A 72089-nucleotide genomic window follows, 5' to 3' on the forward strand; every position below is an offset into this window, starting at 1 on the left:
ACAGTTTTCGAACTCGGATCAAAATCAAAATAAAACTGTGAAAGGGCTGTGTAAGCTCTATTAATGCAATGTGCTGCTATTATGTTTCATTAAGCTCCGTTCCAACCACAAGACTGCAACTCTTTCTTTTGGGGGAGTGACTGCGGGAAGGATGCACAGTGCACTATCCCACGGGAACAAGGCGGACCTGCCACTTCCTGGGTCCATTTGGTTTCTTGCCATCTTTCCTCGAGAGGCAATCTTCTCTCTCACTGGGTTCCTAAGCCTTCAGCGGAGGTCCACAGCCTGTGCCTGGAGTGGGCAGGCCGAAGCCCTCCGCAGGGCAGGCCGAAGCCCTCCGCAGGGCAGGTTGCTCTCACCCCGCAGTTTGCGCTCTGGGCGCGGCCCTCCTCCGTCCAGCAGGGAGTTCCCGGGCAAACAGGTGTGGGCCGGCGGGCCCTCGGCCGGCTCTTCCTCCACGCACAGCCTCTGCATCCTCACTCCCTTTCCACGCATCATGCCCTACCTCCACCGGGCCGCAACCTCCCAGGCACCCCCGGCCCGCAGGGACGCTCGCAGCATCCACTCCTCGGGCCAGAGCTTTGAGCAGCTGCGGCAGGCGTGCTTCCGCAGGGGCGTCCTGTTCGAGGACGTCGACTTCCCGGCCAGCAACGCCTCCCTCTTCTACAGCGAGCGTTTCCCGGTCCCCTTCGTGTGGAAACGGCCAGGGGTGAGTGCAGCGAGTGGGACAGGGGAGCAGCGCCGGGGAGGGCGGAGCGCTGGAGAAGAGAGAGGGGGCTTACACAGATTCTACCTGGGCACGTCTGCAAGGCTACTTCCACCGCTGGAAACGGTGTGCGTGGGGTGGAATGCTCTGAGGGGTCTTCTGGCTGCACCCCCACTCCGGCCACAGCTGTCTGCTTCCACTGAGGCTGGGGCCCTAAGTCAGAGAGGATCTTGTCAGTAGGTGAAGAGTGGAGTCAAAGCTCTGGTCACTTGACCTCATCCAAAAGGAGAAGTCTCAGGAATTCAAGGGCAAACAAATGCAGAGATGGGCTAGGTGTGGGAAGATTCTGGGATGATGCTGGGACAATGTAAGTGAAGTGTCTGCAGCCAGAGGCTGAGCTGTGGATACTGGCCCTCCATCCTCTCCTCCCGACGTGAGAGCAAGCATGGGTAAATGTGTGACAAAGGAGCTGCAAGTGAAGGGGCCTTTCTCCCCTTCCCTAAGGGAGTTGAATCATTGCTGCCCCCACCCCCAACAGTCAGAGGTGATGGGTCCCAGGAGGCACCAGCTGGTGCCTGGGACAAGATGTCAATATTTGCCATGCTGGACTCATCAGGCCCTCCCTGTGACCCGCCCAGCTGGCTCTTGCTGTCTTTGGGTGGTACTGGCTTGGGAGGGGCTCCTGTGGGGACAGGTGACTCATGGGCAAAGAGGAGCAGTCAGAGTGTGGGGCCTGAAGGGGGGACCCTGAGTGCTGGCCACTAATTGGTTACGTGATTATGGTCACATCACTTAACTCCCTGAGCCTCGGTCTCGTCCCCTGTGAAATGGGAAAAACAATAATCAGAGGATTGCTGTGGGATTTCAGATAACTACGGTAGGCCGAATGCCTAGCACACAAAAGGTGCTCAATAAGTGAGAGCAATCATTGCCATTACTGTTACTGTCTTTATCATCATCATCATCATTACTAGCTCTTAGTCCCATCTCACTTATGATTGGCACAGGACTCACTGTGTCAACCTCCTCTCTGTCTCCTGCATTAAAATTACTGCAGTGGTTTAAATAAGAAACGCGTAATTACAAATAAAACTAAAAACTTTTGGGCTCTTCAAGGTGGGCTCAAAGTAAACATGAGGTGTTATTTATGCAGTGATCAGCTGTTCATTGCTATTTCCTTTTGTAGTCTGAGTGTGGTGTGACTACGTGTGTGGTATATATGTGAACGTATGTGAGTGTTTGTATATGTGTGACTTTGTGCGTATGAGTGTGTGTGTTGTACATGTGAGTGTGTGGATGTGTGAGTGTGTGTGAGTGCATGGGGTATATGGGAGTGTGTATATCTCTGTGAACTGTTTGGTATATATGTGAGTGTGTGTGAGTGAGTACCCATGTGAGTATGTGTGAGCCTGTGCGGTGTATATGTGAGTGAATTGTGTGTGTGTGAGTGTGTGACTGCGTGTATGAGTGTCCATGTGTATGAGTTTGTGTTGTGCATGTGTGTGTGTGTGTGTGTGCATGGTGTATATGTAAGAGTATATATATGTGTGTATATGTGAATATGTGTGCACCTATGTGTGAGTGTGTGTGGTGTATATGTGAATGTGTATGGGGTACCTATGTGACTGTATGTATGTGAATATGTGTGAGTGTGTGTGGTGTATATGTGAACGTAGTATGCGTGTGTGCATGCGTGTGTGTGTGTGTGTGTGTGTGTGTAGACACAGGAAAGGCTGGGACTCACCCAGCCACCTGAAAAATGCTGAGCTGAAAAACAGCTTGGTTGGCCTACACCCCAATCTGAAGGGGACAGCAGCCAGGTTCACCACCCAGGCTGAGGGCCTATGTCCTTCGGCCTGTACCCTACTTCCCAACTCAGAATTGCCCTGGCCTCCTTTTCCTACCACCCCCATCCCCGCCACTGTCTCCTTACACCCGTCTTTGTTCCTGCTGCATCTCCAAACGCAGTTCCCTCCCCACTTCTCACCCTAAAGCCAGTACACTTGTCCAGGAAGCTCCCATATCTCTCCAGTTCTGAAGACTCCCCACAGCACTGCACTCCACACATGCCAGATGACATCACCTGTCTCTGTCCTGCAAAGCACACTTGCCCTCCCTGAGTGCAGCCATGTTCCCTCAGAGCTGCGGGGGACAGGACCTGGTGCCCCCACATGCTGGCCACAGCTCTGCACTCAAAGGCAGAGATCAGCTCAGAGCTGCTGGTGGCCAGTGCCCAGCATCTCCAAGCCTTGTTTATAAAACCAAAAAAGAGAAAACCGAAAACCAGTAGCCATGGACTAGACTCCAACTCATGGTGACCCCCTGCGTGTCAGAGTAGAACTCTTTGCTCTGTGGGATTTTCGATGGCTGGTTTTTCAGATGTAGATTCCTAAGCTTTCCTCTGAGGTGCCTCTCAGTGGACTCGAACCTCCAACCTTTTGGATAGCAGGTGAGCACATAAAGCTTTTGCACTACAGGAATGTGGTTTCCCCTTTTTACATCAATTACTTGGTGGGGAGAAGTCTGAGGCTGAGGCCCTGACGCCGTACCAGGTAAACAGAACAGGCCCTGAAAGCAAACATTCCAGGATGCCGGGCCCTTCATGCTCCGTGAAAATGGGTTCCTGAGCAAGGGCCAGCCTCTCTCTCAGCTTCCAGACCCCCAGCAGCTTCTGAGTTCATGTCATGTTTACTGAGATCCCTCAATCCATCATCTGGCACAGGATTGTAATTTCAGGTAACCCCCTCCGGTTCTCCCTCAAGTTAAGCCACCCACCCCCCACCCCCTAGTGCCCAGAACAATGCACTTTTGGGCCCCACGCATCCATGCAGGACACTCATGCACAGACACAATGAATGCACTCAAACGCATATGTGACCTATACACACGGAGCATGCACAGAGGCACATACATGCCACATGCCCAGGCATGCCACGTGCCCTTAGCACACATGGGACCCCCATCTGTCCAGCATACTCTGTGACATGCCACACAGATGTTTAGCCATATGCCTCAGCACAGATACCTCTTCAGCTACGTGTACACAAAACACCCTCTGATTAGCACACATGAACCAATCCAGTACACGAACGTTGGACAGAGGCATAAGTCACACATACAAGGGCCTTGCCAAACTGTACCTGATGGCTAACTTGCGTTCATTGGGTGAGAATTTCTGAGTTCTCTCCTTCTATATTTTTCACCAGCTTGATGAGATTTGATAAATTTCTCCTAAATAAAAACAACCAATAACAGATAGGAGCTGGGAGAAGTGACAGCTGCAGGCACAGTTGGTCGGCAAATGTTGGGGGGCAGGGGTGCAAGGAAGTTGCCAAGACGCAGGGTCTCCACGCTTGGAGGCCATCTAGCCCCCAGGAGGTCCAGGGGTCTGGTGCAGCCTGCTGGGGCAGAGATCTGCTGGCCCTCAGAGTCCATGGGATGTTCATGATAGGAATTCATAGCAGTGACCATGGTGAATATCACTTGTTAGGGCTACAGAGCAACTCCTCTGATGAGGCTGGACAATGGAGACAAAGAGAGCTGTGGAGGTAAATATGAGCCCAAGAGACAGAAAGGGCCACAAAAACTGGAGACCAGAAGAACTAGATGGTACCCAGCTACCACCGATGACTGCCCTGACAGGGAACACAACAGAGAATCCCTGATGGAGCAGGAGAACAGAGGGATGCAGACCTCAAATTCTAGTAAAAAGACCAGACTTAATGGTTTGACTATAACTGAAGGGACCCCAGAGGTCATGGTCCCCGGACCCTCTGTTAGCCCAAGACTGGAACCATTCCTGAAGTCAACTCTTCAGACAGGGCTTGGACTGGACTATAAGACAGAAAATGATACTGGTGAGGAGTAAGATTCTTGGCTCAAGTAGACCCATGAGACTATGTGGGCAGCTCCTGTCTGGAGGGGTGATGAAAAGGCAGAGGGGGACAGGAGCTGGTTGAATGGACACAGGGAATACAGGGTGAAGATGGGGAGTGTGCTGTCTCATTAGGGGGAGAACAGCTAGGAGTACATAGCAAGGTGTGTATAAGTTTTTGTATGAGAGGCTGACTTGATTTGTAAACTTTCACTTAAAGCACAATAAAAAAAAAATATAGGGCAGTGGGGGCCCCTCAGTGTCTCTTTGGGGCAGATGCTTCAATGAACATTCCCAAACCCAAAATAAGCCCAGAATGTCTGAGGCGGAGGAGAGCAGTCCAAGTCTCTCATGTGACAGATGAAGACACAGCCCCAAAGAAGTTGAGTGATGAGCCCATAGCCCCTCTGCTTATTGGCCAGGGCCAATGTTGGGAACTCTTTTTTCAAGACCCATTTATATTTTCCTGATTTGCACCTTTCCACCATGCCTGGCACTGAGGAACTATCTCCCTTCCTTACCTTCACCTGACTGTCCTGCTGTAACTGAACACCTCTTGGGTTCTTGTCCTGTCTTATTAGCCAATTGAAATAAGATGGACACCAGTTGCAAGGGAAACAGAAAGTGGCAAGTTTATTATCTGCACAGATAAGGAGCAACGAGGTGTCTATTTGTGACCCTAATACCTCACAACATGTTTTCTCCTATTCAAAATGGGTGATTGAGAGCTTGACATAACTAACGCCATAATGATGCTCTAAGTAATCTATAAACATTTTTTATTGCACCAGCTGCACTGGTCTCTTTCCAAAGGGGTATAGAACCTCTTGGCTCCTGTGGCCTTGGTCTCTCTCCTCTTCTCTGTTCTCTTGAGAAACGACCTTCAGCCTGCAAGACAGCAGCTAGGAAGGCTGCCTGGTGCTTTTGGTCTGCAACTTTCTTTCTTGTTCCTTATCTCAGTCAGAGCGGACGTGGCAGGCCAGTTCCACTAGCCGAGAGATTCTTATGTAAGTTTTTTTTAGCCTGTTACAAACATACAGATCAGAGTCCAGATGTCCAAAATGCTTATCTTCAGTTTAATAAAGAGCTTCTTGTAGTTGTTTTGTGATGTATATGACCATCCGTGGGTTACATGCTTAAAAACATTAGATAATCCTTGCCAAAACAATATATAAGCTCTGATGTAAAAATTGCTTTTGGGAGAACTCCATAAAGGACAGGCCACGTTGCTGTCGGCCCCCCCTCCCCTTTTCATGGGCTCAACTGTTCCAGGGCACAGACCCCAATCGGGTAACATAGTGACCAGAAGGCTGTGAGATTCCTGAGCTGGGGACTTGGGGATTATGGGGAGACTGGTTCAGGGTCTTACACCTCAGTCCCCCTTAGCCTGCCTACTCTTGGAATTCCCCTCCCCTGTCCAAGTTTGGGAGTCCAGTTGCCAAGTCATCTTGGGCTGGATGTACTGGTGGATGGGCCCCTTGCTCCAGAATGGGCCCTAGGTACATTAGTGGGCTGGTCAACGTGTTCCCCTCTCAAGGAAGAAAGTTCCGAGGTCAGGTTCTGTGCAAGCGTGGGTGGCCGATTGTAGCTGGTTCTCAAGGCACAGCCTGCTGGCCTGAAAAATGTTGCTAATAAAATGTTGCCTAGAGCATATCAGCGATTAGTCAGGAATAAAAGGGAGTTAGCAGACCTTGCACAACTCTATCTTATCTTGGGATGCCTCTCATGAGCCTTAGCTGGGGTTTCACTGCCAGGGACTAGCATATTGGAGATTAGGGTAGTTTAATAAAAAGAATTCCAAGGCCACCTGGAGCTGAGGGTGGGAACACAAGGACTTGTTATGGATTGAACTGTGTTCCCCAAAGTTTACGTTGAAGTACTAACCCAGTGAACCCAGTGCCGTCGAGTACTAACCCCTGGTAACTGTGATGGTGACCTTGTTTAGAAATAAAGTCTTTGAAGGTGTTATCAGCTAAGTTAACATGAGGTCATACTAGAGTAGGGTGGTCCCTAGTCCCATCTGAGGGTGTCTTATAAAAGGGGATAAGAGACAGAGAAGACAGCCCTGTGAGGCAGAGTTATGCCGCAGCTGCAAGCCAAGGAGCGCCTGGGGCTACCAGAAGCCGGGAGAGACAAGAAAGGATCTTTCCCTACATCCTTCAGAGAGAACATAGTCCTATCAACATCCCAAATTGAATTTCAGATTCCTAGCCTCCAAAACTGTGAGCCTATGCATTTCTGTTTCTATAGCCGCCTCCCCCCGCCCCCCACCACCACTTGCCATGTTTTGTCAGGGCAGCCCTTGGAAACAAATACTTTGCAGAGTATTCATTTTTTTAGTATCGGCATTTGGGATGTTTGTTCCTCTGCCAGGCCTGAGCTTGTGGTGCATCCTTGCACCCAAGACAGCGGATAGGCAGGGTTCCTGGGGAGTGAGGGACAAAACAATTCAGGGCTGAGGTCTCGCCAGGAGGCAATGTGACTTTAGCCCTCCCCCTGGGCGTCTGCCCAGATATGAGTGGGCAGTTTCAGTCTCCAGCAGGGGCTCCCTCTCCAGTCCTGGTTTCTGGAAACAGTGGAAACAGGCGGGAAATCATCCCTCGCTCAACCTGCATTCAGATTCCGATAGAGTAGTTGAGTGCCCACTGCGCACCAGGAACTCTCATCTACATCTCTCCCTAGAGTTCCTTTGGGTCAAATGTCAGCTTATGGAACAGGCCCTCCCTGACCACCCCATCTAAGTAGCCCCCATCCCACCCATCACGTTCTGTCTGAACACTTATCACTCCCTGAACTTACATGTCTGTTTACTTGTTTACTGTCTCCCCAGCCCGACCTGCACTCCATGAAGGCAGGGACTTTATCTCTCTTACTCATTAGTGGGAATGGAGCCCAGCACCTTAACAAAAATTTTATAAACATATAAATTTTATATAATCGTTTTAAAATTCCTTTTTAATGTTTTAATTATACACCTCCATGTTATATATACTGCATATAATAAAATATATAATGCACTTATAATGCATACTTATATATAATATATATTGCATATAACAAAATATATAATGCATATCAGTATCTAATATATACTGCAGATAATAAAATATATAATACATTTAGGTAAAATTCTATATTGTGGTGAAATGAGTTACTTCATGTGGTCTTTTGCCTTGATTCTTTGGAAAAAAACTTGAGAGCTTCTTTTCCCCTAAACTCTGAGGAGTTGCCTTTACCCTAGTTTTCTACCACAGAGGGTTTACTACTTTTGTCCAGGTTGATTGACATTTCCTGGCTAAGTTATAAACAACTCTGTTTGATACTTCTGCCTGGTCCTCGGCTGCAGCCTGCCCTGTGACTGGTATGCACCTCGCAGAGAGTGGTCAGTAGGCTATGAAAATGAAGTGTCTGTGGCCTACCGAGAGATTGGTCAGTTTGCGGCTTTGGTGGGAGGGCCATGCCTTGAAATTGATGAGGAGTTTCTAGATGTGAGCAGCTAGACTTGAAAACCCCAATCACCACCCTTTCTTTGTCTTACTAACCACAAGCTTGTTTTGAGCAATATTTTTCAGGAAGTTGCAGCAGGTAGTGGCTCCACCCACCGAACTAGCCCAACCTATACCTTGAAGCATGCGCAGATTGAAGAAATCACATCCTTCAATGGACCTCCAGATGGAACTGTCCCTGGAAGGAGCACTATTTCCCAGCCCATGATTTCACCCGATTCCATTTTAGAAACGAGGGATGCCACTACACGCACATCCAACGGAAGATGATTTAATATCCGGACCCCCAAATATGGGCATGGGAGGGCTAAGGGCAGAAAGTTACTGGTATGAAACCCAACCCCTGACACCACTGGAAACAAAAAGCTCCCCAGCCCTCTTAGACGGTGAGGACGTGGCTTTATGGTCGCTAGACCCCAGACGCTTCTTGTATGCACAGACAATAAACTTGCCACTTTCTGTTTCCCTTCCAGTTAGTGTCCATCTTATTTCAATTGGCTAATAAGACAGGACAAGAACCCGAGTGGCGTTCGGTTACAGCCCCACAGAGGTTCAGGTAAACAGAAAGAAGCAAGAAGAGAAGCAACTGGAAAACCAGGAAGGAAAAAAAAAAAAAAAGGCAGAAGCAGCAGAGAAAGAATGGAGGCAGGGAACCTCCTAAAAGAGCTGTAACACCGGCCAAGGCCTGTAACACTGAAGGCAGCGAGAGGCCCAGAAAAGGCCCAGTGGCAGAGCTAAGGTGAGGCTGCCCTCAGGGGGCGGAGAGGAGCCTGTCCTGGAGGGATGGGCTTGGAGGCGGCCTGTATAGTCCAGAGGAGCTGAGAGAGCCACCCTGCATTGAAGAAGGGGAGACTTTGCCTGGATGCTTCCTAATCCTGGCTCCTGAGTTATAGCCGGTTCCTTCATAAACCACTTAACGGTAGATACGGTCTGTGAGTTCTGAGTGGCCGGTGCAACGGGTTATCAAACTCAGGAGAGAAGAAGAGAGTGCCATAGGCAGGACGGCTGGTGTCAGAATTGGTAAATAGGTTGGAGAGTGGAGGTATACCTGACCTCCACCTCATAGGGATCAGTCTGGGGCTGCTTTTGATTTGCATTACCCCCCCTAAAGTTAGACAGGTTCTACTGTTACTCCTACTAGCACCATTGTACATATACATATATGTACATACATAGAGAGAATGTTTGACCTAAACGATTTTTTAAAAATAGACTTTTTTTAAGGCAAGTTTAGGTTTACAGAAAGATTATGCAGAAAGTACAAAGTTCCTCTGTACCCCCTCCCTGCTGCACACTGTTCCTTTATCATTAATATCTTGCATTCCTGTGATATGTTTGTTAGAACTGATGAACCAGCGTTAATGTGTTATTAACTAAAGTCTGTAGTTTACAGTAGGCTTCACTCTTCGTGTAGGACAGTTCTATGAGTTTTGACAAATGTATAATGTCGTGTGTCTACCATGACAGTATCATATGGAATAGTTTCTCTGCTCTAAAAATGCCCTGTGCTCCGTCTATCCAGGCCTCTCCTCTCCCCTATTACTCCTGACAACCATGATATTTTTTACTGTCTCTGTAGTTTTGCCTTTTCTAGAATGTCATATACAGTGAAACCTGTGAGATCTGGAACTTGACAGGACTGCCTTGTTTTTCCAGGTCTCACAAGTTTTCCTTCTTTGACAGGGTGCGGTCTTATCACTTTTCTATCACTCGTTTTAGTGGAAAATATTTCAGTTTTGCTTCCCTGACATGTTTTTGCCTTACAAAGACTCCAGCTTTTGCAGGTTTTACTGTAATTGAAATGATACACACTGGCTTCTTTTAGCAATATGCTTTCTGTGGTTTCATAGCTCATTTCTTTTTATCACTGAATAGTAGTCCATTTTACAGAAGCACCACAGCTTGTTTCTCCATTCACCTCTTGGTTGCTTCCAATTTTGGACAATTATAAACAGAGCTGCTATAAGCATTCGTAGGCAAGTTTGTATGTGGACGTACATTTTCAACTTATTTGAGTAAATACCTAGGAAGACGATTGCCGGATTGTTATGGTAAGCCTGTGTGCAGCTTTGTAAGAAACTGCCACCCTGTCATCCAAAGTGGCTGTACCATTTTGCGTTCCCACCAGCAGTGAGTGAGAGTCATTGTTGCTCCCCATCCTTGTCAGCCAGCGTTTTGGAGTTTAGCCAATTTAATAGGTGTGCAGTGGTATCTCTCATTATTGTTTTAATTTGTAACGCTCTAATGACATTGAGAGGAGGCCTGGAGGGGCAGTTGTCAAGTGCTTGGCTGCTAAGCAAAAGGTTGCTGGTTCAAACCCACCAGCCACTCTATGGGAGAAAAATGTGGCAGCGTGCTTCCATAAAGGTTACAGCCTTAGAAACCCTATGGGGCGGCTCTACCCTGTCCAATAGGGTCTCTATGAGACGTAATTGACTCAGTGCAGTGGGTTTTTTTAATGACATTGATGTTGACCATTGTCTCATATACTTATTTGTCATCTGTATATCTTCTTTGGTGAAATTTCTATTCAAATCTTTTGCCCACTTTGCAATTGGGTTGTTTGATTTCTCATTGTTGAGCTTTAAGAGTTCTTTTTATATTTTGGATACAAATCCTTTATCAGATATTTGTTTTGCAAGTGTTTTCTCCAAGTATGTGGTTTGTCTTTCCATTCTCTTAGCAATGTCTTTTGCAGAGCAGAATTTTTTCATTTTAATGATATCCAATTTATCTTTTTTTTTTCTTTTATAGATTGTACTTTTAGTGTGGTATCTAAACAGGCCAAACCTAAGGTCATCCAGATTTTCTCCTATGTTATCTTCTATAAGTTTTATACTTTTGTGTCTTATATTTAGTTCTATGACCCATTTTAAGTTAGTTTCTGTACAAGATGTAAGCTCTGGGTCTAGATTCTTTTTTTTTTTGTACGTGGATGTCCAGTTTTTTAGCACCATTTATTGATAAAACCATTCTTTCTCCATTGAACTGATTTTGCTCCTGTGTCAAAAATCTGTTGACTATATTTGTGTGGGTCTAACTCTGGGCTTTTTATTCTTTTCCACAGATCTATTTGTCTAATCTCTCACCAGTACCATACTATCTTAACCACTGTAGCTTTATAGTAAGTCTTGAAGTTAGGTAGTGTCAGTCCTCCAACTCTGTTCTTCTTCAATATTGTGTTGGCTATTCTTGGTCTTTTGCCTTCCCTTATAGTCTTTAGAATCAGATTGCCAATACCCACAAAATAACTTGCTGGGATTTTGATTGGGATTGCATTGAGTCTGTAGGTCAAGTTGGGAATAATTAATACCTTAATAATATTAAGTCTTCCTATCCGTGAACATGGAATCTTTATTTAGATCTTTGATTTCTTTCATCAGAGTTTTGTAGTTTTCCTCATATAGGTGGTAGGCATATTTTGTTAGATTTATGTCTTTTTTTTTTCTTCCTGCTAATGTAAAGGATGTTGCGTTTAATTTCACATTCCAACTTTTCATTGCTGGTGCATAGGAAAACAGTTGAGTTTTTGTATATTTACCTTGTATCTTGCCTTGCTTATTAGTTCCAGGAATTTTTTTTTTTTTTTTTTTTTGGTCAATTCTTTGGGATTTTCTATGTAGACATTCATATCATCTGTGGACAAAGACAGTTTTATTTCTCTCTTCTCAGCTGGTGTGCCCTGTATTTCCTTTCCTTGTTTTATTGCACTAGCTATAAAAATAAAACAATAAGAGTGCTACACGGGGGCATTCTTGTCCTGTTCCAGATCTCAGGGGGAAAACATTTAGTTTCTCAACATTAAGTATGATGTTGGCCATAGGATTTTGTAGACGTTCTTTACCAGGGTGAAGAAGTTGTCCTCTATTCTTAGTTTGCTGAGAGTTTTTATTATAAATTGGTATTGAGTTTTGTCTAATGCTTTTTCTGTATCTATTGATATGATCAAATGATTTTTCTTCTTTAGCCTGTGTTGATATGATGTTATATTAACTGATTTTCCAATGTTGAGCCAGGCTTGCATACCTGGGATAAATCCCATTTGGCCACAGTGTATAATTTTTTATATACATTATTAGATTCTATATGCATTTTTTTAAAAAGAAAAATGTTTGGTGGGTAGGGAGTGGGTATTTGTATTTCATCCTAAGCTCAAGTCTGTTTGTGTGTATTCCTAACTTCATTGTAAGATGAAGAACTTGGAGCCCACAGAGGTCACACACCCATAAATGGTAGAACTTGGATTCAAACCCACAGCCTCTGATTCTTCATGAGGGACATGAATGGGGATGGAAATCCTAAGTGCATAACTGATGCCCACTCTGTAGCCAGGTGTGGTGAGGGTCTGTTTGGTCAGAGGATGGCACTGAGGGGCTACTCAGGAGATTGAGAGGAATGGAGCCCCGATTTGGCAGGACATTTCCATAGGTGGTGTGGCTTACCAGAGTCCCCAGGTCTGTCAGAGGTGTAATGCCATGGCATCCTTTCATATACAGGAAAAAATGCCCTTTTTCTCAGCAAAAGGAGAGAGGCCCTGAGCCTTCTCCATCTTACAGGGTTGCTCTGTGGCAGGCCTCACTTTAATAAAGTTCTCATTCTTCCAGGAAATAGTGAAAAATCCAGAATTCATTCTTGGAGGGGCCACCAGGACTGATATCTGCCAGGGGGAGCTTGGTAAGTGGGAGGAGGGAAGGGGGTGAAGAGTAAGTTTGACACACACCACCCCATCAGCACTCACCAGAATGGGTCAGCAGTAGCAGCACTGGGTCCCAGAATGCCCAGGGAAGCACAGGATGGGTGGGAATGTTACCCCCAGGGAGGCAAGGAGTGGGTGGGAATGTCACTGCTGCTACCCTTTTTCTCCTTCTTCTTCATCCTTCCCTTCCTCCAAGCCTGCTGGCCTACTCCCTATGAATGGAGACTGGTGGACTCCAAGGCCTTTGCCATCACACCACTCTGGTGGGAATGTGCATGTGGCCTCAGATCAAGCTCACAGTCTAAGAGTTCCTGAGAACAATGACTCCAGCAGCATTAGATCAGCACTGTCATAAGTGATAAGTGATAGCTGTAGCCAAAATGTCCATGCGTTCATTAGGTTACCTGCCAGGCATGCATCTCAGCACTCTACATGACCTTCTAGCCACCCTCCCAATTTTACAGATGAGGAGACTGAGCATGGACATCTTTAGTCTGTGTCAGTCTCCTGTGGATTCTCCCAGAAGGTGGACCAAAGGACAGCTGACACATTAGAAACCAAACTTTGTGACTTTGCCAAGGCTGGGGTGCCATGCACCCTGCTGTGACACCCAGAGAAAGCCAGAAATAAAGCAATCTAGTAGAAGTCTTCCTGATGAGCACTTGGTGATTCTCTCTCACCTGTGCACAGCAACCAGAGAGGGCCGTATTACAATGTCCAGCATCCAGAGAGTACACCAGAGTATGGTAAACAGTTCTGTCCAGAAATGTGAACTTTGAGGAAGCCAGGCTTGTGGAACTTTGAGTTCCAATTATTACCCTCTAAAAACAAAGACATCTGGGAGGAGAAAACCGAGAGGTCCTGTCAGATAAACGGACACTTCCAAACATCTGCTCACACATATTCCAGCAGCACCTACAGCACTGCTAGGCATGCCCAAGGCACTCAGGCATTCTCAGTGCAGGTCCGTGGGTGCATCTGGTGTATGGTAGACACCGTTGAAACACTGCAGAAGGCTTGGCTTCACTCTTTAGTCTTCCTCCAGATGTGTGCTAACCTGAAGACATAGCTTGGGAATTCCATGGCTAAGTCAACAAATCTTGAAATACAAAATAATGCAAAACGACTGCCCATTGAGCTACGTTTGCCTACCATTAAACTGATCTGGGTCGCGGGAAAGCATCAGCTCCAGAATGTGCTCCCCAGGCACTGTGGGAGGCTATTTCTGAGGACACCCAAGTACTGAGGGACCTGCAGGGCAGCTATGATATGTCTGCTCGTCTGTTCACCGTCATGTACAGCCTTGGTACATGGGAATGGAAGTGGGTGGAATTTCACAGAGCTGGGACATAACAGAGTCCTGTGTTACCTGAGTAAGTGTATCTGACAATATTGCCACAACAGTCACGGATGTTTATGGCAAACTGGGAGGAGATGAGCAGGGAACGGAGGCAGAAGGGAGGACAGAGGTATCTGTTCACATTCTGTCAGTTTTGAAAAATGCAGAGAAGCTGTGGCCATGTGTGAAACTCCCCATATCTCTTTCTGGCAGACGTTTTTCCCATTTACTGTGAATCACTGGTGAAGTTCATGACTTATGGTTTTCATTTTGCAGGAGACTGCTGGCTATTGGCTGCCATTGCCTCCCTTACGCTTAATGAAAAGGCTCTGGCTAGAGTCATCCCCCAGGACCAAAGCTTCGGCCGTGGATATGCTGGCATCTTCCATTTCCAGGTAAGCAGAGTTACCTCTTGGGGGCCCAGCACAACACCAGGGGCATCTTTACCCTGTTTGGTGACCCCGGCAGGCATCTGCAGTGTGAGAGCTCTGGTTCTAAAACATTACTTATAACCATGCTTTGTGATGGAATAATACTTAAATGCATTAGAAGAGCTTTAAAGACATCCCATGGTGAAGCCTTTTGTAAAGTTTACAGTAAACCCATAAGTGATATGTTGGCAAACCTGATGTCTATATTTCTTGCACTTTAGACATAAAATGCCCAAAATCAATCACACCTCTGGGGAACTGGATTATTTCTCATAAACTGAGAGATTCTCCTTACTGAAGAAATTTAAATTTGGAGATATTGAACGAGTTCAAAAAAATAAAAACTAAGAGACGCACTAGGACAACGTGTGCTGGGATAGTGTAGGGGGAACATGAGGTATAACACACAGTGGGCGACGCACGGCAGGTGAGGCTGCCCTGGGAGATGAGTTTCCTGTGTTCTCATCTGCCCTTCCATGCTTGCTCCTCCATCAAGTCCTCCTATAGAGGCCAACCTTCTACCAGCTTAAACGGGAGGTCTCAGACAATTTTCCTGGTGAAATCAAGCCTTGGTACACTCATCTGAAAACAGGAGAGACTAGCACTGCCTCAGGCATTTTCATAAGAACTGAGCAGGACACCACATAAAGTGGTGGCAAAGTGCCAGCTGTGAAGTAGGAGTCCCTTACCTTCCGCCCCACCACTTCCTCCTTCTCCTCAGGACATCACGCTTGGGTTCAGCCTTGGTCTTTTCTGTCACTGAGGCCAGCAATCTGATAAACTAATGTACACTCCAGTCTCAGCAACTGATTGTTATGGAGTGAATTGTGCTCCCCCCCTCCCAAAAAATGTGTTGGAATCTTAACCCCTATACCTGTGGGTATAACCCTGTTTGGAAATAGGGTTTTCTTTGTTAGGTTAATTATATGATACCTGAGTAGGTTCTAAAGCTAATCACTTCTGAGTTATAAAAAGCAGATTAGAGACAGAGGCACACACAGGGGGAGGACAGATGTCATGTGAGGATGATCTACAAGCCAGGGAACACCTGGGGCAGTCAACAAGGAAGGAATCAGCACAGTTGGTCAAGACCCTCTTTTGGACTTTTAACCTCCAGAACTGTGAGAAAACAAATTTCTGTCCTTTAAAGCCACCCACCTGTGATATTTTGTTATAGCCTAACTGGGATACTAAGACTCTGATAACACAGATGTGTTTCAAAACTAGAGATGGAGTTGGAGGGAAGCAATGCGTAACTGAGAACTCAATCTCCACTCACAGGGGCCTGCTGACAGGGTTGGCCCTGGGATCTGAGCTGCTTGTGGCAGAGGTAGAACTCTACGCTGCCTTGCCTGGTGTTTCTCTGCCCTCTCAGACTTCTGCCAATACCACCAGCATCTGCCAATCACTGATTCTCTTAAACATGCAGGTGGAAGGGTGGGGGTGGGGGACATTTAAGTCTAGCAAATGCAGTAGAACTGCTGCCTCCAAACTGGAACAGCTACCGTCTAATCTTGGGCCCCGCAAGCGAACGGTGTCCTCCTCTGTCTCCATCAGAGCTGGAAGGGATCTTGATGAACATCTAATCCAATCCCCTCATTTTGCCAGTGGGGACACTGAGTCCCAGGGATGGGGAGTGACTGACCCAAGTCCATAAGGCAATAAGGAGCAGAACCGGGCCTGGAATCTGAGTCTTCTGGCTCCAGGGCCCTCTGTTTCACTCCACCAAGCAGCCTCTGGTGAGCGGGGCATTGGCCCTGCTGAAACCGTCCCTTAAAATCTGATACCTTAGGGCAATACTACACTGCTCATGTGAAGCAAAGAGTTAGAAATAGATCCCTTCTTTTCTGCTCCTCTACCTCCACCCAGAACGCAGGTGTGTGGGTGCTGGGGGCTGGCAGTCATCTCTTCAGCCACCTCAGACCTCTGCTCCGGCCCAGCCCTCCCAGCTGGGTGCTGCTGTAAGCAGTAAACACTCTTCCCTCAATCTCCACCTTGCTTCAGGAAGCTGGAGGCCAGGTGTGGACATTCAACACCTGTCCAAACAACCTCTTAGAGGCTCCATCTATGGGCAAGGAGGGTGTCATGGATTGAGTAGTGTCCTCCAAAAATATGTGTCAACTTGGCTAGGCCATGATTCCCAGTATTGTGTGGTTGTCCTCCATTTTGTGATCTGATATGATTTTCCTATGTGTTTTAAATCCTAATCTCTGCCTGTGGTTAATGAGGCAAGGTTAGGTATGTTAAAGAGTATTAGGGTGGGATGTGACAGCTTACTCAGGTCACAGCCTGATCAATGTAAGGGGAGCTTCCCTGAGATGTGGCCTCTAGCACGTTGTATCTTAACGAGATAAAAGGAGAGAGAAGCGAGCAGAGAGAGGGGGACCTCATTACTATCAAGCAAGAACCAGGAGTGGATGCAGGTCCTTTGAACCCTGGATCCCTGCACAGAGAAGTTCCTAGACCAGGGGAAGATTGATAACAAGGACATTCCCCCAGAGCCGACAGAGAGAGCAACCCTCCCCCGGATCTAGCACCCTGAATTCAGCTTCTAGCCTCCTAGACTGTGAGAGAATAAATTTGTTTGTTAAAGCCATCCTCTTGTGGTATTTCTGTTATAGCAGCACTAGGTAACTAAAACAGAAGGAGTTAACGGTTAAAGAACCTCTGAGATGGGGCTGGAACCTGGATGGTAGAGAACAGGAGAGAACTGGACTGCACAAGAGAACCAGACTCCACACCACCACCACCACCACCCCACACACATACACACACACCCAAAAAACAAGAAAGAAAAAAAGGAACAAAGCTAATTGGGGGCATTTTAAAGTGTCCTGAAACTGAGTCTTTGGGCCAGTGTCAATGACAAGTGGATGTACCACACATGGCTTAGTGGGTGAAAGTTAAGTGGCCCCATCGTGGAACTGTATTTGTTTCTTGTGATCAGTGTAACAAATTGCCACAACCCAGGTGGCTTAAAACAATGGAAATGTATTCTCTCATGTATTCTGACGTCTAAAATCAAGGTGTTGGTAGGGCCATACCCTCTCTGAAGGATCTGGGAGAAGAATCTTTCCTTGTCTCTTCCAGTTTTTGGAGGCTGCTTGCAATCCTTGGGGTTCCTTCGTTTGTAGAAGCGTTGCTCCAGTCTGCCTCCGTCTTCACATGGCTGTCTTTCCTCTGTGTCTATATCTCTGTGTCCAAATTTCCCTTTTCTCATAAGGACACCAATCATTGAATTAGGGCTTTCTCTAATCCAGTATGACCTCATCTTAATTAATTACATCTGCAAAGACCCTTTTCCAAATAAGGTCACATTCACAGGTATTGGGGGTTAGGATTTGACCGTATCTTTTGGGGGAACACAGTTCTACCCACTGAAGAACTTATATGGGATTTTCCTCAAGACTGTAAGGGCAGTTTGGTCAGGGCCCCCCCGCCAAAAAAAAGAAATGTGGTCAACAATTACAAATGGGGCCCAGACCTCAGGTGTGACTCACCCCCAATTTCTATTCCAATCCTGTGCACAGTTCTGGCAGCACAGCGAATGGCTGGATGTGGTGGTTGATGACCGACTGCCCACCTTCAAGGACCGCTTGGTTTTCCTCCACTCTGCGGACCACAACGAGTTCTGGAGTGCCTTGCTGGAAAAGGCCTATGCCAAGTGAGTGCTGTTGCCCCTGAGCAAGAAAGCCCCCTGTGTCAGGAAGCCTGGTTTCCACTCCCAAGAGAACTCTTCATGGGTCTTCTATGGAGGGAAGGCCAGGGAAATCAGGGGAAGGAGACCAAGGCTCAGAGCTTACCAGTGAGGCACAGTGGGCCCACCTCATTAAGGCTCCCTTAGAGCTGGAAGTAGAAAAGGAGCCATCTGAACAGTTTTCCTGTCATGGGCCTAGATTTGTCCGTTCCTTGGTCATCTCTCTCTGCATTACTAATCTAGCCTAGGAAACAGATGACAGAAGAAGAGCTGAGAGGGAAATTTTGGATGTACTGACAGAACACTTGGTTCTCCAGACATTCCAATTAAACACTGTGATGGTCTAAACATCTGGGAAGAGAAAGGGACTTTGTCTCTCTCAGTCTACATATAGTTAACACCTTCACGGTCAGGCCCCACTCCAACTGAAATTATACAGAGAGACACACTTATGTAAACCACAGCAGTCCTAGAAGGAAGAGTACATTGTTATCCCCATCTTAAAATAGGAAACTGAGGCATGCAGCAAGCAACTCAGCCCAAGGTCACATAGCTGTAATGGTGGAACTGGGGTTTGAACCAGAGCCTGTGCTCTTCACAACCACATCATACTGCCTCCCTCAGAGTTTCCTCAAGGCTCAATTCCTGCTTCTCATCTGCCATACCTCCCAGCCGGGTCACATCTGGTTCTGGTTTAAAACAGGGAAACATTCTGTATTCACTCTTTCCCTGATGACTGAGGGGCACCCCCTGGTGGTGTCTCTTGTTCTGCAGCAGTCTCCTTGCTTTCTTGCTGCCCTCACAGGCTCAATGGGAGCTATGAGGCTCTGAAGGGGGGAAGCGCCGTTGAGGCCATGGAAGATTTCACCGGGGGTGTAGCAGAGACTTTCGAAACTAAAGGGGCTCCAGAGAACTTCTATGCGATTCTAGAGAAGGCCTTGAAGAGGGGCTCTCTGGTGGGCTGCTCCATTGAGGTAAGTCTGTCATCACTCCCTCACTTGCCAAGCTCTACATTCCGGGCACTGTGCTAGAACCAGAGGTCTGAGAAGGTGCCCTGGCCACACAGAAGGAGGGGCACAACTCTGTGTGTGTGGTGGGGTGGAGTTATCAATGTTTATTTCTTTTAACCTCACCCACAACTGCCTGGTACATATCCCTTCACATCTTTCTCCTTGCCTATACAAGCATGCACAAGCGCATAAATACATGTATAGGGGTGGGTTGGTTTATTTTCACTAAAATGAAATCATACTATGCACTTTTCTAAAACTTGTTTTTTTTTTCACTTAGTATGTAGTGTAAAAATATATCAGTAGATAGAAATGTGTCAGTATTATTTCTAATTTTTGTGCATACCCACATATACATATAATTGCAGCTCATCTGTTTTTTTTAAATCTATTCAAGTTTTCTACTTCTTCTTGGATTCATTTCAGGAATTTATTCTTTGCTAACAAAACATCCATTTCCTCTGCATTTTCAAATTTGTGACATAGAGATGCGTGTAATATTGTTACACACTTCCTATAATCTCTTCCATATATGGGACCGTTTCTTTTCTCTCATGCTAGGTGATGCTGGTGGTCATATTGTTCTGGTTGAGGGCAAAAAGAAAAAGTCAGCTTTTTTGGGGGTTGGAACTGAGAATGAGGGTCTCCACAGCCTGGGGGGAGCGGGGCTTTCTGTATCTCCCTACTGATCACTTCAGGGCTTCCCATTTAGACATGTTCTGTGCTCTACACTCATGGCCCGCATGGGAGGAGCAGACCAAGGGGCTGCGGGAGTGGGTTGGGGCCAGGCACAGAGCGGACCTACCAGGGTAAACCCACCAAACACATCCACTTGACTTGGACGATGTGTTCAGTGTTGCTCTTTTCATGTTTAGACCAGAAGCGCTGCAGAGTCAGAAGCCCGAACGCCTTTTGGTCTTATTAAAGGTCATGCCTACACTGTCACAGGGATTGACCAGGTAGGTGATGAGCACTCCTGTTGACAGGACCAGCTATGGGCACAATAACACTAGTCCTTCGTACCTATTTAATGCATCAGCGTTGAAACAGCATTGTCAGAGAACGTCTTGTCTTAGGGAGGCAGGCTGGGATCCAAAACAACAAAACATCCAGCACCAAACTTTTGAGAGGCAGGGGAGCCTGGTCCTTTTTCTTTTCTTTTTCCTCCAACTCTACATGAGCCCCATTCTCTGCAGCTGTTATCCAGGCTGGAGCTAATCTCTGGGGCACCTAGAGCCACACAGCACCAAAGAGAAGGGGGAGGAGGAGATGAAAGAGAAAAACTAGGGGCCAAGGGCTGCCTTCTCAGAAAAGTCAGCGAAGCCAGGGCCTGTCTGCCCCCTTCGTGCCTCTCACAGGCAAGTCACAAACCCGTGCGGCATTTGGCGAGGGTGCAGGCCCTTTGGTCTGCTGCTGCTGCCCATATATTGAGGAACGCACAACCAATGAGGGGGGAGTGCCGGATAAAGAAGGGAGGGCCTTGTCCTTCCCCCTCATTGGAGCTTATGAGCAAAGGGGTTTATGTTGAAGGTTGCAGTTCTTCCTCCCCTGATCATGCAAGCTTTGCTGACCGCTCTCTGGGGCATGCATGTGGTTTTCTCTAAGTAACAACAGAAGCTTTCCATCGTCTCTGTTCAATTGCTCTTACTTTCTCTTCACCTACAAGACACTTACCTTTTCTCAACATCTCAAATCCATGACACTCTTAAATGGTGAACTGCAAACCCCATCTGGGACTCTGGAGTGGTTATATGACCTGAACTATTTGTACAAATCAAAAATACAATTTAGGCCAAACTCATGAAGGATAAAGTGTTCTGACCAACTGAAAGTTCTGCTGTCTTTCTGCCAAAGCCTTTCTAAAATGTTTTGATCATCTTTCCTGCCCCAGGCCATAGCATTAAACACATGCTGGCCCTTTCCTGGCCAGGGCCCTGCATGTTTCAGGGTTTCTTTTTGAACAGCAATGACCACATATGACACCTGAACCAGTTGCTGTCGACTCCAACGCGTGGCAATTCCACGTGCAGCCGTAGGGTTTTCAGTGGCTGATTTTTCAGGAGCAGGTCCCGAGGGCTTCCTTCTGAGGAACCTCTGGGTGGACTTGAACCTCCAACCTGAGCGCATTAACCGTTCCTACCACCCAGGGACCCCGTGAGACCTTTTGAAAGGGGAGAACGTTGGAATTAATCAAGCTGTAGAAACGATCTTGGCTTGTTGTTGTTTAAATCGCCAACATGTATTTAAATTCTGATCATTCATCTGTGAGCAGGATGCTAAGGGTGAAGAAAATTCGGGAATAGTGCCACAAACATTTTTGAAGGTATTTTTTACCATTCATGTGCTAGATGCTGAGATAAACAAGGCTTTGTCCCTGCCTCCAGGGAGATTCCAGTCTAGAGAAAAACCTCATTTGTTTGAAGATTCATGTGGGTTAAGTTCTCGTTAATTACAATTCAATACTATTTCCCAGAGCAGCATAAGCATCCTGGGTAATTAATATAAAATCATTTGTAATGCTCATAGTTGTGTTCAATAAGAATTAGAAGATTCCAAGGCCTGATTAAGAATTGATGAGTTTTTAAATGCCTTTTCTTTTGCCTCTGAGGGGATTAAGTGGGGTTATAGAGGCTGCAGGGTTTTATCCAAGAGACTCATGATAAAGCCAGTCCTGGCTGAAGCTTCCCCTCCGAAGACCGCCCTGGGGAATGTGTGGGAGCATAGCCCAGCCTCTGCTGCGGCCATTAGTTTACATCTCTCTGATGCCCTGCCCTTCCAGGTCCGCTTCCAAGGCAAAAACATCGAGCTCATCAGAGTCCGGAATCCTTGGGGCCAGGTCGAGTGGAACGGGGCATGGAGCGACAAGTCAGTACCCCTGCCCCATCTCTCCTGCTCCCTGGGCGTGGGGGCTGGGGCTGGCTGTGTGCAAACAGGTGAAGGAGGAGCGGTCTGTCTGCAGTTCTCCCCTGGCTCTTAGTCAGATCTGTCCCGTCTCTGGGTGGGCCTTACTTCCCCCCTTTCAGCCCTCAGGGCTCCCCTTTCAGTCAAACTGGATTCTCAAGCAAGGCTCTTGTAAGCGCCCTTTAACTTTTCATATAGTTGTGTTTATGTCACATCCCATAGGGATATTTAATGGGTTACGCCTTATCTGTGATTGTGGAAGGTTTTGTCACCTATTAAATCGTGAGTAGCTCCAGTCAGCAGTATACGTGCGTTATGTGCGCGTGTGTGTACATGTGTGCATGTGTGCACGTGAGTGGGTATGTGTGTAAGCATGGGTGTGTTTGTGAGAGTGTGTTTGGGGTTGAGTAGGTATGTGGCAATGAGTATTTTGGACGTGGGAATTCTTGAAACACTTGACGAGCAGGTCACAATAAGGTTCTCTCTGATGGTCACTGACAATTGGCCAGAGGCCCAGTAGCCCAGTAGAGAAATAGGGGAAGTGGAGCAGGAAATTTGTCCTATTACAGGGCCTTTACTTATGTGGCCCCCAATTATAAGAAAAGGTCTGCTTTTCCTGTGTGTCCCCTCCTGGTCTCTTGTTCCCAGGAAGAATGGACTTTTTCATCTCTACCTCTGTGTAGAAGGTGTGGTTCACCCTGTGACTAGGACCCTGGGGACATTTAAGTGTGCCTGTGACAGCACCTACCCTGAGCTGTCTCTCCTCCACTCCTTCCTTCCTTGGGTAGGCTCTCTGCTGTCTTGGGCTCCCAGAAGTCCTTCCCTGCCCCACCCCTGGCTCATGAAGCTCTGGGGAGCCCGGAAGTCTAGAATGAGAGTCTAGGATGCAGTAAAACTGAGCTAGCATTGCCCTCTGTTCAGACAAAACAACCAGGTCACTCACCATGTGTTTGTTAGGGCTTTATTAACCAGACTCCAGCACTGGGGTGGAGCCTGCTTGTCCTCCTTGTCCCTGCTCTTGTCCCATCACCTGTCTCCCACTGCCTGTTATCTGCCTGCTCAGAACCAAGGGCACTGACACGGAGACCAGCATCAAAGTAGAGAAAAGCTTGGCCAAAATTAAGGAGGCTGCTTCATACGCTAATAAGACTTGTAGTGTTCCCCTGTTTAAACAAAGCAATATATACAAGAAAAAGGATTGTGTTTTCCTTCTCCTGGGTAATACACAGAGGTAGAAATAAAGAAAGTGCATTTTTACTGGAAGCAAGCTCGTCTTCCCCTCACACTCAGCACCTGGAAGTGGTGAGAGCAGGTCCCCATGCTGACCCCTCACCCTGGCCATACTGCCTGGGCCGTGAGAACAGTTAGGGACACTGCTTAGCCTCCTGGGTGGAGGGTCTTCATGTGAGCCACTTAGAAAATCAGGGCTTTTAATTTTACTCTTCCCACTCTGGCACCAGTGACCTGGAGGTATGTCCTCCTGAGTCCTTTGCCTGAACCTCCTGTTCCTTCTCTCGGGTTAATTTGGGATCTATAGGATGTAGAAGTAGCACCTCAATTATAACATGATAGTAAACCGTACCAGTTGCTGTCGAGTCGTTTCCGACTCATGGTGACCCCATATGTGTCAGAGTAGAAATGTGCTCCGTAGGGTTTTCCAGTGAATGATTTTTCAGAAGTAGGTCACCAGGCCATTCTTCTGAGGCACCTTTGGGAGGATTCAAACCTCCAACCTTTCAGTTAATAGTCGAATGCTTAACCATTTGCACCACCCAGGGACTCTATAACATGAAAGTAGTGATTACTTAATTTGAACTCTGTGGGCATCTGTGGGGTAGTAGAGAACCCAGTGAAGTTGGAGTCCAAACTGCCGAGCTTGAGGGACAACTGATGGCCCCTCACTAGCTTTTCCCTATGAGCATGTTACCTCATTTGCCTGAGTGTCCTCATCTGTAGAGTGGGCGTGTCACCTGGCCTGTTTGGATATCCTTGTCTGTGGAGTAGACATATTGCCTGGCTTGTCTTGAGTGTCCTCATCTGTGGAGTGTGCATGTCACCTGGTTTGTCTGGATGTCCTTGTCTGTGGAGTGGACATGTCACCTAGCCTGTCTGACTGTCTTTGTCTGGGCTGTCTTTGTCTGTCCAGTGGGCATGTCTTCTGGCCTGTCTGAGTGTCCTCATCTGTACAGTGGACATGTCACCTCATCTGTCTGAATGTCCCCAACTGTGGAGTGGGCACATCTGCTTCATAGAACTATGAACTGAGTTCATAATTAAGTCACACACGTAAAGCTACTTTGTACCTAAAATGCAGAGCATGGGCAAATCTAAGGTATTATGACCACTTTTCAAAGTGACAGCTTATAAACTAAGAAGTCGCTTGGTTTGCCCCCAATCAAAGAGCAAGTTGGTAACAAAGAACCAAAGTCAGCCAACTGACGGCTTCCAGTGGTGCTCTTTCTACTACTCTGCTGATGTTCCACACTCGTGGTGACATTGTGTGTGGGAGGTCCAAACAGTTCTCTGAGGTTTTTCCTCAGCACTGAATAGCTGACTCGGAGATGGGCTTTCTGACCAGCCCTTGTACTTGAGTACTAGGGGCCAACTAGTCTGTACATGCCTTGCACATTCCAGAGAATAGTCACTGAGCAGACTGTTTTGTACAGAACAAACACATGCCTTGGACTCCGGGTGAGGGGCTCCACCCAGGGTTGTTTGGGATACTGTTTACGATCCTCTCCCTAAATGCTGACTTTGTTCACTTGCAGTTCTCCTGAGTGGCAATCTGTTGGCCCGGCTGAGCAGAAGCACCTCAGTCACACTGCTCTCGATGATGGAGAATTCTGGTACCGTGCTTGTCTCTCTTTTCAACTTTAATGTGCCCCGCGGCCTTTTTTTTTTTTTTAGATCAAACACATCTGTCTCAAGCCCCTTATATCCTCCCAGGTTGGCAGGAAATTTAACTTCAGTCATGCTTTGAGGGGACTCACCCCGTCTCTGTGTTTGTATGAGTCCCAAGAGAATTAGTGCAAGCCAGAAAAGAGTGGGTGTGGAGAAGAACCTCTGGTCCCAGCACAGCAGCTCACCTCTGAGCTATTCGTCTCCAAGTGACTTTGAGAACACGTAGCTCTGCTGCTCACTGTGTCTACTCCCTCCATGCCCAACTGGATGACAGGGACCTTTGCAGGTGCTACCTTGAGAGCATCTAAATTAATCAGGGCTTCAAACTGGTTTGTTTGTTCCAAACCCTGCTGAAAATTTGCATTTCTAACAAGTTCCCTGCTGAGAATTTGCATTTCCACCCCAGAAATACTGACTCAGAATCTGCATTGTCACAAGATCCCCAAGTGATTCTTACGTATAACTTCCTAGGAACTTGTTAGAAATGCAAATTCTAAGGGAGGGGGTGGTGGTTCTAACCTGAACAAACCGATTCAAAGCCCTGAAAAGAATGGAACTAAATGGGGAAGAAACATTTCTATTCTGGTCTTTCCATGGGGCTGAATCTCTTCGTTTAGCTGAAGATTCTTAGTGGGCCCTTGTCTCCGGAAGCTTTTTTTTCTATCTTATTTCTTACAATTTGGAATCCAGAGGCAGTTGCCTCTTCCAGCTCTGCAAGACCACAAATTTCTGGTTTCTAGTTCAATTTCCTTTCAAGCTCCCAAAGCAGTCAATCCTTGCTTGAGTTCATCTCTTTCTTGTAACACTTTGTTAAAGACAACAAGTAAAAACTAGTACACACTAATATTCTAGGTGTTTTTTACTTTTCCCCTTGAGTACAACCTTAGTAGGCATTTGTTCTATCTTCCAAATTTGTACAGTAAAAATTACCCAATATTTTGTCACTGCATAACATAATGTAGATATCTCTTTTTCAGCTTCACTATTTTTTTTGTGGCTTCTGCTCAACTGCTAAGCTGATTTCACATATTTTAGAAATCTATTATGGAAGCTCTGTACTCTAAGGTACCAATGACTTAGGGTAATGCTAGCTGCTATAAGTAATAGACCCAAAATGTACAAAGGCTCAAACACAATAAAGTTTGTTTCTTACTGGCTGTAAGAGTCCAAGGAAGATGTTCCTATTCTGTGTGGGTCTCTCTGTGCAGCGATTCAGGGGACCCAAGCTCCTTCCACTCTGTGGCTCCATTGTCCCCTAGGGTCACATGGTCATCTGCATATAGCTGGCAGAAGGCAAAAAAAAAAAAAAGGAAAGATTGGAGAAGACACCCTACTTCCTGAAAGACTTGACCCAGAAGTAACACACATCACTGCTTACATCCATGGGGCACAGCTAGTCACGTGGCCACCCTTAGATGAAAACTGGGATGTAATCGCTGGCCCCATTCTAGTGAATGGATCCTAGTGACCCACTAGCCATCTCTGCCTCAGGAACCATGAGGGCCTAAGTCCCAAGACACTTATAGAAACCATGCAGGGTACTTGAGAGATTCACCAACTGTTTAATTGGAAATTAGAGACAAATTTACCTTGAACTTTGAGTACGGTGAGGCTTCAGGTGACATCTAGATTCACACTTACAGGAATTGGAAAGCTGAGCCTCAGGAATTGCTATCATCGTAGGAGTTGTGGAATATGAGCCTGAGGAAGAGCAAAGGATCGAGTGGCCATCTGAGGTCAGGCTAGTGGAAGGTCTGGCAAAGGGAGGAATAGAACAGAGGAAACGAGGAAATCCACAGAGTGGGACACCCAGCCAAGGAGGGGGCCCTTTTGGGTGATTCATAGCCCTGCCCACAGACACTTACCTGCTGCTTTGAAAGGAGCTATACCTCACACCTGGATCTGAGACTGCTCAAGCAAGGCACCATGGGAAGCTCATCAGCACTCTCTGACTCCAGCCTCTCCTTCAAGGATCTGATGGATAAGCCCTTTCCAGTCAGTCTCCTTCCAGTTTCAGCTTCCTGTGATTCAGTTTCCTGGAATTCTCTCTTTCCCTTGATTTATGAAAGTTCCCTTTTCTATTAAATCATTCACATTAACATACAAATGCTATGATTTCTCCCAATCTCAAAGGAAAAATCCTTTCTTGGCCACTTCAGCCACCAATCCATTTCTGTGCTCTCCTCTACAGCAAAACTTGCCAACACCTTTTCTCCTTGCTCTCCTCAACACTGAGGCTTTTCCCCATATTCCACTGAGACTGCTTTTGCTAGTGTCACCCCTGACATTCACTTTGCTAAAGTTTCTCATCTTGGTCTGTCCACAGCATTTGACATGGTTGGCACTGTGTTCCCTGGGCCCTAGGGGATCTTACACTCTCATGGTTCCCATCCTATATGAGGATTCCTTCTTAATGTCTTTTCCTGGGTCTTCCTCATCCCCTTAACTTTTTAACTTTGAAGTTTTGTGGACCTCAGTCCTTGGACCTCCCCTTCTCACCACCTACACTCACTCTTTAGGTAAGCTCATCCAGTCTCGTGGCTTTAAATACTGTTTTTACACAGATAACTTCCAGGTTTATACCTTCAGCTCTTTTCCCCGGAATTCCAAATTCATATATTCTAGTACCTACTCAACATCCCCTCCTGAATATCTAATTGACATCTCAACCTAGCATGCCCAAAACTGAACTCTTGAGCAGCTTTCCCAAACTGCTCCACCCACAGCCTTCCTCATCGCTATCCTTCCGTTTGTTCAAACCAAACATCTTGGAATCATCCTTGATTCCTTCCATTCTTTCCTCCCCCACATCCAATCTGTCATCAAATCCTATGGGATATAACTTCAGAATATGTCTAAAATCTGACCGCTCTCTCCCTCTCCCCTGATAACAGCCTGACGTGAGCCACACTCATCTCTCACCTGAACTACTGCAGGAACTTCAAAGCTGGTCTCTCTGCTTCTACCTTTGCCCCACAAAGTCTATTCTCAACACCGTAGACAGATGGATCATGTTACTTCTCTTTCCCACGTTTTGGTGGCTCTCCATCTTCTCCAAGTCAAAGCCAAAAATCTTGCAGATGACCTCCATGACCCTACGTGACCTGAGCCACCGTTGCCTTTGAATCATATCTTTTACTGATCATATCACTGGCCTGCGTGTGGTTCCTTGAGCACATCACACGCACAGCATATCAGTCTCAAGACCTTACTGCCCACCTGGCTGGAGCCTTCTTCCGCCAGATAGCTGTTTGCCTAGTCCTTTGTGCTTTAGGTCTCCACAAAACTCACCCTATTGGAAAACCTTTCCCTTGCCTCCTATGTAAAATAGCATCCCACCCCTACCTTCCATCTTTTTGTCCTGCTTTATTTTTCTCTGTAGCACTGATCATATACAGTCAACTTCTATTTTTACTTTTGTGTGTGTGTGTGTGTGTATTTTCTGTGTCCCCACACTGGAATGTAAGTTCCATGAGGGCAGGAGCAGACACTCGATAAATATCTGCTGGATGATTAAATGAACAAATCATGTCATCACTGTCACCCTCCCATATGTTGTTCCACTCCGCTTTGTTGCAGGATGGCATTTAAGGATTTCAAGGCCCATTTTGATAAAGTGGAGATTTGCAACCTCACTCCTGATGCCCTAGAGGATGATACAATCCACAAATGGGAAGTGACGATCCATCAAGGAAGCTGGGTTCGGGGTTCCACTGCTGGGGGCTGCCGCAATTTCCTGGGTTGGTATTCTGCTCTCCCTGTCTCTGCCATTCACAACTGTCCAGTCCAACCAGGGACGTCAAAGGGATTGCAACACAGTAGAACCGGGACCAGGACCATAGAGAAAGCCAGAACTATGGAATGAGAGAGTATGATTTTAGGGATGACTGGGAAAAGTGGAGATATGATAGGAAGTCAGATGAGAATTGCTTAGGAAAACTTCCTGTTTTATCACTTGGGTTATTTACCATTATAAGTAGTAGAAACTATAACTCACACCAGTTTATCAATAAAGAGGATTTGTTGGACTACATAATTGAAAAGTTCAGAGGAGAAGTAGGTGGGCTTTACGCACAGTTCTATCAGGTCTCTGGCTCCATTTGTTTGTAATTCTGTGGTCTGCTCTCTTTCCAGTGTTGTTTCCTCAGGGTGGCTTTCTTTATAATCACAGAAGGGCTGCCAGCAGCATGCAGGGCTACCTGATCCCTCATTCTCATGTACAGAGATCATCAAAGTCTTCAACTTCCCTCTAATTAGAAATTTCTTGAAACAATATGGCCCTGGGGAATGATATGGGCTGACTGGCTTTGTTCCAATTCTCTGTGCCAAGGAGGGTTAGCACAGACCAATCAGAGTTCACCCCTGGAGGTGCAAGTGAGGTCAACCCTACTCAGATTGTATAATCATTAAACAGTGGGATGGATTGGATGCTGAGGGGACAAGTACAAGCCCACTACACTCTCATTTGAAATGCCAAGTGGAAGAAACCAGGATGTAGCAAACTTTAGCAGACTAGATCCAAAAGAATGTCTTTTAAAAAGCTGCATAGGAAATGGTCTAAAGAGAAGACAGAGGGAAAGTAAAGGCAAAACAGATTGCATTCTCACAGAAAAAAGAGATTTTCTCAAGTTTGGGAGGAGGTAGTGATTGTATGTGTGTGAGAAAGAGATTGTCCTTCATGAATTCATATCTTTCAAATGGCAGATACCTTCTGGACCAATCCGCAGATAAAGTTGTCTCTGACTGAGAGAGATGAAGGGCAGGAGGAGTGCACTTTCCTTGTAGCCCTGATGCAGAAAGATCGAAGGAAACTCAAGAGATTTGGAGCCAATGTGCTCACCATAGGCTACGCCATTTACCAAGTATGTAGGAGCCAAACCGCTCTTCACAATCCACCATCCAAGTTTAAATTCTCCATTCCTCTTCTGCCACACTCCTGAGTCTCAATGACTAGTCCCCAAACTATGTCCAAAAGCCAAGACCAGTGACCCTTCCTAGGGTGAACCACCCTCTTGCTTTTTTACTGCAGAGTCCTGGCAAAGACGAACATCTGAACAAAGACTTCTTCAAGTACCATGCCTCACAGGCCAGAAGCAAAACATTCATCAACCTGAGAGAAGTCTCTGACAGATTCCAGCTGCCCCCGGGGGAGTACATCCTGATTCCCAGCACTTTTGAACCACACCAGGAAGCTGATTTCTGCCTGAGAATCTTTTCAGAGAAGAAAGCCATGACTCAGTGAGTACTAGGTTTGGGAACCCCTTTTCATGTAGTCGTTCATTCACAGAGAAGCCACCAAGGTGTGGGCACTGTGTCCCTCTTCTTTCCTTGTCCACTGTCTAGCTGCACAGCAAGCCCGGACGGTTTCTTCACCCATTTGCAAAGTGGTATACATTTCCACGTTGGCTCTGCCTCTCCCTCTCCTTCCCTCCCTCCATCCCTCCCAGAATCATGCTTACTGGGTGCTCAGGTGGAGCACTTTGTTTTTCAGGCCCTATTACCATGAAGTTTCCTGGGTGGGAGCCATATTTAGGGTTGTTAGACTTATTTCCGTGCACAGTGAAGGGGGTGGGTATTGCAGGTTTCAAGGGTTGCATGCTCTTTCAGCTCCAGGCTAAACAAATGTGGACAGATCTGCCTGCCATTTTGCCTATACAACTTTCTGCCATCTCTCCGTCACAGTGCCTTTGCAAAATTATTTTGTATCAGTTCCTTCTATGGAAATGATTTCCCATTACTGCCTAGCCACTGTTGGTTGCTCTGTGACAGAGAAAAAAATGGTCAAGATACAGGAGTCCCTTTATGTTTTCAATGGAGACATTCTAGGAATCCCAGAGAATGGCAAAATCTATGCATGCTGCATGTAAGCTAGATACGTCCCCAGTGAAGGACCATTAACAAGAGAGAGACAGTTGCGAATACATTGTCTGCTATAGTTTCTGCCTTTTATTTTGTGGGTAGAATTGGATTGGTGGTGTCCACTGAGAATGCTTCAAATTACAATCTGGTTGGATTTCACAGGATGATCAAAAAGGCATGGTTCTTTCTTTAGTACTAAATCAAAGGAGTAAAGCCTTTAATTTTTTCAAACTCTACTGGAGAATTTTTCCCCAGCCTTCCCACAGATACTAGTACAAGCTGAGGACGAGTTTCTCAGAAAAGCATGAATTGCACACAAAAACACCATACAAGAGCCATGTGGTTTGCCATCTCTTGTGAGTGGCAAGAGCAAAAAGCTGGTCTATACCTATCCTATGCATCATAGTGTCCATCGTCTTAGTGGGATGAGGTCAGAGCCCCTGGCCTGTATAGGTGGCTTGTACATGGCAAAGCTGACTCCATACCCTGACTGAGAGCCTTTAGTCTGCTCAGATATTAAGCATAAGAATCAGCTCTATAACTCAGGAACAGAAGATCCATCCACACCGAGCTGCCTCTATTGGTTTGGTTTTCATGAGAGGGCCCCAAACAAAAGAAAATTCTGAAACAGTTATGCTTTGTGGCTCAGTGGATGAGAAGGAAAAGGCAGACTATCCTGGTTCAGTCTCGTCATTGCTATTACAGTCAAGTCAGCTCTGACGCACGGCCATCCCATGTACAACAGAATGAAATGTTGCCCGGTCCTGCATTATCTTCGTGATCGTTGGTATGCTGGAGTCCATTGTTGCTGCCACTGTGTATTTTGAATGCCTTCCAGCCTAGGGGGCTGGCTCATCTTCCAGCACTGTATCAGACTACGTTCCTTTGTGATCCACAGGGTTTCCGTTGGTTAATTTTCAGAAGTAGATCTCCAGGCCTTTCTTCCTAGTCTGTCTTAGTCTGGAAGCTCTGCTGAAACCTGTCCATCATGGGTGAGCCTGAAATACTGGTAGCATAGCTTCCAGCATTACAGCAACATGCAAGCCACCACAGTATGACAAACTGACAGATGGGTGGCGGGACTCGATCTTAATGCTCATGTATTTATATTCCCTTTGAGTTTTTATTAGTTTTTCTCTGGGAGGGCTTTAGATTTTAATCTATAAGACTGCATTCTTCTGAATGTTTTTTGCTTTGACCAAAGCTGAAGACTGCTCCTCCTGTCATCTTACTGCCACCTCAGTATAAGTTCCCTTACATATGTGGGCAGCAAAATAAACAGTATTTTTCTTCTTTGCCCCAAACCTAAGTGTACAAACACAAATCCCAAGTGGAGTAAGGAATTCACATCTATGGGAAGCCTTGAGGGGGTACACGTTGCAGCTTTCAGGGGTAGTTTTTGGTTTTTTACTTTTATTTATTTAGTTTTTTTTGTTGTTCTGACTCACCTCGCTCTGTAACCTTTTAAAATCCCCCCATGAATGACTAACCCTTAGTAGGCTGAATGGTCTCCAAGTACTGTGTACCTGCTTTAGGGTTGCAGAGCTTATGGGAGTAAGTATGCATGTAATGAAACTGCGCTGCTCATGGGTCCTCGGTGGCTCTGCAATTCCACAAAGCACATCACAAATTCCCCTTGTTAACGTTCATCAGAGACTAGGGCGTGACCGCTGGCTTACCTTCTTTTCTCCTGGAAGTCCAGAATTTGTAAATCCTCCTTGGGTGAAGGCCACACAGGCCACCCTCTTGGTGCCTTCTGTGCGGGATCTGAGCAAGGGTCAATGGTGGGATCTACAGGCCCTTTGAAATGCAGATGTCACTGAAGGAGAAGGCATCAGTGGGGCAGAAACTCCCAGTACACCTAGGCCCTTGGGCTCTGCAGACTCCAGTTAGAAAGTTAGCCCACAATTGAGTCTGTGTGTTTTCTGCCCCCACAGGGATATGGATGAACGCGTAGACATTGAACTTCCTAAGGTGAGTCTCCTGGAGTTGCTTTCAGAGATGGGATTCAGCAGAGAGTCCTGGAAGCCTTCCTTTTAACCAACCAACCAAAACCCAAACCCATTGCTGTTGAGTCGAGTCCGACTTGTAGCCAGTATCATTTGAAACTCTGAAGTTCGGGGAGTGGCTGTTTGCTCTCAGGTAAATCTGTGATTCCAACCTCCTGGAGAACAAGACTTGTGCCCTTAAGCCTCATATCCCGCAGGGCCCAGCATGGGAACGAGGCAGGTGCTTAGTATAAAGCTGTTTGGCGTGATCTTTCTCTGTGCTACCAACTCCTTCCATTTCTGCTGCTTCCAAAGGGAATGAAATATTTACAAAACATATTTAAGAAAAATGATAGATTAAAAAAAAAAAACAGGAGAGGCAGGTAGATTCTTTTCTGTGGATTCAGAGGAAAACATTACTCCTCCTATACTGTGTATGTGTGTGTGTGTGTGAGATTTTATATGGTTAAAAGGGCTGTAAGACTTTCAAGAGCTGCTAGGTGTAGCAGGAAAAGCCTTACTGCTTCAAGATCAGCAGCGATGGAGTTTTAGGAGGGCACTTGTGCCTCCTTGCTGCCCTCTCGGGGTTGCAGTTTATTTATGGGCCAAAAGAAACAAACAAGCATTTCCTGAGCTTTCTCCGCGTACGAAACCCTGGTGGTGTAGAGGTTAAGAGCTACAGCTGCCAACCGAAAGGTCAGCAGTTCAGATCTACCAGGAGCTCCGTAGAAACTCTACAGGGCAGTTCCACTCTGTCCTGTGGGATCAGCATGAGTTGGAATCAACTTGATGGCAATGGGTTTTGTTTTTTTTTTTTTTTTAGGCACAGGCTCTTGCCCTCAGAGATTTTACTATCTATTAGCACAGATAATGAAACAAGTAACTACACCCAAGGATAGTGAGTATCAAGATAGAGAAAGCACAGGGAGCAATGACAACCCCATGGCCAAGACCCTAACTTAGTCTCAGAGTTACTTTCCCTCTTTCTTCTCTTTAGACCATTTCCTATGCAGCTTTTTAAAAGACATTCTTTTGGATCTAGTCTGCTAAAGTTAGCCTCATCTGTAAGGCAAGGGGGGCTCAGTGAGTCAGACAAAGTCCTTCCCGGCTCTCTCATGCTGAAGAGGCCTCCCAAGCAATTGAGACTGTCATTCCTAATGCTACAGGGAGAGACCACTGCATAAAGAGGGTGACATATGGCTTGGGGTGGGGAGGGTCTGGGGGAAGAATTGTGACTTCTCACTTAGGGACAGCACCGTTTCCTGCTATTTCTTAGCAAGTTTCTTTTTGGGGGCATGTTCCTTTGGTTGTGTTTTAGCCTCCGAAGCCAACCTCACCTAGCCAGGAGACAGAGGAGGAGCAACAATTTCGCGCCATGTTTGAGCACATCGCAGGAGAGGTACGGGTACACCCTCCACAGCCCCCTTGCTTGCCCAAATCCTCCCAGCCCACCCGGCTTCATCTCTAATTGGGCCTGAGGGGCCTGCTTCCCCAGTGATGAATGTGTGAATGCTGTCTAACAGCACCACCTTGCCAAAGCACAGTGGGTCTGCTTGCAAAGTAAGAGCGCCCATTGTCATTTGAGAGGCCCAAAAAACAGCCTGTCCGAAAGGTCTCTGACACCAGTCTGCCCCTGTTGATGGGGTGAAAGAAACCAAAGAAGCACAACACATGCCCAGAAACTTTTTGTTGGAGGCTGGAGAAAGCCTTGAGGAGGCTGCCCCTTGGAACTCTGTCCAGAAATCCTACCATCAGGACGCTACCCCTGATCTGTGCGAAGGTGGTATTTTTCAGGGAGGCCACCATTAAATTGCAAGCACTTTACCTGAGAGGGACTCCCCAGGTGCAGTATGTTTTCATCTGTCAGCACCAAAGGAGCATCCCAGGTTTGGCAGCCCCAACTGCAGCACTAACAAAGACAGCCCAGGGCCAGCCACTGGCAATAGAGAAGGAGGGCAAGCCTGTCCTCTGCCTCCTGCCCTTTGCCACTGACCAGAACTTGCCACCCTCCCTGTGGCTCAGCTCCCTGCGAGATCTGTGGTGGAAGCTTCCCTCCCAGACACTGCCCATCTGTGCTCCCTGGGAGTCTAGCCGTTGGCTGCCGCATATAAAATTAGCCTGATAACTAACTCATCTCAGGGGCTGATGACTCCATTAGCTTCCTGTGTCTCCCCTGGATGGAGCTCTGAGTTATAGAAGAAGCTATCTGAAGGGGGCGATACCTAAACCTGGGGGATGAGTCTCAACAGTTTGGGGTAGAGGAGTGGGGACCAGGAAACATAGCCCGCTCTTCCTGCAGCTCTGGGCAGGGCAGAAACGCAGTGATAGGAGAGGACCGAGTCAGACCCAGCAGGGAAGGGCTCTGATGAGCTGGGGAGGCCCACTGGGGGAGGGTCAGAGGTTGTAGGAAATGGAGATCCAGAGTTTGGAAAGGGAAAGGGGAATGTTGCAGGAGATTCACTTAACCTTTATTTAAGGGGGAAAGTGTCCCTCTAGAGTGGAGTTCAGTTAAAGTGCTGGGCTGCTAACGAAAATAAGGTTGGCGGTTCGAACTCACCAGCAGCTCCACGGCAGAAAGATGTGGAATTGTGCTTCTCTAAAAATTTACAGCCTTGGAAACCCCATGGGGCAGTTCTACCCTGTCCTATAGGGTCGTTATGAGTCAGAATCGACTTGACAGCAGTGGGTGAGTGGAGAACTGGTTCTAGATGACTTTCAACTTGGAACTCCATCTCTCTTCCCTCCTGTGAAATAGGGGTTGGGGTGGCTTCAGCACTTCTCAGGGCTGACTGTTCAAAATGCCCATTCCCTAGGCCACAGGATCTTTAGGGGCAGGACCTGGGCAGGCGAGCTTTAACATGACTCCCCAGGTGATTCTGTTTCACACAGCTAGTTTAAAACCTTGGACACAATGATCTCTAAGTCAGTGCTACCCTTTACCCTCTGCTGTTGGGTAAATTCTGACTCATAAAGACCCCAGAGGATAGAGTAGAACTGCCCCATAGGGTTTTCAAGGCTGTAAATCTTTATGGAAACAGACCGCTACATCTTTCTCCTGTGGAGTGGCTGATGGGACTGCCAATCCTCCAGTTAGCAGCCGAGCACTTAACCACTGCACCACCAGTGCTAAGTTAGTATTACTCAAACTGTCATACTAAGTACCTGGAAGTATCTGGAGTCCTGTTAAAATGCAGATTCAGCTTTGGAAGGTCTGGGGTGGGCCTGAGAGTCTGACAAGGGTGAGCAAATGTTTTGAAATTCACCCCTCGATGCTTTAAAAATAATCAAGGAGCAACGCTCCTGGTATTCCAGAGGAAATGGTCTGTGGAGTGGGCCCCAGGCACAAGAGTGTTCAAAGCTGTCTGGATGATTGTACTGGGCAGAAACTTGGAGACTTAAACCAGTTTGCCCAAACTTCCTCTCCTGTAAGACGCATCCAACAAGCGACCCTTCCCTGGGGAGGTTAGGGGAGCATTGCCTTGTGCCCTTGGCTACGCAAAGGTGGGTACATCTGCCTCAGCAGCCCTGAGGGCCCGCCTGTCCCCCAAGCTCAGTGAAGTTCAGACCTGGCAGAAACTCTAACAGCTACAGTGCTGAGGGCCACAGAAAGCCATTGTCTCCACTTCCACAGGACATGGAGGTGACAGCAGAGGAGCTTGAATACGTGTTAAATGCTGTACTGCAAAAGAGTAAGTACCTGCCCGTCTGGTACCTGTGTGACAGGTCTGCTGCCTGTGTCCCCCTCAGCTCCACCAGGTCTCCTGGCCCTCAGAGCTCAGATCTGCTTTCCAGGGCTGACTTTTAGGTAGACTTTAGGCATTCATTGTTTATTTCCTGGTTACAAAAATCATACAGCTTCATTGTAGGAAATTTGTGAGAAATGCAGAAAAGCCTAAGGACAAATATAAAAACCACCAATAACCTCACCACTCATAGGTAAACCACCATTAACATGTACATGTGTGACTGTGTGCTTCCACACACACACACATGCACGCACACACGGTATTAAAGTATAGACACAATTTTCTTTCTTAGATAATAGCTTTGAGATATAAATCATTTACCATAAAATTCACCAATTTAAAATGTACAATTCAGTGGCTTTTAGTATGTTTGCAGAGTTGTGCTACTATCACCACAATCAATTTTAGAACATTTTATCACCCTTCCAAAAAACCCAACTGTGGGGGGCAGTCACCCCCACCCCAGCACTAGGCAACCACTAATCTACTTTCTGTCTCTTTAGAGTTGTTTAATTTGTCTATTTCATAAAAAATGGAATCATACAATATGTGGTCCTTCGTGACTGGCTTCTTCCACTCAACATAATGTTTTCAAGGTTCATCCATGTCGTAGCATGTATCAGAGCTTTATTTCTCTTTATTGCTGAGTAGTACGCCATTGTATGGATATATTACATTTTACTGATTGATGGATGGACACTTGGGTTGTTTCCATTTTGCACTATTATGAATAATCCTGCTGTGAACAATTATGTTCAAGTATTTGTGTGGACTTGTATTTTTGTTTCTCTTGGGTATATACCTACGAGGAGAATCGCTGGGTCGTATGGTATTTCCATGGTTAGCCTTTTGAGGAACCACCGGACTGTTTTCCAAAGCACATGCACCATCTTACTTTGCCACGGACAGTGTATGACAGTTTCCATTTCTCCAGCAATTTTAAACCCTGCCTTTTAAGCTTAACTTTTGTGAGCATTTCCCTGGGTTACTAAATATGCTTTAAAAATATGATTCCCCAGGAATTCCATGATACGGCATTATGTGGACATAAGAATTTCCTGGCCATGCCATCCCACTGGTCACTGATATCATTTCTAATTTTTACCATTATAAGTTATCTAATGATAAAAATCCTCATTTTAGATTCTTCGTGTGCCTGATTGCTTGGGATTCTTAAAACTAGAATAGGTGGATGAAAGAATAGTCACATTTTTAAGGCTTTTCCCACATTTTGTGATTTTTTCCCTCCCAGAAGGCCATGTCAGCGCCCCACCAGCAGTACAGGGTGGGGTCTGACCCTCAGAACAGTAGACTGGGACGTGGGGGTCACCTTAGAGGCCAACTGTTTCTGCTTTCATGTGTGATTTCAGAAAAGGACATCAAGTTCAAGAAGCTGAGCCTGATTTCCTGTAAAAACATCATTTCTCTGATGGACGTATCCTTCCAAATACTTGGGCAGAAGTGCACGTTAATGCTGGGCTCTGTGGACAGGAGAGTATTTTCCTATGGCGCAGACTTTCCTAAAATGCCACATCCTTAACCAGTAAAGTAGTCTTCTCCGTGAAGAACCAAAGACAGAGAGCTCTGGTGCTAGAATTGGGGCAGAATCAAGACACAGGACCATTCAGTGGGGAAGTGTTTTTAAGGGACTTGGGATCTTCTTGCCACTTTGGGGCCCCATCCAAGGCAATGAAGAGTTCTGAGTTTTTGAGACCCTTCCAACCTCACCTCCGTTCCACTCCTGCCATTTCCCTTCTTCAAATATTCATGGTTAAGAATTAAAACCACCACTACCCCTATCAGGGACCTGATTTTGAGTCACCTGTGCCAGTGGTGGAGCCCTGGTCGCTATGGGTCAGAATTGACTTGATAGCAACAGGTTTGGTTTTGTTTTGTAATGCCAGAGGTGGCTCAGTGGTAGAATTCTTCCCTTTTATGCTAGAGACTTAGGTTTGATTCCCCGTCAATGTACCCCACATGCAGCCACCACCCATCTGTCAGTGGAGGCTTGCGCATTGCTATGATGCTGAACAGGCTTCAGCAGAGCTTCCAGGCTGTGGTGGACCAGGAAGAAAGGTTTGGCAATCTGCTTCGGAAAATCGGCCAGTGAAAAACCTATGGATCACAATGGTCCAATCCTGTTGTGCATAGGGCCACCAGGAGTCAGGGTTAACTCCAAGACAGCTAGCAACAACAACAACAACGATATGCTGGCCCAAAGAGTTCTCAGTTCATTGTACCGCTCCCCCTAAAGTCCCCAGATCTGAGGTCCCATGAGGATCCTTTATTGAAATGCTGCTCATGTCTTCCTTAACCATGTGGACACAGACCAATGGCAACGGAAAACTAGAATTTGATGAATTCAAAGTGTTCTGGGACAGACTGAAGAAGTGGACTGTAAGTAACCATGTTCAGTGCTGGACCACAGGGAGGCAGCCACAGCCTAGAACAGTAGCAGATTTTAAAAGGCCACGGTGCTGCGGGCAAGAGGATTTGTATTCAGAAAGGGGAGAGGGAAGACATTATGATAAAATTCTGATACTTAAGGGAGTACCACAGACCTTCCCACCAATGAAAAAACAAAAAACAAAAAAGACCGACATCTTTTGGGCACCTCACCAACTCCTCCCCTCTGGCCCCTATGGGCAATACCCCGTTAGTGATAGGAAAGCCGAACCCTTCCAGGCACCCTGCCTGCCACTGAAGGCGGTCTCAGTGCCTCTGCTCTCCTTCCTGCAGAGCCTGTTCCTTCAGTTCGATGCAGACAAGTCTGGCACCATGTCCTCCTACGAGCTGCGGGTTGCACTGAAAGCAGCAGGTAAGGAGACACCTGGGAAGGTCGCTGGGGTGGCCAATGTCTAGGCCCTGCACCAGGTGCTTTCTGTTCAATGTCTCCTACTTCTCACAGCCTACGAAGTGGGCTCGAGGTAGGGGGTCTTCCCAGCACCACCCCACGAACTGGATCTGAATGAGTTTATGTTTCCTTCAGTCGTTTGCTGGCAGTGGCAGAGCAGATTTCATACCCAGGACGTGCTCCCTGCAGGGCTGGGAGTTTCAACTACTGTGCAACATTGGTAGGAATTCTAAAAGTGTATCCAAGAGAATGAACTTAGCCTAGTCCCTGAGGCCTCTCACCAGGGACATTTTGGCCGAGCAGACTTACGTGTGACTCTGTGGTGACACTCTGTGGTTGTCCCTCTGATCTCTGCTTTCTGACAGTGATTATCACAGAGTACAGGGCATACAGCCGTCCTGTGGCTCTCTGGGTTAACGATGCACACTTCTGGGCTCCAGCTCACGTGACTCCCATCCCCTCTTGCTGTACTGTGGCTGTCCTTAGCCTTTGTCAGCAGTAGGCCCTGCCTCCAAACCAGATTATTTAGTCATGATTTATACCCTGTCCCTTTTGCTAAGGATTGACTTCAGGTGGCTTTCTAACCCACTGTCAGCCACTGTATGTCAGCTTGGGTCTACGTTTCAGCTTTCCATGGCATTAGTTATAGTTTTGGTGGCCACTCTGCATCCTACAGCCCTGCAACTCTGCACTCAGCTTCTACAGAGCCTGCTTCACAGACAGGCCCCTGGGCCCTGCTGGGGCTGGTCTCAAATGCCCTCCCAGGAAAACCAGACATCTGGAAACACTTTCCATTTCGTAGTCTTACGAAGGGCCAGAATGTACAAAATCAAGACCATCTTGGAAAAATCTGGGCTCTGTGTGTGTCTTAGTCTGGGATCTTCAGAAGAGCAAAACCAATGAAGTATATATAAATGTAGAGAGAGAGAGAAGTTTACTTCAAGGAAATGGTTCATGCAATTGTGGGAGCTGGCAAGTCCCAAATCCATGTGTCAGGCAACAGGCTGATGACCTCTACTGGCTCACGTAGTTACAAGGGCCGATGAACCCCAAATCTTCAGGTCAGGCATCAGGCTGAAGGCCTCTGCTGGCTCATGGGGTTTCAGGGGTTGGCAAATTCAAAATCTGAAAGTGAAGTAGCAGGCTGAATCTGCAGGTAAGACTTCTGCAGGCTTACATCCCAACAATCAGAGGTCGCTTGATGAGAAGAGGGCAGGATGGAGAGAGAGAGGGAGCTTTGCCAGAACATCCATTTACATGGTGGAGGCAGGTCACATCCCCAAGGAAACTCCCCTTTCAATAAATTGGCTGCTCACATCAGATCACAAAATGCAAGGTGATTACATAATGTCTGCCAAACCACTGAGGATCATAGCCGAGCCAAGTTGACACATAACATTAACCATCTCAACGTGAACAAGAAGAAAATAAGATTAGTTATAAAAGTGACAAGTATCACAGATCATAAGACAGGAGGGACTGAGCCCTTCAGAGAGGAAGGGATGCCTCTCCTGAATTGTTGAGGGGGATGGCCCCGTTCTCTGTCCTTCTCAGCCTGTTGGACAGCAGCCAGCAGCCAGCTCCCCTGTGCAGATCCCAGACACTGTGCTCTGCTTCTGATAGGCCACCCCTTCTGGCTTAATTGGAAATGAGGAGGCAGGAAGACCCTGGTAGATTTCCAAACAGTACTGTGAACATTCCAGAAAGTGAACATGTAGACTGAGATGAGAAGAGAATGTCACTGTAAGGGTATTGATTAGAAATCGAAGTGTTATCTAGAAGAAACTTTACCTTACTGACAAGTGAGGACCCTGAAGCCCAGAGTCGTGGAGCAGCGTTGTCAGGTAACGCCAAGGCTGCTGGCCCTGGCCTGGTGCTCTTTCCCACCATGGCTGTGCAGGAGCCACTGCCCGAGTCACTCCTTGTGTGCAGAAGCACCGCCTTTGAGACATCACTCCTAAAGGCCCACCATCTCAGGGCCAAAATGCCCATGAGAAATATCCACTCCTTCAGGGATCATGGCTGGAGCTTTCTAGGCCCAGCAAGGGTGTAACCAGGCAGGGAGCAGCTTCATGTGGAACTTGAGGTGATGCTGTGGAGGCGTGGGATTGGGGCTCACACACCTTCCAATGTGAAATTCCACAGCGAAGCTTCCTGAAAAGTCAGCAAAACCTCATGGGTAATGTTGGCATCATAACCAAGACCATGAGCTCTTTAAACTTAGAAACTGTTCTGGAGTACACCAGTGAGCTCAGCAGCAGCCACCCACCCCAACAAAGAAAAACACCCTCACACTACATTCAGTCCAAGGACAGCAGTTTCTCTGGGTTTGGGAAGCTCATGCTTTGTGGGCAGGGCATCAACTTGTGCTCACTATGTCTCCCAGGGAGGACAGCATCTTGGAGCTCAGACATGGTAGATCCTGGGTCTCTCACATCTCTCCACAGGTTTCCAGCTGAGCAGTCACCTCCTGCAGCTGATCGTCCTCAGGTATGCAGATGAGGAGCTCCAACTAGGCCTTGATGACTTCCTCAACTGCCTGGTCCGGTTGGAGAATGCAAGCCGTAAGTGTCCAGGGAGCTGTGAGAGTCATCAGCTCCTTGGGGAGAGTCTAGTCTATGTCAGGGTATCTTCTGTCACCTTCCATGAGCAAGTACGAACCTACCTGCCAAAAACAATGGCAAAGACAGACCACAAATAGCCACCACTTGATTTATGTAGACATGAGTGGTTAGCTACGGGGTCCGAATTTGTGATTCTTCTCTGCCTCTGCAGTGCATTTCTTATAAAGTCATTCTTTATGTTCATTGTGTCTTTACAGGAGGATAATCAGGGTGGGGTGAAGTTCCTGCCTCATCTCTGAGTAAAGGGTCCGACTTCAGGTCAAATCCATCCATCATAGCTTGTAGAATCAAAAAAGTCTATCTCTCTGTTTTATAAGCCACCCTAGACATTACCCCAGTCACCCAGTTAGCTGAAACAAGATTCGTTATACCAAAAACATAGAAAGATGATGTGTAGGTGGTCTTTAGAGCTTGGAATTTATTGCCATATCCTCCTGCCCCCCACAGGGCCATGATGAAGATGAGGCGGAATGCAGCGTGTCCAGGGGCCTGCAGCCGGCACCAGGGCTGGTGGCAGGGCACCATCAAGGCAGCTGCACAGGCCCCCTGCTCCAAAGCAGGCCTGCACTTGCCTTAATGCTATTGTTACCGTCTTAAAAGTCTTCATAACTTTTCAGTTAGGGCCCTGCGTTTTTATTTTGCGCTGGGTTCACTGTGAGTTAGAATTGACTTGATGGCAATGGATTTGTTTTTTTTTCCCACTGGGCATAGCAGATTGCCAGTCCTGCCCGGTACTCTCTAATGTGTGTTTGATAGGTGACTTCAAAGCACTTCCCAAGGAATTACTTCTTTCAGGAAACCTAGAGCACTTGTAATGGCTTGCTGGGAGCATGTCTCCACTTGACCAGAAGCTCCAGGAACACTGTACTGGGTGGAAAGTCCGTGAATGTGTGCTGACTAAGAAGTAATGAGAAATTATTTTAGAGAGGCAAGCAGGTCCTAAGGGTCTTGTGTGTCAAGAGAGCCAGCTGGACTTTTGCTAGGTGGTTGCCAGTAGCAAAGGAGAGATGCATGTTAGAAATACCCCTTCCTAAAAGATAGTAACTTATTAGACTTACAGTGTGGTCAAATCTGACTATTGGAACAGTGGAATTTTATAGCCTGTCTTCTCTCAACTACCATTTTCCTTTCTAAATCCCTTCGGGCCTAATCCTTTCCAAGCAGGTTCTCTGCTTGTTCTTATAATTGCGGACCATCACAGGGAGGAGACACTTTAGGCTTAAAATCAACTCCCTCTGTGTTTCTCACATTAAAGTCATTTTGGGATTTTACCAAAGTGTTGTTTTAACTTTTCATTATAGAAATTTTCAAAAACAAAAGTATAAAGAATAATAATAGGCCCCATCCGCCCTGGAGCCCTGGTGGTGCCACAGGGGTTATGAGCTTGGCTGCTAACCAAAAGACCGACAGTTCAAATCCACTGGCCGCTCTTTGGAAGCCCTGTGGAGAAATTCTACTCTGTCCCATAGGGTTGCTATGAGTCGGAATCGATTCGACGGCAACAGGTATCTGCCCTACACCAGTGCTTCTTAAACTTTGCTACACCCTGGAATCACTTGGGGAGCTTAAAAAGTTTGTGATGACCAGACTACACACATGAACAATAAACTAGAGTCTCTGGGGTGGCACGTTGTGTCAGTATTGATCAAAGTCCCCATGTGATTCCAGTGCCTTACACCCAGCTTCAATAGATGTCAGCATTTTGTTAATCTTTGGCTGAAGTCTTTAAAAACAGACCTCAGAAATTCTATCACTGCATCTGTAAATATCTCAGACTTGATAAAGACTTGTTTTTAGCACAATTGTCATGCTGTTAGCTCACCTAACAGAATTCCCAGAAGCCTCCACCTTGTCTACTACCCATCCATGTGGAAACTTCCCAAGTTGCTTTTTGACAGTTGTTTCACTTGACTCAGGATCCAAACTAGGTTCAGTAATTGCATTTCCTTGTTAGGTCTCTTAAGTTTCTTTGACTCTCTAACAGTCCTCATCTCCCTTTTTTCACGTTTTTTAAAGCTTCCTAGGATTGAGAATTATTGATTGGTTCAGCCTCTTCTTGTCACAGATGAGGAAACTGAGGCCCAGAGAAGGAAGCACTCTTCTCAGTTTGCACAGTGCATTGGGCAGGGGGTGCAGCTGAGGGTCCACGCTTTACCCCAGCTCTTTCTACCACCGCAGAGACTCCTACTGTGAGGGACCTCCTGCAATACTCACATGTTCCTACGGGTCTCTTAAAGATTGAACAGCTCTCGGGACTCAAGCAAAAAGTTTATGCCTGTATGCTTTTTTCTGGGAGAAGGTTCGTAGATTTCATAAGCTTCTCCGAGGAATCTGTGTTATGGATTGAAATTGTGCCCCCCAAAAAATATGTGTTGTAAATCCTAACCTCCATACCTGCGATTATAATCCCATTTGGGAATGGCTTGTCTTTTTTACGTGAACAAGGCAGGATTAGTGTAGGGTATGTCTCCAGTCAGTCTCTTTTGAGATATAAAAGAGATTAAACAAGCAAGCGGGAGAAGCAGAAATGGGGAAAGATTGATGCCAAGCCACATGGAGATCTCCGAGGAAGGGAACAGAAGCTAAACAGATAAGGACCTTCCCCTGGCCAGAGCTGACAGAGAGGGAAAGCCTTCCCCTAGAGCCAGTACCCTAAATTTGGGCTTCTGGCCTCTTAGAAGTAAGAGAAACTGAGATCAAATAAATTTCTGTTTGTTAAAGTGTCATCCACTTGTGGTATTTCTGTTATAGCAGCACTAGATAACTAAGACAATCTGTAACTCCCCAAATTTAAGAATCACTATCCCAGGAGAAGTACATACATCAACTAGTGGGGTTTCAGACACTGAGACAGACAGATGGGGGTTTTGGACCAGGGAGCTAGCTGGCTGGCATATTATAGATGGCAGCACGTGCCACCCATTCCTAGGACCACCAGCTTGCAGCATTCACAGGATTTCAAGGGGCTTCCACTAGATGAGAGTCCTGCCTGCCACTCCCGAGGATGCAAGTTCACCACCAGGTGGAGTAGCTCCCTCACAGGCTTCACAGAGAAGCCTCGCAGTCATTGGGAATAATTGAAAAGGTTGGAGGAGTTGTCTCAACAGTGATACCTTTCTCATGTCTCTCCTATCAGGAGTGTTCGAGGCTCTCAGTATAGAGAACAAGGACTTCATTCATCTCAATATAAACGAGGTATGTTCAAGCCAACCTTCCATTCAGGAAGCCACACAGGGTGGGCATAGAGTAGGCACTCCATGAGTGTTTGCTGAATGCATGACTTTTGTGAAGGCTCATACCTAGCAGTGGGATTGATAGTAATGATAATGATGGTGATGATGATAGCTAATGCTTTCAAGGTGCTATACCTTTAGTAATCAATTTAATCATCACAATAATCCTATGAGTTAAGTACTAATATTATCCCCATTTTACAGAGGTGAAACTCATTAATGTCGAGTCGATTCTGACACACAGTGACCCTATAGGACAGAGTAGAACTGCGCCATAGGGTTTCCAAAGAGCAGCTGGTGGATTTGAACTGCTGACCTTTTGGTTAGCACCTGAGCTCTTAACCACTGCACCACCATGGCTCTACCAGAGTCACAGAAAGATTAAATAAATCACCTTGAATCCAGTGAGCATACAAACTCTGCCTTCTTGCCTTTCTCTTCTTCTATCAGTTTCCTTCCCCTTTGTTCATTCCTCCTTGCTCATGTTGTCCTGTGGATACCATGATTCTTGAGTTGTATATGTGTGCCTTCACACTTCAATAACTCTGAGAAATACTTCACTTTTACCAGTTACAAAGGCTGATGACAGCAGTAATGATGGTCGGTGGGAAGGCCTGGGTCAGAATCTCGGGGATTGGGCAAAACATTTCCGGTGATTTTGATGTGCCATCTCCCTAGACATTCAGTGTTGCCCCTGCCACTCAGAGTGTGTCCACCAGCTAGCAGCATTGGCATCACCCAGGCAAGCTCATTGGAAATGTGGAACCCCCTAGCCCCACCCTGAATCAGGATCTCATTTTAACAAGATTCCAGGGATCCACTTTGTTGTTAGTTGTTAGGTGCCGTCAAGTTGGTTCTGACTCATAGCGACCCTATGCACAACAGAACGAAACACTGCCCGGTCCTGCGCCATCCTTACAATAGTTATTAGGCTTGAGCTCATTGTTGCAGCCACTGTGTCAATCCACCTCTTTTCTGCTGACCCTGTACTCTGCCAAGCATAATGTCCTTCTCCAGGGACTGATCCCTCCTGACAACATGTCCAAAGTATGTAAGACGCAGTCTCGCCATCCTTGTGTCTAAGGAGCATTCTGGTCGTACTTGTTCTAAGTCAGATTTATTCATTCTTTTGGTAGTCCATGGTATATTCAATATTCTTCGCCAACACCACAATTCAAAGGCATCAAGTCTTCGGTCTTCCTTATTCATTGTCCAGCTTTCACATCCATATGATGTGATTGAAAATACCATGGCTGGGATCAGGCGCACCTTAGTCTTCACGGTGACATCTTTGCTCCTCAACTCTTTGAAGAGGTCCTTTGCAGCAGATTTACCCAATGCAACGCGTCTTTTGATTTCTTGACTGCTACTTCCAGGGCTGTTGGTTGTGGATCCAAGTAAAATGAAATCCTTGACAACTTCAATCTTTTCTCCGTTTATCATGATGTTGCTCATTGGTCCAGTTGTGAGGATTTTTGTTTTCTTTATGTTGAGGTGCAATCCATACTGAAGGCTGTGGTCTTTGATCTTCATTAGTAAGTGCTTCAAGTCCTCTTCACTTTCAGCAAGCAAGGTTGTGTCATCTGCATAACACAGGTTGTTAATGAGTCTTCCTCCAATCCTGATGCCCCATTATTCTTCATATAGTCCAGCTTCTCATATTATTTGTTCGGCATACAGATTAAATAGGTATGGTGAAAGAATACAACCCTGACGCACACCTTTCCTGACTTTAAACCAATCAGTATCCCCTTGTTCTGTACAAACAACTGCCTCTTGATCTGTGTAAAGGTTCCTCATGAGCACAATTAAGTGTTCTGGAATCCCCATTCTTTGCAGTGTTCTCCATAATTTGTTATGATCCACACAGTCAAATGCCTTTGCATAATCAATAAAACACAGGTAAACATCCTTCTGGTATTCTCTGCTTTCAGCCAGGATCCATCTGACATCAGCAATGATATCTCTGGTTCCAAGTCCTCTTCTGAAACTGGCCTGAATTTCTGGCAGTGCCCTGTCGATATACTGTTGCAGCCATTTTTGAATGATCTTCAGCAGAATTTTGCTTGCCTGTGATATTAATGATATTGTTCTATAATTTCCACATTTGGTAGGATCACCTTTCTTGGGAATAGGCATAAATATGGATCTCTTCCAGTCAGTTGGCCAGGAAGCTGTCTTCCATATTTCTTGGCATAGACGAGTGAGCACCTCCAGTGCTGCATCTGTTTGTTGAAACATCTCAATTGATGTCCCATCAATTCCTGGAGCCTTGTTTTTCGGCAATGCCTTCAGAGCAGCTTGGGCTTCTTCCTTCAGTACCATCGGTTCCTAATCATATGCCACCTCTTCAAATGGTTGAATATCGACTAATTCTTTTTGGTATAATGACTCTGTGTATTCCTTCCATTTCTTTTGATGTTTCCTGCGTCGTGTAATATTTTCCCCATGGAATCCTTCACTATTGCAACTCGAGGCTTGAATTTTTTCTTCAGTTCTTTCAGCTTGAGAAACGCCAAGTGTGTTCTTCTCTTTTGGTTTTCCATCTCCAGCTCTTTGCACATGTCATCATAATACTTTATTTTGTCTTCTTGACAGGCCCTTTGAAATCTTCTGTTCAGTTCTTTTACTTCATCAATTCTTCCTTTTGCTTTAGCTGCTCAGTGCTCAAGAGCAAGTTTCAGAGTCTCCTCTGACATCCACCTTGGTCTTTTCTTTCTTTCCTGTCTTTTCACTGACCTCTTGCTTTCTTCATGTATGATGTCCTTGATGTCATTCTACAACTCGTCTGGTCTGCGGTCACTAGTCTTCAATGCATCAAATCTATTCTTGAGATGGGCTCTAAATTCAGGTGGGATATACTCAAGGTCATATTTTGGCTCTCATGGACTTGCTCTGATTTTGGTCAGTTTCAGCTTGAACTTGAATATGAGCAATTGATGGTCTGTTCCAGAGTTGGCCCCTGGCCTTGTTCTGACTGATGATATTGATCTTTTCCACCTGCTCTTTCCACAGATGTAGTCAATTTGATTTCTGTGTGTTCCATCTGGTGAGGTCCATTTGTATAGTCACCGTTTATGTTGGTGAAAGAAGGTATTTGCAATGAAGTCGCTGGTCTTGCAAAATTCTATCATTCGATCTCCGCCATTGTTTCTATCGCTAAGGCCATAGTTTCCAACTACTGATCCTTCTTCTTTGTTTCCAACTTTCACATTCCAATCACCAGTAATTATCAATGTATCTTGATTGCATGTTCGATCAATTTCAGACTGCAGCAGCTGATAAAAATCTTCTGTTTCTTCATCTTTGGCCCTAGTGGTTGGTGTGTAAATTTGAATAATAGTCGTATTAACTGGTCTTCCTTGTAGTCATATGGATATTATCCTATCACTGACAGCGTTGTACTTCAGGATAGATCTTGAAACATTCTTGTTGACGATGAATGCAACACCATTCCTCTTCGAGTTGTCATTGCCAGCATAGTAGACTATATGATTGTTCGATTCAAAATGGCCAATACCAGTCCATTTCAGCACACTAATGCCTAGGATATTGATGTTTATGCGTTCCATTTCATTTTTGATGATTTCCAATTTTCCTAGATTCATACTTCGTACATTGCAGGTTCTGATTATTAATGGATGTTTGCAGCTGTTTCTTCTCATTTTGAGTCATGCCACATCAGCAAATGAAGGTCCCGAAAGCTTTACTCCATCCACGTCATTAAGGCAGCTCTTCCCCAGTCATCTTTTGAGTGCCTTCCAACCTGGGGGCTCATCTTCCAGCACTATATTAGACAGTGTTCCGCTGCTATTCATAAGGTTTTCACTGGCTAATGCTTTTCAGAAGTAGACTGCCGGGTCCTTCTTCCTAGTCTGTTTTAGTCTGGAGGCTCACCTGAAACCTGTCCACCATGGGTGACCCTGCTGGTATCTGAATACCGGTAGCATACCTTCCAGCATCACAGCAACACACAAGCCCCCACAGTACGACAAACTGACAGACATGTGGGGGCAGGGATCCATATACACAGTAAAGTTTGAGAAGCACTGGTGAAACATTCTCCTGTCCAAAGGCAGAGGGTAAACCATGCAGTGTTTTCCTTCAGTAGTTTCTGTAATTTTTTTTTTCCTTTCTCTCTCTGTGTCTTTCTGTCCAGCTGTACCGAACTGTGCTAAAGCCAGGCAGCCTGTGTCTCCTTGTTGTTTCTCTGTTATTTCTCCTCTGCACCATGCCCATGCTCACACTGCACACAGCACTCATTTCCAAATTCAGTAGTAACTTTGGATTTAGATAACATTTGATTGGATATTCCAAGAAAAAGAAGGTGGTGGAAGCATGCATTATACAGGGAGCAGAGCCTCCTCTCCTCCCTACTCTCTGATTGTGATCAAGCAACCTGCTTTGTGCTGCAGTTGCATCATTTCCAGAAAGAGATTAGTAATTCTAGCCATAATCTTACACCAAAAGTTTGGTTTATAGCAATATCATATAATTGGCGATTTATTATGTTGATTCATCACTAATTTTCTCATGTGCGTGCTCTCCCTAGATATATATTATAATTTCTTTGAAAATAGAAACTGGGCAATATTCTTTTCTAGTATGGGCATTGTGGTTAAGAGTTCAGCTGCTAACCAAAAGGTCTTATCCACCAGCCACACGTGGGAAACCTTATGGGGCAGTTCTACTCCTTCCTATAGGGTTGGAACAAACTCGATGGCACCTAACAACAACAACAACAATACTCTCTTCACCTTTAGCATGTGGTAGTCATTCCTTTGATACAGAAAGACGTACACACTCAAATTATCCTCTTATGAAAACAAGAGGGACCCCCACCTCACCTCTGTTTCTATTTATTTCAATGTGTTACCACTAATAAGCATGACGGAAGTGTGTGTTGGCTTAGAGATAATGGAAAGGAAGTTGTTGTCCAGCAGCCTCTTGGCCAGTCAAAAGCCCAGTAGGACCAGAGAATGTGCAAAGCATTCCATTGCTTCAGGTGAAAGGTATAACTTCCAACCCAAGAGTCCACAGGGCGTGGGGCTGGAAAGGCTTCCTAATCTCATCCTCTCCCCATCACTTCAACATAGGCACCTTACCCCTTCTCCTTTATAGTTAACACTCTTCAGGACAGTAGGGAAAACCTTTTAATCCTCTCTCCTATCCCCTTCACTTTAAACCTTGAGTTCCTCTCAACTCTGCTACATGTTAGAATCACATGGGAAGATTTTTAAATTCCAATTAAATCAGAATCTCTCAAGATGGGACCCAGGCTTTAACATTTTTTTAAAGTTCCCTGATGATTCCTATGTGCACTATTTTAACTCCCATCCTCCCCTCCACCTAGGAAACAACCATACCTTTTCTACTGCCTAAGTGACCTCACCTGCAGTTACTATGGTAAAAAAGAAAAGCCTGGCAATCTAACTGAAAAATCAGCCATTAAAAATCCTATGGAGCACAGTTTCACTCTGACACACATGGGATTGCTGTGAGCTAGAATTGACTTGACAGCAGCTGGCTTGGTTTTTTGATTAGGAAGGAGGACGGGCAGAGAGATGAGAGAAAATGCATCCCACTTAATCATCTTCCTCAGAGTCACTCTGTTGTGATAGGGAAGCAGGTGGGAAGGAAAGGCAATATGAAGATGGAGGCCATGAGGAGGCCATGTTAATAAGCCGTATTACACACTTCTCCACCATTCACTTGTTAAGATCCCCCAAGACTGAACCTGCTGCCCTTTCCTGCAGTTCCTCGGTGATAGAGGACCACCACTGTCCCCAAGGTGAGGGATTCCCTCATGAAAGACAAAAGGAGCTTCATACTACCCTGCTCAAGATACCTCAAAAAGGCTGCAGTGCTTCAACAGAGAGAAACCACATTTTACCATCTCTTTCCTCATCTGAGCTTGATTTGAGCACACTCAGAAAAGGCTCAGGAATTCATTTATCTGTTTATCTATCTACTTATGGATTTATTTATGTTAAGTTTCCTGATGAGGCAGATGTCCAAGTTTGCAGGCAATGATCAGATTGCAGAACTCCTGTGACATGAACATAATGGAGCCATTCCTGAGGCTGGCAGGAAAGTGTAGGGGTAACAACCTCTTATATGTCTCTTTCTTTGAATTTTCAGTTCATCTGCTTGACAATGAATATTTGAAGCTGCCCTGGTGGAAATACAGCCTGTCCATGAATTTCAGAGCTTCTCCTGGTTTAGAGCCATCCCGCCCAGAGCCGTCTCCCCATCCATTGTTCATCCCTCTCCTACCCTTCTCCTTCCCCATACCTTGATCTGGGAAGAATGAAATGGACTCACTAGGTCCTGTGATTTTGTACTACTTCTTTGTAAAATCACAGCTCTGCAACAGTTGATGCCACCACATGTCTTCCATCCAGATTTGAGCATCTGTACCAATCTCTGTCTCTCCCTCTACATTCCCCCACTTCCACCTATTAATCATATTCAAAGTTCTAGTGTACAGAACCCCTGGCTTCAAGGTAGCTTCAATCATTGTACTCAAATTGTCTTGCAGAACAATGTTTTTGTAAATGGGCATGTGGCTGGAGATGAGAGTGGAAAGCATTTTCTGCACAAGTGTATTTCCTTATTGGGGCAGACATTAGAGAATTCTGGATTCTTACTGATAAGAGTGGAGCAACATGAAAATCCTTACCTCTTCCGCCAGGAGCTTGTAACTAATACATCCTCTGTCCAGTCCAGACACTCTTTATGTCCAAAACTTTTGGGTCAGAAAAGCCAAATGCAATACTGTTCTCAGGGAGTCCAAATTCTCATTGATCTCATTCATCCCTTATGACAGGGGAGAACAGTGGAGAAGTCTTGTTAGGATTCCCCTGACGCGTAACAGGGAAAGCCCTCTAAATTGGAATAATAGAAAGTAACATAAAGAGATATTGGCTCAGTAAGTGCTAGGTCCCACTTTTAAAAAATAAACATACTGTGGCATATGAGGTGGTTCAGAGAGGAATGAAAGGAGAATGGTTGGGATGAAGATCAAGTTAGAAGTGGAGCTAGATCAGAACCATGTCCTCTGACTCATAGCTAAAGATGCTGAGGCAAAATAGTCTCCTCACTCACCCCCCACACCCTTCATGGACTCACCCAGCCAGCAGTGGGTACAGGACAGGAGCACTCTCAGGAGGAGAGCTCTCTGGTGGACCACATCATACAACCACACATCACCTGTTGTCCTTGGTCCATGCCCATCTCGTTGGTTCCTGTTGCTGCCAAATTGTTTGTTAAATATTGTGAACACAAACCCTGCTCACAGGAAAAACTTGAAGGGGAGTCCTCACTACATGACTCTCTCCTAGTGTCATCTCTACAGAGTGCTTTCAGGCCTTTATGTCCATGATTACACAGATGTCTCTCCACTAATTTTTTCCAGGGCTTGAAAGGAGTGGAATGGTATCTTAGTTATCTAGTGCTGCTACCACAAGTGGACAGCTTTAAAAAGAGAAATTTATTCTCTCACAGTTTGGGAAACTGGAATTCCAAATTCAGGGCACTAGCTTTAGAGGAAAGCTTTCTGTCTCTGTCGGTTCTGAGGAAAGGTCCTTGTCATCAATCTTCCCATGGTCTAGGAGCTTCTCAGTGCAGGGACCCCAGTTCCAAAGGACGTACTCACTTCTGGCTCTTTTTCTTGATGATACGAGATCCCTCTCCTCTCTGCTCAATTTTCTCTTTCATGTCTCAGAAGAGATTTACTCAAGATACAAACCAATCCTATAGACTGAGTTCTGCCTCATTAACATAATTGCCTCTAATCCTGCCTCATTAACATCAGAGAGGTTAGGATTTACAATACATAGGATACTCACATCAGATCACAAAATGGTGGACAACCACACAATACAAGGAATCATAGCGTAGCCAAGTTGACACACACAGTCCATAACAAATTGTGTTTATGAATTGGGCATCCTCTTTCCTTTTCCACAGATAATATTAGTTATCCCTGGATAACTAATATTATTCAGGGATAATATTAGTTATTACACCAGAATATATAAACTAGAACTGTGCTTGGAAAATTGGGATTTCTCTTCCACTAATTGAATTCCAGAACACTTAACTGTGCTCATGTGAAAGCTGTACACAGACCAAGATGAAGTCATTCAAGCAGAGCAAGGGCATACTGCAGGGTTTTAAATCAGGAAACTTGTGTGTTAGGGTTGTATCCTTTCATCATACTTATTCAATCTGTATGCTGAGCAAATAATCCAAAAACCTGGACTACATAAAGAATAACACGGTATCAGGATTGAAGCAAGACTCATTAACAGCCTGCGATATGCAGATGACACAGCCTTACTTGCCGAAAATGAAGACAACTTGAACCACTTGCTGACGAAGAGCAAAGACTACAGACTTCAATATAGATTACACCTCAACATAAAGAAAACAAAAATCCTCACAACTGGACCAATAAGCAACATGATAAATGGAGAAAATATTGAAGTTGCCAAGAATTGGATCCACAATCAATGCCCATAGAAGCAGCAGTCAAGAAATCAAATGACGTATTTCACTGGACAAATCTGCTGCAAAAGACCTCTTTAAAGTGTTAAAAAGCAAGGATGTCACCACTTTGAGGACTAAGGTGCACCTAACCCAGGCCATGGTATTTTCAACTGCCTCATATGCTTGCACACAAAAGCTGAACAATGAATAAGAAGACTGAAGAAAAATTGATGCCTTTGAATTGTGGTGTTGGTAAAGAATTTTGAATATACTTTGGACTTGCAGAAGAATGAACAAATCTGTATTGGAAGAAGTACAGCCAGAATGCTCCTTAAAACGGAGCATGGCAAGACTTCATCTTACATCAAAATACATCTTACAAAGTATTTTGGACATGTTGTTGGGATGGACCAGTCCCTGGAGAAGGATATCATGCTTGGTAAAGCAGAGGGTCAGTGAAAAAGAGGGAGACCCTCGATGAGGTGGATTGATTGACACTGTGGTTGCAACAATCAGCTCAAACACAGCAATGATTCTGAGGATGGTGCAGGACCAGACAATGTCTTGTTCTGTTGTACATAGGGTCACTATGAGTTGGAACTGACTCAACGGCACCTAACAACTTAACAATTATATCCATCACCACCTATGTGATAATATATTTCAGGCCTTGTCACCTAAAAATATCCATGCTCTGCAACCTTTAAATAAAAAGTAGTATAAATGAGCTATCATGCTATTGACGAATGTATCACTTTGCACTAAAATCATACAAAACACAAAAGGTGCACACTTCAGCATCAAATAATTGAAATAAAGAGAGGAATCTTGAAAGGAGCAAGAAAAAAATGGCTCATCATGTAGATAGAACAACAATAAAATTAGCAGCTGACTTCTCATCAGAAATAATGGGTGACTCAGGCAGTGGAATGATATTCAAAGTGCTGAAAGAAAAAGGCTTTCAGTAAAGAATTCTGTATACAACAAAACTACAAAAATGAAGGCAAAACAAAGGTATTTCCAGATAAATAAAGACAGGAATTCATTACTAACAGACTTGCTTATAAAAAAAAATTTATTAGAAGAAGTCCTTCAGGGTAAAAGGAAATGATATAAGATAGTAACTTGAATTTGCAGAAAGAAATGAAGAGCAGTGGAAATGGTATCTGTGGGTAAAGATATACAAGACTATATAAATATGTTTTTTCTCTTCTCCTAATTTTGTTAAAAAGTATAAGATTATATAAAGCAATAATTATAACCTATATTGTTGAATTTGTAACATATATAGAGATAATAGCATAAAGTGATAATAACAGCACAACAGAAAGGGGAGGAAATGAAGTTATATTGGAGCAACACTGCAATATTTTACTGGAATTATTAACCTAACGTATATGATGATAAAATGCACATTGTAATCTGTAGAGCAACCACTAAGAAAATAACTCAAAAATACAGTAAGACAACAGAGAAATTTAAATGGAACACTAAAAAAAAAATGTTTAAAACAAAAGCAGTAAAGGAGAATCTGATTTCTTTTTAATGAGACATATAGAGAACAAAGAAAATCACAGATCTAAGTCCAATCATATCAATAATTATGTTAAATATGAATGGACTAAACACTATAATCAAAAGACAGTGATTAACAGACTGGAATTTAAAAAAAAAAAAAGCAAGATCAAACTGTATATTGTCTACAAGGGATGCACTTCATACAAAAAGACACAAATAGGTTGGAAGTAAAATGAAGAAAAAGGGTATACCAGCCCAGAGAGCCAGAGTGGCTATATTCATATCTGACAAAATAGCTTTTAAGAGAAGAGATATTACTAGAAACTAAGAGAATAGAGACCCTTTATGATGCTAAAGGCTCAATACATTAGGAAAATATAATAATTATAAATAGTAATAGTACATAACAGCTTGTCGACTCCAACTCATAGTGACCTTATGTACAACAGAATGAAATATTGCCTGATCCTGCACCATCCTCACAATCATTGCTATGTTTGAGTCCATTGCTGCAGCCACTGTTAGTCTATCTCACTGAGGACCTTCCTCTTTTTCACTGACTCTCTTCTTTACTAAGTATAATGTCCTCTAGGGATTGGTTCTTCCTGATAATATGTCCAAAGTAAGTGAGGCAAAGTCTTGCCATCCTCACTCCTAAGAAGCATTCTGGCTGTAATTCTTCCAAGACAGATTTGTTTGTTCTTTTGGAAGTCCGTAATATATTCAATATTCTTTGCCAACATCATAATTCAAATGTGTCAATTCATATTTGGTCTTTCTTTTTTATTGCCCAACTTTTGCATGCATATGAAGTGATTGAAAAGATCATGGCTTGGGTCAGGCACAACTTGGCCATCAGAGTGACATCGTTGCTTTTTAAGATTCTAAAGAATTCTTTTGCAGCAGATTTGCCCAGTGCAATTTGTCATTTGATTTCTTTACTGCTGCTTCCATGGGCATTGATTGTTGATCCAAGTAAAATAAAATTCTTGACAACTTCAGTATTTTCTGTTTATTTTGGTGTTCCTTATTTGTCCAGTCATGAGGATTTTTGTTTTCTATACAGTCAGATGTAATGTTTACTGAAGGCTGTGGCCTTTGATCTTCATCAGTAAGTGCTTCAAGTTGTCTTCCTTTTAGGCAAACAAGGTTGTGCCATCTGAATATCACAGATTGTTAATGAGTCTTCCTCCAACCCTGATGCCACATTCTTCTTAATATAGTCCAGACTTTCAGATTATTTGCTCAGCTTATAAATTGAATAGTTATGGTGAAAGGATACAACCCCATCATACACTTTTCTGATTTTAAACCACAAAGCATTCCCTTGTTCTGTTCAAATGACTACATCTTTGTCTATGTACAGGCTCCAAATGAGCACAATTAAAAGTTCTGGAATTCCCATTCTTTGCAATGCTATCCATAATTCATTATGATCCATATAGACAAATGCCTTTGCATAGTCAGTAAAACACAGGTAAACATCTTTCTGGTATTCTCTGCTTTCAGCCAAGACAAATAACCCAATTAAAAGATGGACAAAGGATATGAACAGGCTCTTCACCAAAGAAAACATTCAAGCGGCTAACAGATACATGAGGAAATGCTCACGATCATTAGCCGTTAGAGAAATGCAAATCAAAACTACAGTGAGATACCATCTCACCCCACCAAGGCTAGCATCTGCCCAAAAAACACAAAATAATAAATACTGGAGAGAATGTGGAGAGATTGGGACACTTATATACTGCTGGTGGGAATGTAAAATGGTGCAACCACTTTGGAAATCCATTTGGGGTGTCCTTAGAAAGCTAGACTAGAACTACCATACGATCCAGCAATTCCACTCTTTGGAATTTCTTATTTCTAGAGAAATAAGAGTCAACACATGAACAGATATATGCACACCCATGTTCATAGCAGCACTGTGCACAATAGCAAAAAAGATGGAAACAACCTAGGTGTTTATCAACGAACAAATGGATAAGCAAATTGTGGTATATTCACACAATGATAAAGGACAATAATGAATCCACAGAACATAACATGGATGAATCTGGAAGGCATTGTGTTGAGAGAAATTAGTCAGTCACAAACAAATATTATATGAGACCACTCTTATAAGAACTCAAGAAAAGGTTTAAACACAAAAGAAAACATTCTTTGATGGTTACAAGGGTGGGGAGGGAGGAAGAGGGGTATTCACTAACTAGATAGTAGATAAGAATTATCTTAGGTGAAGGGAAAGACAACACACAATACAGGGGAAGTCAGCACAGATGGACTAAACCAAAAGCTAAGAAGTTTCCTGAATACAACCAAACACTTTGAGGGACTGTGTAGCAGGGCCAGGGGTCCGGGGACCATGGTTTCAGGGAACAACTAGGTCAATTGGCATAACAAAGCTTATTAAGAAAATGTTCTGCATCCCACTTTGGTGAGTGGTGTCTGGTGTCTTAAAAGCTAGTGAGCGGCCACCTAAGATGCATTGATTGGTCCCAACCCACCTAGAGCAAAGGAGAATGAAGAACACCAAAGAAAAGAGGAAAATATGAGTCCAAGAGAGAGAAAGGGCCACATAAACCAGAGACTCCATCAGCCTGAGACTGGAAGAACTAGACAGTGCCCAGCTAGCACCAATGACCACCCTGACAGGGAATACAACAGAGGGTCCCTGATGGAACAGGAGAAAAGTGGGATGCAGAACTCAAATTCTAGTAAAAAGACCAGACTTAATGATCTGACAGAGACTGGAGGGACCCCAGAAGACATAGCCCCCGGAATCTCTGTTAGCCAGAACTGAAACCATTCCTGAAGCCAACTCTTCAGACAAAGATTAGACTGGACTACAAGACATAAAATGATACTCATGAAGGGAGTGCTTCTTAGCTCAAGTAGATACATAAGACTAAATGGGCAGCTCCTGTCTGCAGGTGAGATGAGAAGGCAGAAAGGGACAGACAGGAGCTGGCTAAATGGACATGGGAAATCCGGAGTGAAAAGGAGGAATGTGCTGCCACATTATAGGGAGAGCAACGAGGGTCACATAACAGTGTGTGTATAAATTTTTGTATGAGAAACTAAATATATGTGTATATATATATATATATATATACACATCTGACATCACCAGTGATATCCCTTGTTCCATATCCTCTTCTGAATCCAGCTTGAATTTCTGGCAATTCCTTGTCAATATGGAAGACATCCATATTTGTCCCATTCCAAGAAAATGTGATCCAATGGAATATGGAAATTGTTAAACAATATTATTAATATCACATTCAAGCAAAATTTGCTAAATGTAATTCAAAAACCTAACAACAGAGCCTCAAAACTTATTAAGCAAAAAAAAAAAAAGGACAGAATTGAGAAAGGAAATAGACAATTTAGCTACTGTAGTTGAAGTTCAATACCCTATGTCAATAATTGATAAAACAACTAGACAGAATATCAGGAAGTATATAAAACACTTGAACAATAATATAAACCAATGTGACTTGCTGACATTTAGACCTGATCCACCAGCCATTTCTTGGAAACCCTACGGGGCAGTTCTACTCTGTTGGAAATCGATTTGACAGCAACGGGTTTGGTTTTTTGGTTTGGTTTAGCACAGTGGTTAGATTTCCCAGCTGCTAACTGAAAGGCTGGTGGTTCGAACTCACCAGCTGCTCTGTAGGAGAAAAATGTGGAAGTTTGCTTCCATAAAGATTTACAGCCTTGGAAACTCTATGGGGAGTTCTACTGTGTCTCATAAGGTCACTCTGAGTTGGAACTGACAGCAATGGGATTGGATTTTTTGGCTTCCAAAAAATTTGAATACACATTTTTTTTCAAAAGCACATGGAACATTCTCTAAGTTAGACCATATGCTAGTCCATAAAACAAATTTCAGTATATTTAAAATGATTTTTTAAAGTCAAAATATGTTCTCCAGCTGCAAAGGAATTAAATTAGAATCCAAAACAGAAAGAAATTGAGGAAAGTCTCAATACTTAGAAATTAAACACCCTTCTAAATAACCCATGAGTTGGAAAGAGTACAAAGGAAATTGGAAGTATTTTGAACTAAGCAAAAAAAAAAGAAAAGAAAGCCCACAACATATCAAAAGTAATGGGACGGAGCTAAAGGAGCAACTTAGAAAAGCATAAGGTTCTCAAATCAATAATAATTTAAGCTTCTACTTTAAGAAACTAAAAAAAGGTGGGATGGATGTGAAAAGCAAATTAAACCCAGAGCAAGCAAAAGAAAAGAAATGAAGATCAGAACAGAAATAAATAGAATAAAAAATAGAAAAAATAAATGAAATTAAAAGTGGATGTAATGGATTGAATTGTGCCCCCCAAAATATGTGTCAGCTTAGCTAGGCCACGATCCCTAGTATTTGGTGGTTGTCCTCCATTTTGTGATCTGATGTAATTTTCCTATGTGTTGTAAATTCTAATCTCTGCTTGTGGCCAATGAGGCAAGATTAGGTTATGTTAAAGAGGATTAGGGTGGCAGGAAACACCCTTACTCAGGTCACAGCCCTTACTGATGTAAGGGGAGTTTCCCTGGGATGTGGCCTGCATTACCTTTTATTTTACAAGAGAGAAAAGGAGAGAGAAACAAGCAGAGAGATAGGGACCTCATACCACCAAGAAAGAAAAGCCAGGAATGGAGCACGTCCTTTGGACCTGGGGTCCCTTCCCTGAGAAGCTCCTAGACCAGGAGAAGATTAATGACAAGGACCTTCCCCCAAATCAGAGATAGAAAGCCTTCCCCTGGAGCTGGCACACTGAATTTGGACTTCTGGCCTCCTAAACTCTGAGAGAATAAATTTCTGTTCGTTAAAGCCATCCATTTGTGATATTTCTGTTATAGCAGCACTAGATAACTAAGACAGTGGGTTCCTAGAAAAGATCAACAAAATTAATAAACTTTTAGCAACACTGGCCCACAAAGAGAGGAGACACATATTAACAAAATCAGGAATGAAAGAAGGAGCATTTGCTGACTCTACAGAAATTAAAGGAATTATAAAGGAATATTATGAATGACTTTATACCAACAAATTAGACAAATGAAATAAATTCCTAGAAAGAAAAAAATTACCAAAACTGATTCAAGAAGCTAAAAATCTGCATAGACTTATAACAATTAAAGAATTTGTAATAATAGTTTAAATTTTCCCACAAAGAAAATCCCAGGACAAGGTAACTGAACTGGTGAATTCTATGAAATACTTGAAAAATAAATAATTGAAGTTGTCAAGGATTTCATTTTACTTGGATCCACAATCAACACCCAGAGAAACAGCAGTCAAGAAATCAAAAGATGCATAGCATTGGGCAAATCTGCTGCAAAAGACCTCTTTAAGGTGTTAAAAAGCAAAGATGTCACCTTGAGACTAAGGTGCACCTGACCCAAGCCATGGTGTTTTCAATTGCCTCATATGCATGTGAAAGCTGGACAATGAATAAGGAAGACCAAAGAACAATTGGTGCCTTTGAATTATGGTGTTGGTGAAGAATATTGAATATACCATGTACTGCCAAAAAGAATGAACAAATCTGTCTTGGGAGGAGTACAGCCAGAGTGCTCCTTGGAAGCAAGGATGGCAAGACTATGTCTCACATACGCTGGACGTGAGAGATTGGCCCCTGGAGAAGGACATCATGCTTGGTAAAGTAGAGAGCCAGGAAAAGGAAGACCCTCAAGGAGATGGATTGACACAGTGGCTACAACAGTGGGCTTAAGCATAACAACGATTGTGAGGATGGCGCAGGACTGGGCAGTGTTTCGTTCTATTGTATATAGGGTCGCTATGAGTCAGAACTGACTCAATGGCAACTAACAACACACTCTTTTAAAATACAGAAGGAAGACTTCTGTAAGACTCATCCTATAAGGCTAGTAATAACCTAACAAAGCCAGACAAAGCAGTCATAAGAAAACTGCAGACCAATATCTTACATAAATATAGATGCAGTAATTCTTAGCAAAATATTAACAACTCAAATTTATCAGCATATAAAAAAATTATACACCATGACCAAAAAGGATTTATCCCAGGAATGCAAGGTTGGTTTAACATCCAAAAATCAATTAATGTAATACACAAAAACCACATGATCATCTCAATGGAGGGAGAAAAACCATTTGACAAAATCCAACATCATTCTTAAAATCTCTTTAAAAACTAAGAATAGAAGGGAACTTCCTCAACCTTATAAAGAATATCTATGAAAAGCACACAGTTAACCTCATACTTAATAGTAAAAGACTGAATGCTTTCTCCCAAAGATCATTAATAAAGCAAAGATGTCAGTACTCATCACTTCTAGTCAGCATTATGCTAGAGGGTCTACTTAAAGTAAAAAAAAAAAAAAAAGTTCGTTACCATCAAGCCAATTCCAACTCATAGCAAACCTATAGAACAGAGTAGCATTTCCAAGGAGCAACCGGTGGATTCAAACTGCCGACCTTTTGGTTAGCAGCCATAGCATTTAACCACTGGGCCACCAGGGCTCTGACTTGGTGTAATAAAAAATAGGTCAGGAAAAAGAAATTAAAGGCGTACAGGTTGGAAATGAAAAAGCAATCCTGTCTTTATTCACAGATTACACAAACCTGTATGCAGAAAATTCTAAAGATTCTACGTAAAAACTACATAAAGAACAAAGTAGGAAAGCGTATACTGCTCAATTTCAAAACTTACTAAAAAGCTACAGTAATCAAGAAAGTGTAGGTTTGTCTTAAAGACAGTTAAATTGAACAGACCAAAAAGTCCATAAAGAAACCCTTACATTTATGATCAGCTAATTTTTTACAAGGGTGTTAAGTCAATTCAAGGAAAAAATAGTCTTTTCAACAAATGATGTTGGAACAATTCAATAGGCATGTGGAAGAAAGGAAGGAAGGAAGGTAAGAAAGAAGGAAGGAAGAAACTTAAATTCTTAACACTACACACAAAAATCAACTCAAAATACATCACACCTTAATGTAAGAGCTAAAACTATCAACCTTCCAGAATGAAATATAGGAGCATGCACCTGAGGCCAATCAAAGTCCCATGATCACATCTAAAGAGCTTACAGACTTTCTCTACAAGTCTACAGACTAAATTCCTTGGGCCCTGCCAGGCCCACTGACACCTTTGTCTGAAATTCAGAGCCTGCCTCCCAGCTTCCTTTCCACCCTGTTCCATGAAGAGCCACAGAGTGAACTGAGGGGCCAGGGCTTCAGAAAAACCAGAGCAGTGACCATGTTAGGGCAGGGGTGCCAAGGTCATTCAGTGCCAGCCTAGTTCAATGCACTGGATTATTTGTGAAAACAAAGTGTCCCTCTCCAGAGAGACAGCGCTGCCTGCCAAGCACCAGCAGTAAAGACTGCTGGTGGCACCCAGCTGTGAATGAATAGAGAAGGCTGTGCTGGCTACAGATATTGGCCCAGAGCACTTCCCACGATACTGGAGGAGGGGAGGGGGGGTGGTCTGAGACTTTCCCTGATTTCTGAACAAAGCCTCTGGATAGCAGCGAGTAGCCCAGTGATGTTCCCAAGTGAGGAAGTTTGTCTGTTCGTTATCAGTAGGGCTCTGCTGGCAGTAAATGTAGCTCCCCTTCCAAGGAAAGGAGACAACCACAGTTAGGCGGCTACACTGCATGGAGCATATAATGGAAATGGCACTGGATTTAGAGTCTGGATACCTGTGTTCTAGCCTGGAACTTACCTCCAGCTAGCTGTGAGACCTTACCCATATCACTTAAACTCTCTGGGCTTCCTTTCACTGCACAATAGTATGATCCCTTCTCTAGCACTGGAAACTTAAAGGTCAAGTCAGTGTGGCACAGCCCTGGTCCAATTAGATGGATGGGGACACTGGTATGAGGTAGCAGAGGCGGGGCCAGGGGAGCCCTGAGAATTCATCTGATTCCTTGTCAGATCTCAGGGCCCGAGAAGAATGAGATTGCCAAGGCCCTCTCTGGGCCACATCAGGACCTGGTTTCTCTACTCCTTTCTTTCTGCATTCCAACATTCTCGACTCTTCCACCTTAAAAACAGGTCTGAACCCAATTTAGCCGTATGATTTTTGTCTTTTATCACAGTTTACCCTCTAGATTCTAAAAAGAATTGTCCATCCAGATGTCTCTTCTCATAGTCATTTCTGCACACATTGTGTCCAGCTTCCTCCCTCACCACTCTGCTGACGCCTCTCAGGGGGTGAGGTGCCAGTTGCCTGGAAATGACCAATCCATGGGACACTTGTTAGTTCTCATCTTGTTTGCTGACTCCACAGCACAGGGCACCATTGACCATTCCCTTCTTCGTGAAACTATATTTCTTTAATTTTGAATGCTGTTCTATTCTGGTTTTCCACCTGCCTTCTGGCCACTCTTTGATGGTCACATTTCATGCTCTTTTTCCTTTGTTCAGACTTAAACCTTGGTGTGCTTTTGGATTCAGTTCTCAATCTCCCCCCTCCCATTTTTTGAATTGTGGTAAATATATATGTAACAAAACATTAGCCACTTCAACATTCTTCACATGTATAAATCAGTGGCGTTGTGGTCATCATGTTGTGCAACCATGACCATTATCCATTTCCAGATTTTCCATCCGCTTACATCTCCTTCTATATACTCTTCCTGGTTAAGATTTTCTACTCTTTAATCGCCACTTTTATGTCAGTTACTCCCAAGTTTATATGTCCATCTTGGACCCCTCCTGGCTCCAGGACTGTATATGCACTTGTCTCTAAATAGCTCACGGGGATCTCCAGAGGCTCCTCTGCTTTTGCACTTTGCAAATATTGAACACTTACTCTGCCTGGAAATACACTTTTGCATTCTGCAAATATTGAGCAGCTCATTCTGCTATGTAAGCCTCCTGAGTAAAATACTTTAATGGTTCCTCATTGCTCCCAGAAAGTGCCAACCCCTCTAGTACAGCCCTGCTTACCTCTCAGCATGGTTCTTGGCTGATTCCTCCTTGTCCTTCAGGACCCAGCCTAGAGCAGGTTGGCACCAAGGTCTCTGCCTTTCTGGGTCCCGGCACTTACTCCATTGTGCTCTCACTTCTGATCACTTGGATGTCTCCCCTGTAGACTGTGGGCAACTTGATGGCAGGGACTGAATCAAATCGTTCTTGTCTTTGTGTGTCCCAAAGTGCCTAGCACACAGCTTCCAGCCCACAGAAGATACCTAATAAATATTTGTGGAGCAAATCTTGATCCAGAATATATAATCTGGGCTCCTATGATCCCTTGGAGCCCTGGTGGCACAGTGGTTAAGAGCTCGGCTACTAACCAAAAGGTCAGCAGTTCGGATCTACCAGCTGCTCCTTGGAAACCCTGTGGAGTGGTTCTCCTCTGTCCTATAGGATTGCTATGAGTCGGAATTGACTCAGCAGCAATGAGTTTGGTTTTTTTAATATGATCCTTTAGAATGGGCAGAATAGGACTTGTCTTTTGTGAATATATGAAGGACTGGCACGTAAAACTGACTCTGCTACTGCTCAAAAAGCACCCGATATGTTCTACTCCAGAGATGGCATCATGCCTTCCAGACACCAGACATCTCAAATGCACCGGTGGCCCTCACTGAAGCACTGAACACTACGGTAAACCCCGGATAGAAAGCAAGTGCAGGGCTCCTTTTCTAAACAAAAGAATCATAGTGCAGTTCACAGAAAATGCCTGCTGTACTTAATAATTGCAATTAAAAAAAAAAATCACCACATCTAAGCAGCATTCAGTGGTGTCAAGTCCCTGGAGAAGTCAGAAAATGTGGAGCTGAGATTCCCACAGAAACCCTGTATCATGTTTGCCACTATCTATTATTTCATATACTACAACTGCATTAAAATCAGACAGGTTTTTGCAAAGCTGATACTTCTTTTGTTAGTGATAGGTCGCTGTATATAGAGGCATAGGACCTTTCTAGCTGAAATCACAGAAATATATATTACTTTTGATCTTGGGGCATAAACACAATAATAACCCATGGAGCACTTGCAGAACAATTCCAAGGCCCTGTCCATCTGTTCTCTACCCTGATATTTCCAAAGAAATTCCCTCACTGGTTTTTAAACCACTTTGTGTTTTTGTTGTATTATCATAGCATGTTTATTATAATTTAAGTAATAAAATACAAATAAAATGTTTTAAAATCTCAAATATCATCATCCAGATATGACAATCATGATTTGATCTATATAATTCCTGAGAGAGTTGTATCCTATTGCTATATATCCACATGTATGTACATACAAAGAGATAGAAGAATAGATACTTACACAGAAAAAACATTTTTATAAAATGGGATGTACTAAATGTGCCATTTTTAGTTAAATACCAAAAGTAATTTTTTTAATCTGACCTGTGTTTGCATGTATTTTTTTTCAATAATTTCATTATGGTATAATTGACATCTTTGAAGATCAAAGACCATAGCCTTCAGTATGGATTGCACCTCAACATAAAACAAAAATCCTCACAACTGGACCAATGAGCAACATCATGATAAACGGAGAAAAGATTGAAATTGTCAAGGATTTCATTTTACCTGGATCCACAATCAACAGCCATGGAAGCAGCAGTCAAGAAATCAAAAGACGCATTGCATTGGGTAAATCTGCTGCAAAGGACCTCTTTAAAGTGTCAAAGAGCAAAGATGTCTCCTTGAAGACTAAGGTGCGCCTGACCCAAGCCATGGTATTTTCAGTCGCATCTTATGCATGTGAAAGCTGGACAATGAATAAGGAAGACCTAAGAAGAACTGATGCCTTTGAATTGTGGTTCTGGCGAAGAATATTGAATATACCATTGACTGCCAAAAGAACGAACAAATCTGTATTAGAAGAAGTACAACCAGAATGCTCCTTAGAGGCAAGGATGGCGAGACTGCGTCTTATATACTTTGGACATATTGTCAGGAGGGATCAGTCCCTGGAGAAGGACATCATGCTTGGCAGAGTACAGGGTCAGCGGAAAAGAGGAAGACCCTCAATGAGGTGGATTGACACAGTGGCTGCAACAAGGAGCTCAAGCATAACAATGATTGTAAGGGTGGCTCGGGACCGGGCAGTGTTTTGCTCTGTTGTGCATAGGGTCGCTGAGTTGAAACCAACTCGATGGCACCTAACAAGAACAACATAATTAACATACAAAAACTGCATATATTTAAGAGTACAGATTGATAAGTTTTGGTATGCGTATACATCAATGAAACGATCACCAAAACCAAGATAATAAACCTAACCATTTCTCCCAAAAGTCTCCTCATGCCCCTTCTAACCTTCCCCTTATGTCCCTCCTGTTCCTCTCCCCTCCTCCAGCATCTCCAGGAAACCACTGATCTATTTCTGTAACTAGAGATTAGTTTGCATTATCTAGAATTTTATTCAAGTGGAATTATAAGTATGTATATAATCTTTTTGAGATTCTTCCATATTGTTGCATGTAGCAATATTTCATCTATCTCATGTTGATTAGTATGTCATTTGTTTATCCACTCATTGTTGAGGGACATTTGGGTTGTTTCCAGTTTGGACTATTACAAATAGAGTTCCCGTGAACATTCATGTATAAGTCTTTATGTAAACATATGTTTCTGCTTTTATTTCTCTTGGGTAAACCCAGGACTGAAATTGGCTGGACGATATGGTCATCGTTGTTGTGTGCCATTGAGTCAATTCTGACTTATAGTGACCCTATATGACAGAGTGGAACTGCTCCATAGAGTTGTCTAGGCTGTACATTTCACAGGAAGAGATGGCCAAGTCTTTTCTCCTGTGAAGCTGCTGGTGAGTTCAAACTGCTGGCCTTTCTGTTAGCAGCTGAGAGCTTAACCACTGAGCCACCAGGGTTCCCAGGCATATGGCCAAAACCCATTGCCATTGAGGGAATTCCAACTCATAGAGACCATACAGGAACCCCAAGGAGCTGCTAGTGGATTCAAACAGCCAACCTTTTTGTTGGCAGCGGTATCCCTTAACCACTGCACCCCCAGGGCTCCATGGGCCATATGGCAGGTGTGTTTAACTTTTTATGAAACTACCAAACTGTTTTTACAAAGGGGTTGTACATTTTCTAGTCCCACCAGGAGTGTATGACAGTTCTAGTTTCTCTATATCCTCACCAAACCCACGGCCGTCGAGTCACTTCGGACTCATAGCAACCCTACAGGACAGAGTAGAACTGCCCCACAGGGTTTCCAAGGAGCGCCTGGTGGATCAGAACTGCTGACCTTTTGGTTAGCAGCCATAGCACTTAACCACTACACTACCACACATCCTCACCAACACTTGGTATTGTCGACTTTAATTTTATTATTATTTTAATTTTTAGATATTTTGATGGATGCATAGTGGTATCTCATTGTAATTTTAACTGCCATTTCCCTGATGACTAATAATTTTGAGCATCTTTTCTTATGCCATCTGTATATTTTCATTGGTAAAATGTTTGTTTAAAATCTTTTAAGTTTTTATTTGGATGCTTATTCTCTAATCACTGAATTTTGAGAACTATTTACATATTTTAAAGTCCTTTAACAGATATATAACTTAAAAATATCTTCTCTCGGCTTGTGTCTTGCCTTGCCATTCTCTTAACAGTGTCTTTCAAAGAACTATTTTTCTGTGAATTTTCAGAAATATTGCCTAACCCAAGTCAACAAAGATTTTCTTCTATGTTTTATTCTAGAAGTTTTATGTTTTACATTTAGTTCTATGATCCTGTACTGCAGTGAATTGCTATTATATGGCCCTTCTAGCCACGGTCTTGTGACATCCACAAAATGATTGAGTGAGACTATGCAAATAAGGTGCTTGTGGCCCACCAAGGAGATATGGACAGTTTTTCTAGTGCAAATAAGGTGTATGGAACCCTTAGAAGTATGGGAATATGCAATAAGGTGAATGGAACACTAATGAGGGGATTAGTTAGTTTAGCCATCCTGCTAGCCTGAAAATGAGCCAATCCCAGAGTCTGGGAGGGACATCACTGCCATCAAGAAGAGCCAGGAGCAGAGCATGTGTTTTGGCCCCAGGGTCCCTGCCCTGAGAACTCAGGAGACAAAGAGCTGTAACACCAGAGAGTGCAAGACAGCATGAGACAGAAGCAGCAGCAAGCACAGCAGGGTCCGGTGGCAGCAGAACCAGGAGAGCAGCACAAGATAGCTCGTTGGGCTTCCCAGCCCATGGAGTGAGGTGGCTACAGCAGGCATATGTCATGGATTAAGTTGTATCCCCCCAAAATATGTGTCAACTTGGTTAGGCCATGATCCCCAGTATTGTGTGGTTGTCCTCCATTTTGTGGTTTTCCTATGTGTTATAAATCATAATCTCTGTCTGCGGTTAAAGATTAGGGTGGGATTCAACTCCTTGCTCAGGTCACATCCCGATCCAATGTAAAGGGAGTTTCCTTGGGGTGTGGCCTGCACTACCTTTTATCTTACAAGACATAAAAGGAAAGGGAAGCAAGCAGAGAGTGGGGACCTCATACCACCAAGAAAGGAGTGCTGGGAGCAGAGCACGTCCTTTGGACCTGGGGTCCCAGTGCCAAGAAGCTCCTAGTCGAGGGGAAGATTGATAAGAAGGCTGACAGAGAGAGAAAACCGTCCCCTGGAGCTGACACCCTGAATTTGGACTTTTAGCCAGTTTACTGTGAGGAAATGAACTTCTGTTTGTTAAAGCCACCCACTTGTGATATTCCTGTTATAGCAGCACTAGATGATTAAGACAGCATGATAGGCACTTCTTGATGGAGCTAGACTCGCAGACAGACAAAGTGAAAGAACTGAGCACCTCCCGGTAGGAGGCTTCCTGGAGGAGTGAGATGCCTCCCGGCACTTATCCGCGGAGCTAATAGAGCTCTGTAACACTCACCCAAGTAGAGCAGAGGCCAGGGCCGAGAGGAACCTACTCTCAGGGGTCCAAGAGGAAACCTGTCCTGAGGGCCTGAGAGGAGGCCTGAACGGCTGAAAGGGAGTGTGCACAGCAGAAGGAAGGGCCTGCTTGCTTGCTCAGCCAAGAGGAGCTGAGAGAGCTGTCCTGCACAGAAGGAGGGAGGGATGTGCTCTCCACTTTGGGGGAGCCTTCCAGACTTTGCCTACATGCTTCCTGATCCTGATCCTGAGTTGTAGCCTGTTGTCCTAATCCTGAGTTACACGTGTTACTTCCCTAATAATCGTGAGTATGGTCTGTGAGTTCTATGTGGCCATTGCAATGAATTACCAAACCCAGCAGAGAAGTAGAGAGTGCCATGACAGGGACATCTAGTGTCAGAACTGGTAAAAAGTTTAAAGAGTGGAGGTATGCCTGACCTTCATAGGAGTCAGCCTTGGACTGATGATGATGGTGATTCTCCTCTCTCCCCCATGAAGTTAAAAAAGGTCTGACAACACTATACCATTTTTACAATCCACTTTGACTGAAATTCTGTACATAGATTGAAGTTCTTTTTTTTTTTTTTTACATATGGACATCCAATTGTTTCAGCACCATTTGTTTTAAAAGTACCTTTTTCCGCTGAATCGATGATGCACCTTTGTTGAAAATTCATTGACCATACATGTGTAATTTTTTTTCTAGACTCTGTTCTGTTCCATTGACTTATTTGTCTATATTGATAGCAATACTCCACTATCCTAATTACTATAGACTTACAAATCTTGAAGTCAGACAGTGTAAATCCTCCAATACTGATCTTCTTCAAAGTCATTTTGGCCACTTTAGGTCCTTCACATTTCCATATGAATTTTTGAATCAACTTGTCAATTTCCAACAAAAAGCCTGCTGAGATTTTCATCAGCATTGCCTTAAATCTATTGACCAATTTTGAGAGAATTGACATCTTAGCAATATTGAGACGTTCAGTCTATGAACATGATATACTTCTCCATTTATTTGGGTCTTCTTTAATTTTTTTTTCCAGCAATTTTTTGAGATTTTCAGTGTACAGGTCTTGCATATCATTGATGTATTTATCCCTATTTCACATTTTTCATGCTATTATAAATAATATCATTTTTTAAAATTTCACTTTCCAATTGCCCATTGCCAGTGTAAGGAAATTCCATTGCTTTTTGTATTTTGATCTTGTATCCTGCTAACTTGCTAACCTCACTTATTATCTCTGGTAGCTTTCTTGTAAATCCATCAGGCGCTCCTTAGAAACTATATGGGGCAGTTCCACTCTGTCCTATGAGTCGGAATCGACTCCACAGCAAAGGGTTTGTTTTTTTTTTAATATTATTTTCTATGTAGATGGTCATATCATCTGTGAATGAAGATAGTTTTACCTCTTCTTTTCTGAATTGGAAACCTTTTATTTCGTTTATTGCACTAGCTAGAAGCTACAGTGGAATGTTCCTTGTTCCTTTTCTTAGGGAAAAGCTTTCAGTCTGTCACTGTTAAGTATGATGTTAGCTCTAGGGTTTCCATAAATGTCCTTTATCAGGTTGAGGAAGTTCTCTTCTATTCCTAGTCTGCCAAGAGTTTTTTTTTTTTATCATAAATGGATTTTTTTTATTGTTGTTGAATGCATTTTCTACATCTATTGAGATGATCATATGGTATTTATTTCTTAGTCTGTATGCGTGGTTGATTTTTTTAATATTAACCTTGCATACCTGAGATAAAGCTCCCTCATTCATTATGTTTTATGCTTCTGATATATTATTGAATTTGATTTGCTAAAGCTTTGTTAATAATTTTGGCATCTGTGTTCATAAAGAGCTTTAGTCTGTAGTTGTCATTTTTTGTAATGACTTTGTGTGGGTTCAGTATGAGAGAAATGCTGATTTTATAGAGTTGGGAAATATCCCTTCTCTTTAATTTTCTGAAAGATCTTGGGAAAGAATTGGTGTTGTTTTCCTCTTAAATTGGGTAGAATGCCCCACCAATGTCATCTGGGTCTGGCATTTTCTTTGGGAAAAGGATTTTAACTACAAATTCTATTTCTTTAATATATATGGGCTGTTCAGGTTATCTATTTCTTCTTAAATGAACCTTGGTACTTTGTATCTTTCAAGGGATTTCTCCGTTTCACGTAAATTGTCAAATGCATTGACATAATATTCATAAAATTCATACTCTTACCATATTATCCATTTAGTATCTGTAGAATTTGTGGTGACGTCAACTCTCTTATTCATGATATTAATAATTTGTGTCTTCCTGCTTTTTTTCCTGAACAGTCTGGCTAGAGGATTATCAATTTTACTGATCTTCCTAAAGCTTTTGAGTTAATTGATTTTAGGTATTTTTTCTGTATGTATTTCATTGCATAAGGTTCTGATGTTTATTTTCTTTCTTATGCTTACCTTGTATTTCATTTACTCTTCTTTTTCTACTTTCTTAAAGTGAAAGCTCGGCTCAGTGATCTAAGACCTTTCTTCTTTTCTAAGGTATGCATTTAGTGCCATAAATTTCCCTCTAAATATTTTTTATGAATTTTATGATGTTGTATTTTTATCTAGTTCAAAATACTGACTTTTTTTTTCTTTGTCTCATGAGTTATTTAAAAATGTGATATTTTCTTTCTAAATGTCTAGCTTTTCCAGCTATCTTTCTGCAATGGATTTCTAATTTAATTCTATTGTCGTCATAGAGAAAATCTTTTGTATGACTTGAATCCTTTTACATAGATTGATATTTGCTTTATGTTCCCATATATGGTCTAACTTCGTAAATGTTCATTGTACACTTTAAAAGAATATGAATTCT

The 72089-nt window shown here is 44.2% G+C and overlaps 1 protein-coding gene across 3 annotated transcripts; it reads left to right on the forward strand.

Moving 5' to 3' along the window:
- Nucleotides 1-496: 496 nt before the first annotated feature.
- CAPN9 (calpain 9) lies at nucleotides 497-51806 on the forward strand. Of its 3 annotated transcripts, XM_003410893.3 has the most exons (20): nucleotides 497-709; nucleotides 12691-12760; nucleotides 14398-14516; nucleotides 18083-18216; nucleotides 19055-19223; nucleotides 20135-20218; nucleotides 22039-22124; nucleotides 24929-25006; nucleotides 28641-28801; nucleotides 29766-29923; nucleotides 30091-30299; nucleotides 32858-32894; nucleotides 34227-34307; nucleotides 36540-36597; nucleotides 38025-38089; nucleotides 38983-39051; nucleotides 39394-39472; nucleotides 41956-42072; nucleotides 45269-45327; nucleotides 51507-51806. In XM_003410893.3, exons 1-20 carry the CDS (start codon nucleotides 497-499, stop codon nucleotides 51531-51533), a joined length of 2073 nt encoding a protein of 690 aa, XP_003410941.2. In that variant the 3' UTR covers nucleotides 51534-51806. The 3 variants fall into 3 exon arrangements, with proteins under 3 accessions (XP_003410941.2, XP_064132703.1, XP_064132704.1); XM_064276633.1 differs by lacking the exon at nucleotides 24929-25006; XM_064276634.1 differs by lacking the exons at nucleotides 12691-12760; nucleotides 14398-14516.
- The last annotated feature ends 20283 nt before the right edge of the window (nucleotides 51807-72089 follow it).

The sequence above is a fragment of the Loxodonta africana genome, chromosome 25, assembly GCF_030014295.1.
Source record: "Loxodonta africana isolate mLoxAfr1 chromosome 25, mLoxAfr1.hap2, whole genome shotgun sequence".
Taxonomy (NCBI): Eukaryota; Metazoa; Chordata; class Mammalia; order Proboscidea; family Elephantidae; genus Loxodonta; species Loxodonta africana.

What these genes read in the sequence shown, in the direction of transcription:
- CAPN9 (XM_003410893.3), top strand. Translation starts at nt 497, where the DNA reads ATGCCCTACCTCCACCGGGCCGCAACCTCCCAGGCACCCCCGGCCCGC. An exon ending in CTGGCATCTTCCATTTCCAG is followed by an intron (nt 14,517 to 18,082) that starts GTAAGCAGAGTT and finishes TCCTGTGCACAG; the next exon opens with TTCTGGCAGCACAGCGAATG. An exon ending in CTGGAAAAGGCCTATGCCAA is followed by an intron (nt 18,217 to 19,054) that starts GTGAGTGCTGTT and finishes CTGCCCTCACAG; the next exon opens with GCTCAATGGGAGCTATGAGG.